Here is a 72,089-nt window from a genome sequence, read left to right as displayed (position 1 = left end):
TCATACAACCTCTGTTCTACACAGCTACAGTAGGTCCCTTCCACACCATGTCATAAACAACATGTCTATCACTAGTTGATTTAAACTACTAGAACATGGACATCATAAACACTATAGAGACCAGTAGATAGCTTTATCTTTGTATCTTTATTTTAAGAGGGAGGTAGCTTTGTGGACATCAGCAAAGGATCGTAGTTTTGTGGACAACAGTGTTCTTAGATTTTGTACAGTGTGTACAGTACTAGTCAGTGTGGTAGAACATCTCAGGGGATTGTTGTCCTCATAGAACATCCAGAGGATTGTTGTCCTCATAGAACATCCCAGAGGATTGTTGTCCTCATAGAACATCTCAGAGGATTGTTGTCCTCATAGAACATCTCAGAGGATTGTTGTCCTCATAGAACATCCAGAGGATTGTTGTCCTCATAGAACATCCAGAGGATTGTTGTCCTCATAGAACATCTCAGAGGATTGTTGTCCTCATAGAACATCCAGAGGATTGTTGTCCTCATAGAACATCCAGAGGATTGTTGTCCTCATAGAACATCCAGAGGATTGTTGTCCTCATAGAACATCCCAGAGGATTGTTGTCCTCAGGGGAACACGTCAGTGGGCAGATGGAAGTCTTTGAAGGTGTAGAAGGAGATGTCACCATGGTCCACCATAGCAAAGGTGACAGGAACGTCCCTGCTCTGGAAGGCCAGCAGTTTGACAGTCTGCAGGTCAGGAACTGGACCCTGGAAGCTGTGGACACATGGACACAAACACATTATGTTGGTTAGGTTTTACTATGGACATGCACGTTGTAGGCACACAAGTGAGAAAAAGAAAACACTATAGCTCATACAGGAGCTCTGCACTTATTCACTTATTTGTCAATACTGTGCTGCATGGTGGTGTGAATGTTCCATAGTGAATGAATTATGACATGTTACTGTTGTCTACACCAGTGTCTCCCAAACGAGGAACACTGGTCTGCCTTGAAACAAGCCCAGGTGTGTCAACCACAAATGACTGGTATTATACAACATATACAACTATACAAGACATGTATTATAATCAGTATTGTGCAAGAAAGTTTCCAAATACAGTCACATTCTATACCCTAGAACAGGGGTCAGCAACCTTTTTGAAATGAAGTGCCATGTTTTTATTTTCTAGAGTGTCAGTGTGCCAAATCAACATAAATTTTAATGACAAATATTTTGATTGGCAGGACACGATCATTAGACCCAGATTAATAATTCACCTATCTCCCCGACTCCCTCCCCAGTCAGAGTTCGGGGTTTTAATGAATGTCGAATTTTGTGCAAGATGTAAATTAGCTAACTTCATTTAATTGAGCACGTTTAAAAAAATATATGTTTTTAAAACAAAAATCCTCTCTCTCACACTTCTGCCAGTGTGCCAGTGATCACCTTCCCCTGTGTCAATGTTGGCACCCGTGCATAAGGTTCCCCTGCCCTAGAACTTTGAGGTTGTTCAGGCCAAGGACAGCTTCACTGAGTGTGAGATGAAGCAGGGACCCCCCCACTACATATTGTATAAAATTGTGTAGCAGATTAAACTTTTTCATAGATTTCATAGACAGCTTAGATCAGTGTTGTGTTAATGCATTTTCTTTTATTCTCACATTATCCTTTCTATTATTGTCATGTTAAAGCAGCATTAGGCCTATGTAACTTTTCTTTTTATGAATACAATGTTATTTTGTCCAATCTGTATGGTAAATGTTAATACAATATAACAATTGGGGAGGTTGTATTTTAGATGTCAAAGGTCATGACTCACCAAGACACAGGATCAGACACAAAATTTGACCTGATGGTCAAGATTCAATTTATCCCCTGAGCAAGCAGGCTGGCTTACCATTGAGATAATGGTTCAATGGTAAAAAAAAAAAATCTCTCAGTAGTAATCATGTTGAGGAATTGAAATACTTTAGTATACTTTAGTGAAATGCATCAAACTATTATTATGATACTTTTCTTCTTTTACTTTTTATAACATTTGCTAATATAAAATCACCATGTTGGATGAATCTTTTCATGACAAAGTACTGTTATATGATGTTAGCAGAGGTCAGCATGTTAAATAAATTAGTTTGTATGGATGGTAGGCCTATTCAGTTGACACTATGTGAAATTCTTACATCCTTGAATTGACTGATGTCAGTTTTACAACTTGAATCAGGATCAAAGGACACATCCACACAGAACCTTTAAAGACGGGTGCTGAACCCAAAAGCACACCAGATAAAAGGGCAAGAAACAGATCTGCATACTGTAGTGAACTGAGTCTGAAGAAGAGCTTTCTCCTCCAAACATCATAAAAAATATACATCTTTGAAGGGTGCTTCAGTGTGCAAATAGAATCTTTACCCTTTGAGTTTAACCCTGATTTTGTTAGGCTATTTGTGAGCTAGGTCTGCTACAACCTGCAACTGATCTGTATTTGTCCATGAGCCGCCCACAGAAAGAGCCAAACAAACAGTGAAAAAGATTGTAGTATTGTCATCATCCACCGGTCATTATAAAACTTCAGGCCCACGCAGATTTTTCCAGGCACAGTCACATTTTGAACAGGACATGAACCATGAGACGAAAGTAGCACACACTTAAAGTTAGTGCAGACTTCTTAGCTGCAGACAAACATGTGTCAGTTAGTGGGGACTTCTTACCTGCATACACACATGTGTCAGTTAGTGCAGACTTCTTACCTACAGACACACAGGCGGGAATAGGGTTTCCCCGGGTTGCTCTTCTTGAAGTCGGCCACCGTGTCGGGTTGGTAAACACTGAAACTAATCCTCCACTCCTCGTCAGCTGTCAACCTGAACACACAAAGCACAAGGTCACCTCCTTCCCCCAATACTGTGTTATTATGTGTTAAGTCACTCATGAAATCATAGTAATACACACTCGATCCATACTGTAGCTGTAGTGTTCATTCAATAATGCTTTGCTTTATAATAAAATGGATGTAAAGTCAAATGCATTGTGACATTTGAAATCAAAAGTTAAAAACATTACCTGGATGCTCCATCCAGCAAGTTGGATGATTTGACTACGCTGATTTTTTCTAGCAGCTCAGCTGAGAAAAGAGACAAAGAAATGTCACTCTCTTACTCATGTCTTACAAGCAAAAAACAATATCTCACTCACCCTCCCTCCCTCTCCATCTCTGCCTTTGATATCAGACATAACCATGTTGAGGCATAACATGGTGAGCGGGTGATTTGTGCAGACATGGTTTGTGCATAACATTCACATTTTGGGCCATAGAAAAGTAACTTAAGACCTGAGGCCGATTCTACAAAACCAGTAGTTGTCCCACTTTCAAGATTTTTCCAAAATGTCAGATGCACAAGCTCGCATCACGGCACAAAGTGACAGAATGAGCTTGTATAACTGCTATTTTTGAATAATCAACACAGCAAAGTAGTAATATAGGCACACATTTTTTCTATAAATAGCCCTTCTAAAAATAGCCCTTCTAATTATAGCATTTCTATTAATAGAATCTGTGCCTATAGGCATAGTTTTGGTCTAAAAATAGATAGTCTAAAAATAACAATCTAATAATAACATTTGACAGCTGTTAGGGTGGTTGTGGGGGTTAGAGGGGGAGGGGGGGTTGTGATTGACAGGTGACAGCTGTGATTGACTGGGGGTTGTGTGCGTGCGTGCGTGCGTGCGTGCGTGCGTGCGTGCGTAACAAGTGGGGAGGTGACAATTCCAAGGTCAAGGTGGTGTATGCCATCATGGGGCATACAGTCAGCTCAATCGTTAGTGTATTTTGGATTCATGTCAATTTGTGTTTTTGATATATTTAATCACTTGAGCCATCAAGTCTTAATAAACTACTTAATTTGCTATTTTGTCTCCCCTACATCATACCTCTTTGCCGAAAATAACCAATTTACAAGCTCACATACATTATGTGCATGTAGATCTGCTATTTTTGATATAGAATATTGGTCATCTGCTAGAGGGTCAGAGTTAGGGGCTGACAGATGAAGGGTGGATGTGGGGGTTGTGTGTGGGGGGGTTGTGTGTGTGTGTGTGTGTGTGTGTGTGTGTGTGTGTGTGTGTGTGTGTGTGTGTGTCTGTGTGTGTGTGTGTGTGTGGTCTGTGAGAGGTGTCAATTCTCACGGTTAAAGGTGTTACCAGGGACCCCTTCAAACTTTTTCAGAGATTTCCTTATATTCCTTATTTTCATTATTTGACAGCCCAATCATCAGTGTATTTTGGATTCATGTCAATGTGTGTTTTTCAGATACTTGATGGAGACCACCATCAAGTCTTAATAAATTACTTAGGCTGCTATTTTGTATCCCCTACACCATACCTTTTTGCCAAAAATAACCAATTTACATGCTCACAACGTCTTGCTGTGCGCAATATTATGTGCGTGTAGATCTGCTAATTCTGTAGGTTTTCAGGTGTTTTACTGACTCTTGCATTGCATTGTGGATTTGCCTACTTTTAAAGCGGTGAAGGGAACTGAACTTAAGAATACAGATACACAGAAAACGGATTCTGTGATTTTGCTTTATACATATATGTGTTTATATTTAAATCTTTAGGGGCATACCATGTGATATACCTGCACAGTTTTTGATGCAGGTCTTTTACTACCCTTTTACCCTAATCTGGTAGTTATAGGTGGTACTGTATACTGTACATATTATAGGCAAAACATCATAAAGGGTAGAACCGGTAGTGTACGTAAACAAACTCATTAAATTAATGGTTAATCCCTAACATTATACAGTGATTATTACTAACAACACTCATTAGTTGAGTTATCACACTCTTACATACATTTTTTTCCCCCTAATTATATATTTCAATAGATGATATGGTACATCATGAAATGGTACCTAAGTTACACAAAATGTCAAATTTCACACAGTAAGTATTGCCAATGCAGTTGTCAGAGAAGGATTTTCACCCTAACCATACCATGTATAGGGGTGTATATAGTAATTAGACAACTTATTGTTTTATTTCTTGGGTGTTCTGTAGGTTAAGTACGTTTCTAATGAACATGCTATTACTCACACCATGTACGTTATATTTGCAGTAAAACATGTATGCAAAGCTGACTATTTGGTGTTTTATCTATGACATTATTCTATTTCACTGGTCTAATAGCAGGGAGGTATGGAGGCTCAGCTATACAATGCTACGAAATAAACCAGTGCTACTGTACCTTTCTATTTTCCTCTCACTACATATTTGTTTTACACACTACAATTAAAAAAGCTCACCCAGTCACCCTCATACACATCTACAAAACCCAGTACATCAACAAAACATCAACACCCCTACACATTACAGCACAACAAAAGCTAAAACACATGACAAAATGCATAACATTAAACCATAAAGTCACAATATTACTAACAATGTTAATAACAATATGTTCGATAGACTAGTGTCAATATCAACCAGTAATCCTAAAGCATCCATTAGCTAGTGTGTGTGTATTATGAACAGGTGTTAGGTGACAGCGCAGGGAAGGGTTTATGTGGTGTGAGAGATGACAGCTGTACCAATAGTTATGGTGTTACCACAACCTTTTCAGAGATTTTCTTATAGTTTCATTTTTTGACAGCACAATCATTAGTGGATTTTGGATGTCAATTTGTGTTTTTTTCATATATTTAACCACTAGAGCCATTACCTAAGATAATTGCATTATACCCTACACCAAACCTCTTTGTAAACCAATTTACAAGCTCACAATGTCTCGTAGCATGCAATATTATGTGCTTGTAGATCTGCTATTTTCACTAGTTTGACTTACATCAACAAAACATCAATACTCCAACATATTACAGCACAACAAAAGCTAAAACACATGCAAAATGCAAAACATGAAACCAAAAAGTCACAATATTACTAACAATGTTACTAACAATGTGTTCAATAGACTAGTGTCAATAAACGAATAGTTTCAACCCTTAATCCTAAAACATCAACACTCCAACATATTACAGCATAACAAAAGCTAAAACACATGCAAAATGCAAAACATGAAACCAAAAAGTCACAATATTACTAACAATGTTACTAACAATGTGTTCAATAGACTAGTGTCAATGAACTAATAGTTTCAACCCTTAATCCTAAAACATCCAATAAGACAACAGGTATATGGCTATGTTATATTCAGTCTGAATAGTAGTTTGACTAATTGAATGAAAACATTTTGCATAGGAAAGAGTACACTGGTAACAAGGCCATAACAATTATAGATTTGCAAACTGTGTAAGGTCTATGACATTAAGAGGAAGATATCCATATTTTAGGATTGCATGCATCATATTGTATTGAAAATGTATAGATGTATTTATTTTTTGAGTACAGGCTTATAAATGGGCTCTTTTGAGTCCAAGACAACCAGCTTGTAGATGTGTTATTTTGATGGTAATACCTTACATGTCTACTATTTTTACTGGGGTGGTGATGTAAGAGTATTATTTCCATAAGGGGTTGCATAATCTACTGGTAATATCGTATGTTTTATCATTTGGCTCGGTAGGGCTATGTATGTTGAATTCAAGGCATTAGTTGCGTTGTCAGTAGTGGTATTCCATCTGTAAGATAATACATGTAATTCTCATTAACATTACAAAATGAGAGAGGAACCAAAGTTATAGATCTGCTATTTTCACTAGTTTGATTAGCTCAACTACTTATAGTTTTATTGCTGAGGTCCAATCTGGCTTTCAATATGTTAAATGATTCAAAAGATCTATCTAACCACATCTTGATCATAAAGTGTAACTTAGTAATACAGTAAAACTTAGTTGGGTTTGTCTGCCAAACCATTTGGTCCCCAGTCATGTTGGATCATTCATTAGGTGTTTTCACTGTATGTAGTGATATTGGACAGAATACACATGAAATTGTACAAATATTACAAAAATGATACAGTGTCAGCTTGTAGATCTAATATTTTGACTGTGATATATTCTCAGCATAAATATGATTGTATGATTGGTATATACCCTAATCAAATTATAACATAAGCACTAAAGCCATCATAATGTTAAAATTGGTAAATGTTCATCCAGTTGCTGTTTTATTCATACAGTCAGATCATTTTATTACATGTCAATTCCCTATAGTTCTATTAATTCTTACCAGGCTACTGACTATCTCCACATTCAGTATTGGTAATCGAGGGGTTTTCTCTATTATTTTTTATCTGATATTAACCCCAACTATGGTCTCTGCTACAACTATATCGACCCATCCCATAAACATGTTACAATTATATCAACAAAGCGATGACCGATTAAAAATAACCTCATTTTAGTGTTTTAACCACTTGAACCATATTGGCAAAAATGACCGATCTACAAAGCTTTTAGCTATAATGCGACAGACCTGTTACAGGGTGGGGTCTGTGAGAAAATTAGTGTACTCTTTTTGCGTGAACAAATCTCAAAACAGCCTAAATATGGGGGTCTGACTGTGTATAACCTTATGATATGCATGGAACTAACCATGGTCAGTCAATTTACATTGTTTTCACTAAAACATCCCATTACATGAACATGTTAACATTTTTAAAGTTTGTGACATTAGTCCAATACACAGAAAACATTTATTTGTTTATTCGTATATTATCTATAGATGGGTTAAAATACTAGGTATTCCTAAAATTATACTAAATATTGCGTGAAATCTAAAGATTTAACTTGAATGACAGGCGGATAAAAGATTAGTTCCCATACCAAGAGTTGAACCGGGGGCTGCCGGGGTGAAAACCAGGAAGTACTAATCGTTAGACCGTATGGGATGCCAAATCGTACAAACTGTATAAGTGTACAGGCCAGACTACACAACACAACTATACAACATCAACATGCCTGCATAATATCAAATCAACTACTGTATATTCAGCACAAATATACATCACCAACAGAAATCAACACCATACTCACTACACATTGCTAGTAGATCCACACAAAAACATAAAAAACACAACTTGTCCATTAACGTAAAGACAGAATACACAATATGTTCTAATAATAAAGTGTTCAATAGACTAAATTGCGCAATGCACTATGGGACGTTGGAAAGCCGTGGATATAAAAAAGGAGAATGAAAAGTCTACTTCAGTCTCTTTTTCAAAAATGGATAATACCCATCAATTGGGGCTAGAAAAACAGGATTTTGGCGAAGTAGCGACCAATGTATTGTATACCTTCGCTAAAGATGTAGAAGAATCCTTAGGCTTTAACGAGAAAGATGGAAAGCCCACAATCTTTCCCGGAATAATTTTTAAAGATGGAGCATATGTACCCACAGGCATAGATCCCTATTTTGATGGATTTATGCCAGGTCGAATTAAATGGATGAATGATACTAATGGAGGGAAAAATATCCCACCAGATGATCATTCAATGTACGCATCTGAAGCAGCTCTATGCGGCCTTCCACCACAACACGTGTCCAGCAGCAATTCAAACAATGATAGTGCTTTCAATTTTAAATCATCGCAGTTTGCGTGGTTAGGGGAACCGGCTAACATGGAGCACACAGGGGTAGCGGATAATCACCGCTGCGGAGCCTGCCACCTTCTGCTTTCAAAGTTTCTGCCAGGCGATAAACTTTTAAATCAGCATGCATTCTACAGCAGAGGAGAATGTCCGTATCTCAAAGCAAACTATACACCCGACCGGCTAAAGATTGCAATTGGTCAGGAGAGATTCCGTAGAGGATTTATTGCGCATCCAAACATAATCACAGCCCCCGATGCATGGAAACTACCCGAAATGAAATTAACAAACAGGATATATGTGACACTGGCTACACAGGAATGGTGTTACTTGTGCGGACGTTCAGCTGGTAATCATGTGCAAAACTGTTACCAAAAAATGACAGAACTCATACATAGCCTTAACAACGGGCTTCTCGAATTCAAATTATAGTTAAAGTTCTTACAACCGTGATTATACGGTGACATTGTGAATATGTATACATTGGAACCCTTGTGTATTTTAGCTTTTCTGTGTGAGCACTAGCTATGCACGTGCAAGTGCTGGTCCTCATACCTTTAATCATAATGAAAATAATGTTTTATTTGCTGAAAGCTATGTGTAATTAGTTGATGATTGAGTATAATCCTGACTAATAATGTAGAATTGGTTTGAATAGTATGAAAAGAGATCTTACAGCACATGGATGGTTCTACAGCCATGTGTACAGACTGCGTTCATAGCTACACAACCATGTCTTGATTGTACTTATTGTACTATTGTGTAAAGCTAATATTAGTATTAGTTCACCTATGAAAAGAAGAAAAATAAATAAATAAAACACTATATCAATATTATGAGTTTTCTTTCTTCCAAATGTACTTATGATCAGCTTAAAAAATGGGTATATTGCATTATGCATATATGCATATTTGTTAAAATATTTACCACTAAACATTACTAGACATCACTGTGTAGTACAGTGGTAAACACAATTATACACAGGTATTATTTAATAACTGAGCATGAACATGAACACCATAGCTATTGAAAATGGTTCAAAATACATGTATATCATTTTGGCTTACATGTCAACAGGTCAAAGCTAATACAGTAAAACCAACAACCAACAAGTATATCAGTATATATTTTATTAGTAAACAGGAACACGTATTTACAAGGATACAATGATATACAATACAACTGACTGAATTCACACACACAAAACATCACTATATGGCAAATTGCACAGAGTTCATTAAATAATTGAATCTAGGTCATGTTAGGTCTTCTTTCATTCTTCTCAGTAAAATATACATTATTGAGGACTATAGTTCAGTACGTGTTTATGCAGCTGGTCATGAGTTACTCCAGAATGTAACAAATTCATTCAGCAAATCATCTTTCTTCATGTATCCACCCAACACATGATCAACATTCATGTCATTATCGATTTTTTCCATGATATCATTCACATTCCTCAGGTCATACAGAATAGCTTCACATATGCCTTGCACTCGGTCGATCGGTATAGTGACAATTCCTTGAGTTTCCAACACCCACATAACCCCTGGTATGAATCGACCAGTCCATAGTTTATTCATTAACTGTTTAAAACGATTGAATACATAATATTTTGGGATGGGGTATAGGCATCGATGTTCGATTTGACTGGGATGACCTATTTGACATCCCTCGCAGTCATCTTTCCACTGGTCATATATAACCACATTCATCAGCTTGATGATCTGGGGAATATAATCCTTTTGGACATTATAAAAATATACATTATTGAGGACTATAGTTCAGTACGTGTTTATGCAGCTGGTCATGAGTTACTCCAGAATGTAACAAATTCATTCAGCAAATCATCTTTCTTCATGTATCCACCCAACACATGATCAACATTCATGTCATTATCGATTTTTTCCATGATATCATTCACATTCCTCAGGTCATACAGAATAGCTTCACATATGCCCTGTACTCGGGACGGTATAGTGACAATTCCTTGAGTTTCCAACACCCACATAACCCCTGGTATGAATCGACCAGTCCATAGTTTATTCATTAACTGTTTAAAACGAATGAATACATAATATTCAGGGATTGGTCGATTCATACCAGGGGTTATGTGGGTGTTGGAAACTCAAGGAATTGTCACTATACCGTCCCGAGTACAGGGCATATGTGAAGCTATTCTGTATGACCTGAGGAATGTGAATGATATCATGGAAAAAATCGATAATGACATGAATGTTGATCATGTGTTGGGTGGATACATGAAGAAAGATGATTTGCTGAATGAATTTGTTACATTCTGGAGTAACTCATGACCAGCTGCATAAACACGTACTGAACTATAGTCCTCAATAATGTATATTTTTATAATGTCCAAAAGGATTATATTCCCCAGATCATCAAGCTGATGAATGTGGTTATATATGACCAGTGGAAAGATGACTGCGAGGGATGTCAAATAGGTCATCCCAGTCAAATCGAACATCGATGCCTATACCCCATCCCAAAATATTATGTATTCAATCGTTTTAAACAGTTAATGAATAAACTATGGACTGGTCGATTCATACCAGGGGTTATGTGGGTGTTGGAAACTCAAGGAATTGTCACTATACCGATCGACCGAGTGCAAGGCATATGTGAAGCTATTCTGTATGACCTGAGGAATGTGAATGATATCATGGAAAAAATCGATAATGACATGAATGTTGATCATGTGTTGGGTGGATACATGAAGAAAGATGATTTGCTGAATGAATTTGTTACATTCTGGAGTAACTCATGACCAGCTGCATAAACACGTACTGAACTATAGTCCTCAATAATGTATATTTTACTGAGAAGAATGAAAGAAGACCTAACATGACCTAGATTCAATTATTTAATGAACTCTGTGCAATTTGCCATATAGTGATGTTTTGTGTGTGTGAATTCAGTCAGTTGTATTGTATATCATTGTATCCTTGTAAATACGTGTTCCTGTTTACTAATAAAATATATACTGATATACTTGTTGGTTGTTGGTTTTACTGTATTAGCTTTGACCTGTTGACATGTAAGCCAAAATGATATACATGTATTTTGAACCATTTTCAATAGCTATGGTGTTCATGTTCATGCTCAGTTATTAAATAATACCTGTGTATAATTGTGTTTACCACTGTACTACACAGTGATGTCTAGTAATGTTTAGTGGTAAATATTTTAACAAATATGCATATATGCATAATGCAATATACCCATTTTTTAAGCTGATCATAAGTACATTTGGAAGAAAGAAAACTCATAATATTGATATAGTGTTTTATTTATTTATTTTTCTTCTTTTCATAGGTGAACTAATACTAATATTAGCTTTACACAATAGTACAATAAGTACAATCAAGACATGGTTGTGTAGCTATGAACGCAGTCTGTACACATGGCTGTAGAACCATCCATGTGCTGTAAGATCTCTTTTCATACTATTCAAACCAATTCTACATTATTAGTCAGGATTATACTCAATCATCAACTAATTACACATAGCTTTCAGCAAATAAAACATTATTTTCATTATGATTAAAGGTATGAGGACCAGCACTTGCACGTGCATAGCTAGTGCTCACACAGAAAAGCTAAAATACACAAGGGTTCCAATGTATACATATTCACAATGTCACCGTATAATCACGGTTGTAAGAACTTTAACTATAATTTGAATTCGAGAAGCCCGTTGTTAAGGCTATGTATGAGTTCTGTCATTTTTTGGTAACAGTTTTGCACATGATTACCAGCTGAACGTCCGCACAAGTAACACCATTCCTGTGTAGCCAGTGTCACATATATCCTGTTTGTTAATTTCATTTCGGGTAGTTTCCATGCATCGGGGGCTGTGATTATGTTTGGATGCGCAATAAATCCTCTACGGAATCTCTCCTGACCAATTGCAATCTTTAGCCGGTCGGGTGTATAGTTTGCTTTGAGATACGGACATTCTCCTCTGCTGTAGAATGCATGCTGATTTAAAAGTTTATCGCCTGGCAGAAACTTTGAAAGCAGAAGGTGGCAGGCTCCGCAGCGGTGATTATCCGCTACCCCTGTGTGCTCCATGTTAGCCGGTTCCCCTAACCACGCAAACTGCGATGATTTAAAATTGAAAGCACTATCATTGTTTGAATTGCTGCTGGACACGTGTTGTGGTGGAAGGCCGCATAGAGCTGCTTCAGATGCGTACATTGAATGATCATCTGGTGGGATATTTTTCCCTCCATTAGTATCATTCATCCATTTAATTCGACCTGGCATAAATCCATCAAAATAGGGATCTATGCCTGTGGGTACATATGCTCCATCTTTAAAAATTATTCCGGGAAAGATTGTGGGCTTTCCATCTTTCTCGTTAAAGCCTAAGGATTCTTCTACATCTTTAGCGAAGGTATACAATACATTGGTCGCTACTTCGCCAAAATCCTGTTTTTCTAGCCCCAATTGATGGGTATTATCCATTTTTGAAAAAGAGACTGAAGTAGACTTTTCATTCTCCTTTTTTATATCCACGGCTTTCCAACGTCCCATAGTGCATTGCGCAATTTAGTCTATTGAACACTTTATTATTAGAACATATTGTGTATTCTGTCTTTACGTTAATGGACAAGTTGTGTTTTTTATGTTTTTGTGTGGATCTACTAGCAATGTGTAGTGAGTATGGTGTTGATTTCTGTTGGTGATGTATATTTGTGCTGAATATACAGTAGTTGATTTGATATTATGCAGGCATGTTGATGTTGTATAGTTGTGTTGTGTAGTCTGGCCTGTACACTTATACAGTTTGTACGATTTGGCATCCCATACGGTCTAACGATTAGTACTTCCTGGTTTTCACCCCGGCAGCCCCCGGTTCAACTCTTGGTATGGGAACTAATCTTTTATCCGCCTGTCATTCAAGTTAAATCTTTAGATTTCACGCAATATTTAGTATAATTTTAGGAATACCTAGTATTTTAACCCATCTATAGATAATATACGAATAAACAAATAAATGTTTTCTGTGTATTGGACTAATGTCACAAACTTTAAAAATGTTAACATGTTCATGTAATGGGATGTTTTAGTGAAAACAATGTAAATTGACTGACCATGGTTAGTTCCATGCATATCATAAGGTTATACACAGTGAGACCCCCATATTTAGGCTGTTTTGAGATTTGTTCACGCAAAAAGAGTACACTAATTTTCTCACAGACCCCACCCTGTAACAGGTCTGTCGCATTATAGCTAAAAGCTTTGTAGATCGGTCATTTTTGCCAATATGGTTCAAGTGGTTAAAACACTAAAATGAGGTTATTTTTAATCGGTCATCGCTTTGTTGATATAATTGTAACATGTTTATGGGATGGGTCGATATAGTTGTAGCAGAGACCATAGTTGGGGTTAATATCAGATAAAAAATAATAGAGAAAACCCCTCGATTACCAATACTGAATGTGGAGATAGTCAGTAGCCTGGTAAGAATTAATAGAACTATAGGGAATTGACATGTAATAAAATGATCTGACTGTATGAATAAAACAGCAACTGGATGAACATTTACCAATTTTAACATTATGATGGCTTTAGTGCTTATGTTATAATTTGATTAGGGTATATACCAATCATACAATCATATTTATGCTGAGAATATATCACAGTCAAAATATTAGATCTACAAGCTGACACTGTATCATTTTTGTAATATTTGTACAATTTCATGTGTATTCTGTCCAATATCACTACATACAGTGAAAACACCTAATGAATGATCCAACATGACTGGGGACCAAATGGTTTGGCAGACAAACCCAACTAAGTTTTACTGTATTACTAAGTTACACTTTATGATCAAGATGTGGTTAGATAGATCTTTTGAATCATTTAACATATTGAAAGCCAGATTGGACCTCAGCAATAAAACTATAAGTAGTTGAGCTAATCAAACTAGTGAAAATAGCAGATCTATAACTTTGGTTCCTCTCTCATTTTGTAATGTTAATGAGAATTACATGTATTATCTTACAGATGGAATACCACTACTGACAACGCAACTAATGCCTTGAATTCAACATACATAGCCCTACCGAGCCAAATGATAAAACATACGATATTACCAGTAGATTATGCAACCCCTTATGGAAATAATACTCTTACATCACCACCCCAGTAAAAATAGTAGACATGTAAGGTATTACCATCAAAATAACACATCTACAAGCTGGTTGTCTTGGACTCAAAAGAGCCCATTTATAAGCCTGTACTCAAAAAATAAATACATCTATACATTTTCAATACAATATGATGCATGCAATCCTAAAATATGGATATCTTCCTCTTAATGTCATAGACCTTACACAGTTTGCAAATCTATAATTGTTATGGCCTTGTTACCAGTGTACTCTTTCCTATGCAAAATGTTTTCATTCAATTAGTCAAACTACTATTCAGACTGAATATAACATAGCCATATACCTGTTGTCTTATTGGATGTTTTAGGATTAAGGGTTGAAACTATTAGTTAATTGACACTAGTCTATTGAACACATTGTTAGTAACATTGTTAGTAATATTGTGACTTTTTGGTTTCATGTTTTGCATTTTGCATGTGTTTTAGCTTTTGTTATGCTGTAATATGTTGGAGTGTTGATGTTTTAGGATTAAGGGTTGAAACTATTCGTTTATTGACACTAGTCTATTGAACACATTGTTAGTAACATTGTTAGTAATATTGTGACTTTTTGGTTTCATGTTTTGCATTTTGCATGTGTTTTAGCTTTTGTTGTGCTGTAATATGTTGGAGTATTGATGTTTTGTTGATGTAAGTCAAACTAGTGAAAATAGCAGATCTACAAGCACATAATATTGCATGCTACGAGACATTGTGAGCTTGTAAATTGGTTTACAAAGAGGTTTGGTGTAGGGTATAATGCAATTATCTTAGGTAATGGCTCTAGTGGTTAAATATATGAAAAAAACACAAATTGACATCCAAAATCCACTAATGATTGTGCTGTCAAAAAATGAAACTATAAGAAAATCTCTGAAAAGGTTGTGGTAACACCATAACTATTGGTACAGCTGTCATCTCTCACACCACATAAACCCTTCCCTGCGCTGTCACCTAACACCTGTTCATAATACACACACACTAGCTAATGGATGCTTTAGGATTACTGGTTGATATTGACACTAGTCTATCGAACATATTGTTATTAACATTGTTAGTAATATTGTGACTTTATGGTTTAATGTTATGCATTTTGTCATGTGTTTTAGCTTTTGTTGTGCTGTAATGTGTAGGGGTGTTGATGTTTTGTTGATGTACTGGGTTTTGTAGATGTGTATGAGGGTGACTGGGTGAGCTTTTTTAATTGTAGTGTGTAAAACAAATATGTAGTGAGAGGAAAATAGAAAGGTACAGTAGCACTGGTTTATTTCGTAGCATTGTATAGCTGAGCCTCCATACCTCCCTGCTATTAGACCAGTGAAATAGAATAATGTCATAGATAAAACACCAAATAGTCAGCTTTGCATACATGTTTTACTGCAAATATAACGTACATGGTGTGAGTAATAGCATGTTCATTAGAAACGTACTTAACCTACAGAACACCCAAGAAATAAAACAATAAGTTGTCTAATTACTATATACACCCCTATACATGGTATGGTTAGGGTGAAAATCCTTCTCTGACAACTGCATTGGCAATACTTACTGTGTGAAATTTGACATTTTGTGTAACTTAGGTACCATTTCATGATGTACCATATCATCTATTGAAATATATAATTAGGGGGAAAAAAATGTATGTAAGAGTGTGATAACTCAACTAATGAGTGTTGTTAGTAATAATCACTGTATAATGTTAGGGATTAACCATTAATTTAATGAGTTTGTTTACGTACACTACCGGTTCTACCCTTTATGATGTTTTGCCTATAATATGTACAGTATACAGTACCACCTATAACTACCAGATTAGGGTAAAAGGGTAGTAAAAGACCTGCATCAAAAACTGTGCAGGTATATCACATGGTATGCCCCTAAAGATTTAAATATAAACACATATATGTATAAAGCAAAATCACAGAATCCGTTTTCTGTGTATCTGTATTCTTAAGTTCAGTTCCCTTCACCGCTTTAAAAGTAGGCAAATCCACAATGCAATGCAAGAGTCAGTAAAACACCTGAAAACCTACAGAATTAGCAGATCTACACGCACATAATATTGCGCACAGCAAGACGTTGTGAGCATGTAAATTGGTTATTTTTGGCAAAAAGGTATGGTGTAGGGGATACAAAATAGCAGCCTAAGTAATTTATTAAGACTTGATGGTGGTCTCCATCAAGTATCTGAAAAACACACATTGACATGAATCCAAAATACACTGATGATTGGGCTGTCAAATAATGAAAATAAGGAATATAAGGAAATCTCTGAAAAAGTTTGAAGGGGTCCCTGGTAACACCTTTAACCGTGAGAATTGACACCTCTCACAGACCACACACACACACACACACACACACACACACACACACACACACACACACACACACACACACACAACCCCCCCACACACAACCCCCACATCCACCCTTCATCTGTCAGCCCCTAACTCTGACCCTCTAGCAGATGACCAATATTCTATATCAAAAATAGCAGATCTACATGCACATAATGTATGTGAGCTTGTAAATTGGTTATTTTCGGCAAAGAGGTATGATGTAGGGGAGACAAAATAGCAAATTAAGTAGTTTATTAAGACTTGATGGCTCAAGTGATTAAATATATCAAAAACACAAATTGACATGAATCCAAAATACACTAACGATTGAGCTGACTGTATGCCCCATGATGGCATACACCACCTTGACCTTGGAATTGTCACCTCCCCACTTGTTACGCACGCACGCACGCACGCACGCACGCACGCACGCACACAACCCCCAGTCAATCACAGCTGTCACCTGTCAATCACAACCCCCCCTCCCCCTCTAACCCCCACAACCACCCTAACAGCTGTCAAATGTTATTATTAGATTGTTATTTTTAGACTATCTATTTTTAGACCAAAACTATGCCTATAGGCACAGATTCTATTAATAGAAATGCTATAATTAGAAGGGCTATTTTTAGAAGGGCTATTTATAGAAAAAATGTGTGCCTATATTACTACTCAGCAAACCACCTGGTGACGGTGTAGTGCTGCTGACCCACTCTCATAATAGGAAAACGACAACTTTTGTTCATCGTAATCGTAATAGAGTCAAACTCTGTCATTTCTTTCCAACATGGGGTCAGAGTGTGGTCATACCAGTCAGGGTGTAACATTTCTTTCTTTCATTAATGATGACATCAAATTCAACAGCATCCTGAAAACACACCAGGAACTGACGGATAAACTTTCTGTTGAAATTAAAGACAGAAAAATCAAAAAATTCAATAAAGACAAAAAAGATAAAACAGAAGGAGCAGTCTATTTCTGGAGGATTACTGAACCCCAAGATGCTTCTGCAGCAGCGGCACCTCGCAAACCCAGAGAAGCAAGACCTCCTCTTTACCCCCCGCGCCGCCAGCCATTGTTCTCCGACCAGATGTCCACCAGCAGCGCCGACTCATCCACCTCCAATAACGCTTTTTTATCCAACAGAAACCGCCGCGGCGGCCGCGGCGGCTACCGCCGAAACGCCGAACCAGGCGGGGTAAAAAACACAGACGGGTTCTCCCGGCGACCACAGACCCGCTTGTACAGCAGGTCTCACCGGGACTGAATGTCATTAACCTGTCAAGTAAGGAGCTTAGCCACGCACACTTGTCATTGCTTAGTAAAGGTCTAAGTTTTGTTCCTACCACTCAATCAAGTGAGTTTGATGTGAAAGTAGATTTGTTTAGATTCTTCAGACATATACGTTTGAGGGAATTCTTTATGTCAAGTGGTGATTCAGAGGTGGTTCCTTCTGACTCTAATGTGACGTCTACATTGACGCCTTTTAGAAATAAAAGCACATTTATTCCTCCTAGTAATCGCAACCCTTCTATAGAAACCTATTGTAGATTGGTTGAGCAAGACGTGATGTTACTTTTGCATGATAAGAACAAACCAAAAACGTTTTGCAATATTAACAAGGACGAGAAGCAAGCGTTGCTTGATCTCCAGTCGGATAATTCCATAGTTATTAAAGAGGCCGATAAAGGTGGCGCTGTTGTGTTGCTCAATAAATCTGACTATGTCACTGAATGTCATAGACAATTACTGGATGAAACCTCTTATATAAAACGTCCCAGTAATCCAATTGGTACTTTTAAAGCCACAGTAAATGACACTTTAAAAGACTTTTTATCTACTGGTGAAATCACAAAAAAAGAGTTTGATTTTCTCAATAATCAGCACCCCAAGACTCCTGTGTTTTACACCTTACCTAAACTGCACAAAAATTTCGAAAAACCCCCAGGCCGCCCTATTGTATCAGGAATTGACTCGGTGACCTCACCACTTTCCTCATTTGTAGATTACTTTATTAAACCTTTTAATGAACGTCTTCCCTCATATGTGAAAGACACTGGTCACATGATAAATATTGTTGAAGCCCTCGAACCAGTTACTGCAGATACCATTCTTGTCACACTGGATGTAGAGTCGCTGTACACTAATGTACCCCATGAAGGCGGCATCCAGGCCCTGGAACATTTTTTATTAGAGCGCTCTCCCTCAGCCACACCCTCTAATACATGCATTGTCACACTGGCTGAGCTAGTCCTGACACACAACTATTTCTTGTTCCAGGATGACTATTTTCTACAAAAGAGGGGAGTAGCCATGGGTTCCCCTATGGCACCTAACTATGCAGGCCTTTATGTTGGGTTCTTAGAGAAAACAAAGATTCTTAATTCTAACCAAAATCCTTTTTTGCCAAATATTGTTCTTTGGAAAAGGTATATTGATGATGTTTTTCTTTTATTTCGTGGCACAAGAGAACAACTGAATAATTTCTTCTTGTTTGTCAATTCATGCTCAGATCATTTGAAATTTACTATGTCCTTTGATTTTCATTCTTTGAGCTTTCTAGACCTGTTGATTACCAGGGGAGAAGATGATGTACTGTACACTGACCTTTACAAAAAGCCTACTGATCGAAATAGCCTACTGAGGGCAGACAGCTGTCACCCACTGCCTCTAAAAAACAGCCTTCCTTACAGCCAATTCTGTAGAGTTAAACGCATATGCAGCAAACCTGATGACTTGAACAGGCACTTAAATAGCATGCAGGCCAAATTTAAAGAACGAGGCTACTCCAATGCCCAGATTGACAACGCCTTACATAAAATTAATGAAAAACCTAGGTCAGAATTATTCCATAGACGGTCAGAAAATAAAGAACAGTCTACCATCTTCTCCACCTGTTATTCCAAAGTGGCTGAAAACTTCAAGCACATTATCCATAAACACTGGCACATTTTGAGATCTGACACACAGTTAAATAAGACTTTTTCCAAACCTCCCCTTATTGTGTTTTCCCGTGGTCAGAACATTAGAAATCACTTGGTCAAGTCTGATTTACCCCCTATCAAAGCCCCCACTCAAGCCTTATTGGCACCCATTCCCAACGGCAACTATAAATGCGGCTCCTGTGCTCAATGCAACAGTACTCATAAATGTCATAACTTTAAACATCCTCATTCTGGGAAAAAGATCCCCATCAGAGGGGTAATTACCTGTTCCACAAAAGGAGTCATTTACTTACTTACTTGCCCCTGTGGCAAAGCATATGTGGGAATGACGTCACGTGAACTTAAATCACGCATAGCAGAACATCGCAGCACTATTAGGTGCAAGAATCTTAATTATCCTGTTGCTGCTCATTTTGTTGAATCCAATCACCCTGTCTCCTCCTTGCAGTACATTGGCATAGAAAAAGTATCAGTACCTAGGAGAGGGGGAGAGATGGACAAGTTACTGCTAAAACGTGAGGCTTTTTGGATTCAGTCTCTAAAAACCTTAACTCCATTTGGCCTAAATATAGATTTTGATCTTAAACCTTTTCTACATTAAAGAAATATTTTTGTAAGTTATTTTAAATTAACTATCTAATCCTACATTTTCTCCCCTTTCTGATTCACAGGCTGCCTACCTACCTCTGAGGCGCACTTTCAGATTATTCAGGGGAACAGAGCTAAATTCAGGACATAAAAAGTGTATTTCTAACTATTTCTTTGATCGATATGTAATCCTTTTTGTGTTTTTTTGCATTGCACTCAAATGTTTTTAATGGTTCTTTCTTTGATTGGTATGTAATTGCATGTATTGTTGTCATGATGACAAGGAATTAAGTTTCCAGATTTTCTCTCTCACCTTGGTTACTCATGAGGTATAACTCCTCCCTAATCAGCTGATGTGAGAGACTGCACCTGATCCCTATTTGCTTCCAGCACAGGGACAGGTCCCATTAGAACCCATGCTCGTATAGATGCTTCTGATTGGTTGTATATATCCCAGGCACCTTATTTAAGTGTGACTTGAAATGTGTTCTGTATACCCTGAAGAAGGCAGCTGTGCTGCCGAAACGTCGGTTTATTACTCTGTTCTAATAAAACTTTTGGCACTTGGCTATAGTGTGTGCGGCCACTTCTGTCTTTTTTAGACACCTCCTGAATGAATTCACTGTCGTGAGCCTGCACCACCACAAGGACTTGGTGTGCGTAGTATTCCTGTGCTATAGTAACATTTCTTTCTAACATGGAGTCAGAGTGTGGTCGTACCAGTCAGGATGTAACATATCTTTCTAACATGGAGTCAGAGTGTGGTCGTACCAGTCAGGGTGTAACATGTCTTTCTAACATGGAGTCAGAGTGTGGTCATACCAGTCGGGGTGTAACATGTCTTTCTAACATGGAGTCAGAGTGTGGTCGTACCAGTCAGGGTGTAACATTTCTTTCTAACATGGAGTCAGAGTGTGGTCAAACCAGTCAGGGTGTAACATGTCTTTCTAACATGGAGTCAGAGTGTGGTCGTACCAGTCAGGGTGTAACATATCTTTCTAACATGGAGTCAGAGTGTGGTCGTACCAGTCAGGGTGTAACATATCTTTCTAACATTGAGTCAGAGTGTGGTCGTACCAGTCAGGGTGTAACATATCTTTCTAACATGGAGTCAGAGTGTGGTCGTACCAGTCAGGGTGTAACATATCTTTCTAACATGGAGTCAGAGTGTGGTCGTACCAGTCAGGGTGTAACATATCTTTCTAACATGGAGTCAGAGTGTGGTCGTACCAGTCAGGGTGTAACATATCTTTCTAACATGGAGTCAGAGTGTGGTCGTACCAATGGGGGTGTAACATATCTTTCTAACATGGGTCAGAGTGTGGTCGTACCAGTGGGGGTGTAACATGTCTTTCTAACATGGAGTCAGAGTGTGGTCCTACCAGTGGGGGTGTAGCGGTTGGGGTCGTGTAAGGGAACGACGGAGCCCTCCCATAGGTGGGGGGGTCTGTTGCCGTGGCGACGGTGCCTCCTCCTCCCCTCCTGCAGCTGGTGGTACTCTGTCCAGTTGCTGCAGCGTCTCACCTCTCTGTCCTCGTTGACGTCCCGCCTGTACCTGTCCCTGTCCTCCTCCCTCCACCGCTCCCCTGCAGACATCTTCATCTGTCAGGGACAGGAACGTAGAGGACAGTACTCATGATTCAATCTCAAGAAGACTGAAAATGTTTGCATGACCAAGTCCTAACATGTGATTTGTGAAACAGTATGAAAAGGAGCCCCTCTCACACACTAGCACTGTTTCCTAATTAACACAATATGTAAAATTATGTTTTTGTATTCTTGTTCTACATACTGCCAAATAGGGCTGGGGACGTGCAGCGGTTACCGTCCAAAAACCGCTGTACCTACCGCATCCCTCAGCGACACAAAAAATATATCTAATTGTCCGCTTATAAAAAAGTAAACTTGGATGGGTTTGTTTCGCTTACCAGGCGAATGTTTCTCCACCTCGGCTACTGCATGTCTGCTTCAACTTGTGATCTTAGATTTAATATTCCTAAAATAATATCCTATGGAATGGAAGTGATGTATTGCAATTCATTCGTCGTTGTTTTGACCAGGGAGTGAGTTTCAGTGCAGTTTGTTCACACTTCACAGTGATAGCGTGCAGTGTCTGTAAAAGCCCCACTCACTCACGGTCCTATAGTAACCCGACACTGCACAGATATACAAGCTCACAACGCGTAGCAGACGTGGCGCATTGCAAGCTTGTAGATCTGCTACTTTTGAAGCGAGACCGGCTGCGCTGTACCACTGTAAGGCTAGTATAACTCAGGCTTATGACTGTGGAGCAGCGAATTTTGGTCCGATGATATTTTTGGCTTATATATATTTTTTTAGGTATCGCAATATCTAAATTTCAATACCGACCCACCCCTATTGCCAACCAGGTGAAGAAATCACACATTGAGGCGTTAACCTTGCTTTGAAATGGAATCCTCTAGACAATTAAGATTTTAGTTTGACCAATGCTCTAATCTTCAAATAATAACCAAAAATGGCAAATCTACAAGCTCTCAATGCGTCTGAGCTTGTAGATGGGGTAATTTATAGCAACATGAAGACATTCTGGCTTTGATGGAATACAAATGACAGTAGAAATCAGTAGTGTGGTGAACTTGAATCCACAACCACAAGTACATTTATATCTGTACTTTACTTCAGCATTTGTATTGCTTGTGGCTTCTACTCTGTTATGTTTCAAAGACAAATATTGTACTTCAGACTCCTTCAACTTTTCCAGGAAGGGAAAAAAGGAAAGGGAATAATAACCACTCAAGCCCCATTTCAAATATAGTGGAAATAGCAGATCTACAAACTCACATTATGGAAAATCTTAGAATTTATTTTGAGAATAAATGCATTTTAATAGAGCAATAGATTGATAATAAAAATAAAATGTACTTTCTTTGTGAATTGTACTTTTGAATACTTAACTATTTTCACAAGTATACTAAAGTACTTTAACTTAATAACAAGAGCAACCTTCACTTGTAGTCGAGTAATATTTGAACAACAATATCTATACTTTGACTCAAGCACTGGGGTTCAGTCAGTAGCCTAGTACTTTGTCCACCACTAGTTAAGTCCTCACCTGGCGCAGGTTCAGCCTGTGCAGCCAGGGGGCGACAGCCCACGGCCAGAGCCCCCGCAGCAGGGAAGGGTCCAGAGGCCCTGGGCCTGGGGGGAGGCTCTGGTGGTCCCCGCTCTGTGTTATTATAGTTTAGTTGAAGATTAATTGTCATATAAATAGTTGTGATTAATGAATGAATTGACAATTTAAACACAAATGAGAATTGCATTTATTGAATCCTATTATAGACCATTGATTTAATAATTGTATCTCACAGAGCAACCCGTGCCCTAAAGAAACTAAGGACTCCACAGTTTAAAACTCCAGCTGCTACAGTAAACAGTAAACTTCAAGCTTCAAGCTGAAAACAAGTTACTGTACATTGTGACGAATTTTGAGCTTGTAGATCTGCTATTTATCAATTTTTTTAACCATCTTCAAAATATATGAAACAATTTCAAAGGATGAATGCGAATTCTGACCATTATGCAAAACAACAATGATTAGTTCGAATAATTGCTCCCAGGCTATTATGTAATGTAAAAGGCCTACACTGGGGTCAGTTTGCAGCAGGTTCTGGGTCTCTGAGGTCTCAGGGGTTGGAGGGTCTGCAGCAGACTCTGGGGTCTTCTCATCCTTCTCATCTGTGTTGTCATGTTCACCCACCTCTGTTCTGTCACAGACTGATCCCTCCTCAGCTTCTGTTTGGCTGCAAGAGGACACACAGTACTGTAGATGCAAGACACCTCTCACACAGGAGATCCTTGCACACAGGCAAGGATCTTCACAAATACATTGACTGCCATGTACATACAAGCTCACAACAAAGAAATCCAAGCAATATTAATCCATGTGATGTGTTAATTCAGGCTAGAGCCAGATCATTATATCAGTCTGGCTGATTTATTGGTCATGTGTTATGTGACTTTTTGACAACGGCATCTGAAGTTAAATCTATAAATCTGAAATACATTTTTGTTCAAGTCGTCCTACCCAAACAGGGCTTAAAACAGGAAAGAGTGGATGAATTGTTAATCTGGTTATTTTTCTCCCTTCAAAGTCCATTTTCTCACTGTTAGTAACACATCAAAGCTTTTACATCTCCAGGCGACCGCCATTGAACTCCCGTTGAACTCCAGTCTCGCGTTAATTGTGTTCTCCAATGCAAGTGGATGGGACCCAGAAGTACAGCAAGACTTGGTAGGTGAGTCAATATAAGGTTTAACCCCAAAATAAATTATACAAAAGGTTTTTTCAATGGATTCTGGTAGTATTGGGTGTGCTAAATAACATACTCAAAATCTACCAAAATCTACCTCCCCGAAAGCCGCCATTTTCAAGATGGCGTCCGAGTTGACTCCGGGGAGCTTAAAATGGCTATGTACCTCTGGACATGCTTTAGATCATACTAAAAATAGAGGAAAATATTCCTTTCAGAAAGGCTTCATTTTCAAGATGGCACGTGACTGGCGTCCACGATGGCTGCAGGAGCTTTAAATGCCTATAAACTGGCATTTAATATGTAAAAAATCGTAACAATTATGCACTTGGTGACACGTTTTTACTTTTGGCATGGTGTTGGGTATGGACATAAGGTTTTCAAAAAACATCGGCAACAAGTTGGGCTAGCCCCCTAGTGGTCTGTTTGAAATTAATCTATTATTAAATAGGTCAATACATGGTTGAAACCCCAAATAATTGATGGAAGAGATTTTTCAATTGATTCTGTACTATTAGGTATGCTAAATAACATCTTAAAAGCTTAGGAGAAACAAACCACTGAAAAGGCATAATCTTCACGATGGTGTCCATGGGAGCTTAAAATGCATATAAATTAGGAGGGAATATGTGCCATCTTGAAAAGTTTGCATTTCCAGTAGTTTTTTTTCCCCCTAAGCTCTTTGTATGTTATTTAGCATACCCTCTAGTAAGAGAATCCATTGAAAATTCTCTTCCATCAATTATTTTGGGTTCAAACCATATACTGACCTATTTATGGATTCATTGCAAACAGACCACTAGGGTCTTTGCAAACAGACCACTAGGGTCTGTTTGCTATGTTTTTGAAGACCTTATGCCCATAGCTAACACCATGCCAAAAATCTAAAACTAGTCACCAAGTGCATAACTGTTATGTTTTGTTACATATAAATCCCAGGTTATAACTAAGCATTATAAGCTACCAGTGGCCATCATGGACGCGTCATCTTGAAAATGAAGCCTTTCTGGAAGGTGTATTCTCCTAAATCTTTAGCATGTCCAGAGGTAACAGAATCAGTTGAAAAAGCATTTGAAACATTTTTTCCATTCGAGATATAGCCATTTTAAGCTCCCCACAACCATCTGGGACGCCATCTTGAAAATGGCGGCTTTCTGGGAGGTAGATTTTGGTAGATTTTTACTATGTTATTTAGCATGCCCAATGCTACCAGAATTTTTTGGGGGTTAGGCCATATTTTCTCTTAGATTGACTCTATGGAGAGAGATGGGATTTTAACGGGAGTTAAAAGTTTGCTCCAGTGGATCTGCTCATTAGCCAACAGTATAAGACAGTTGTTGTACTGGGCATGACGTTAAACTGCTCCATTGTAACTGCCATCGTCAAGTAGATGCAATGGATGCATTTGCAACTTCTGTGGACTATGTAGCTTGCATGGTTGTTGGAGGATTTCGACATACTGTTGAGTTTTGTAAAAAGCAACTGCACGGTCTAGCCACTATAGAGAAAAAGTGGCGGAATAATAATAGTAATGATGAAGTACAATATCAATGAGTGGCCTTTGGCACTTCGTGCCTTGGCCGTGTGTGTGTGTGTGTGTGTGTGTGTGTGTGTGTGTGTGTGTGTGTGTGCGTGTGCGTGTGTGTGTGTGTGTGTGTGTGTGGGTGTGTGTGTGTGTGCGAGCGTGCGTGCATGTGTGCATGTGTGCATGTGTGTGTGTCTATGAACTTTGCAAAACTTCTGTTGTGTGCCAAAGCTCCTCCCCATCAGACTCAGCAGACAGAAATAGGAAGCAGAAATAGAAACCTTACAGCACACTCCTCACAGACCACTGGAACCTGCTGCTGACTCTGTCAGCTGAATGGACTTTAACAAGAACGTGGATTCACTGAAAATGAACTTAATTTGAAAACTCTAGAAGAGGCAGTGTCCTGACACTGTGTGTAGCTGTAGAAACATCCTTGAACAAGACAGTGCAGGTCTGTGACTTGCATGGCTGTCAATGCTGTGTGAAAGAGTCAATGTGAGGCCTACAGTACATTGTAAAGCACTTTGAATGGTCAAAATGCATTCTGAGAAACATTGCTTTTTACTGCTGTTATCTTTATTGCGACCGAAGGTCGCATTATACCCTGAAAAACCTTGTAGTTTGTCTGACTGTCTGTACAGGAAGTGATGTCAGTGAGTCACAGTGATGTGGTACAGAATTACTCATATATGGGCATAAAAAGGATGTCACGTGACATCACTTCCTGTACTGACAGTCAGACAAGCTACAAGATTTCTCAGGGTATAAAAGTCCATATATGGTGATTCCCAGAAAAAGAAAACAAACTTTTGTGTCCATACATGGATATTTCTGTCATAAATTCCAGGTCGAAAATGAGAAATGGAGATCCACAGGCATCAAACCAAGGCCCTAACTCACCAAGGCCCTGCTTGGCATTACTAATTAACGTACGCTTTTTTATGCCCATCTCCATGTATGGGCATAACATTGTATGTATATGGATACATTATTAATAAAGGATTACATTAAATTAAAAAGTCCATTTATGGTTCATTCCCAGAAAAGAAAGAAAAAACTTTTACTTTGTTGACATTTGTCCCTCAGGGCTCTATTCTTGGCCCTTGCCTTTGTCCTGATAATTAATCACTGTAAGTGTGTGTGTCCATATGCACATATTGCATACAACGTAGACAAATGTACAATTGCATTAATTTAATAGTGTTCAAGTATCTGTGCGTGTGTGTGTGCGTGCGTGCGTGCGTGCGTGCGTGCGTGCGTGCGTGCGTGTGTGTGTGCATTTGTGCGCGCGCGCGTGTGTTTGTTTGTGTGTTTTACCAGGACTGAGTCAACCAAACTATAAAATAATAATAGATAGGTCTGTCTCCTCATAGTAGATTAATGACACTTTGTTCCATGTTCTCCTCATAGTAGATTAATGACACTTTGTTCCATGTTCTCCTCATAGTAGATTAATGACACTTTGTTCCCATGTTCTTTTCTCAGTGGAGCTGCTTGAAAACATCAGCCTAGTCAAATCACTTGCTGGATGAAGCATCCAGGTCATGTTTTTACCTTAAACTTTTGATTTAAGGACACAAAAAAATGTGTTTGACTTCATATCCATAATACAATTATTATAAAATGTACGATTTGACCACATATTGTGGGCATGTCATAAAAGCAAAGTTAAATATGCGAAATATGCGATAATAATGCTGCTTTACAGAAACTGTATCTATGAATATGAGAAAGTTGAATCTGAAACACAATGTTATACAATATGTAGTGGGGGTCCCTGCTGTGTATCTCTCTCAGCTAAAAGCTCACAACGCAACATATTGTGAGCTTGAAGATCAGCTATTTTCCTCTCAGAAAAGGAATGCTCAGGTTCAAGTCAGGTTCAAGTCAGGTTCAAGTCAGGTTCAAGTTGTAAGAAATAGATTTGCACACAGTAGCTCCATTCAAAGGTTTTATAGAAATCCTCCTGAGAAAAAGCTCTTCTTCAGACTCCAAAGTCAAAGTGCAGTAAGAAGACAAAATTATACTGATGAATTGGGCTTTGAAGTGTTTCTACTGTCAGTCAGTGGTTCCCAAAGCTTTTAGATCAAGGCCCAAAAGAGAAATGAGACATTAGCAGATCTACAAGCTTATAGATCTGCTATTTTCTGTATTTATTTATGGAAAGTATTCGATTTATTTTATTTTATTCATATATATTTGTTAGAATTGAATGCAATTTAGTTTGTAATAGATTGTTTAGTTTTTTCAACTCTTAAATAATTTGAAATAATATTATATATTATTTATTGTAGGAATAAAAAACAAAAGGGGATATTTACTTGCGACTCCCAAATAACTGGTCCACGACCCAGACATGGGTCCCGACCCACTGTTTGGGAACCAGTGCTGTAAGTGATACTGCACTGGTTCCCAAACTGTGGGTTGGGACCCATGTCTGGGTCATTATGAACGATGATTTGACCTTTGCTTTGAGATAAATAAATAGCCTAGTTACTGCACTTTTATATCTATTTCTTCCCCTTTGATCTGATTCAAGTTGTTAACCTGACATGACTCAATTCAAGGATTAGATTTTTACATCCTTTAATATCAATGTAAATGTTCTTCCTTTTCATTTCAATTCCCCATGGAAGAATTTGACATAGTGTCAACTGAATACTATCCATACAAACAAATTAGTAAAAACACATACTTTTTTTGTCAAGCGACATTTCGAAAGGGCAATGTGATATATTTATAACCACTATACCTCCAAGTAAGCTGTTTTAATATTTTATTATGGTGTTATCATTTTATTGACAGTGATTCAAGTGACTGCAGGGTTCATAGTCTACCTCACCGACACCAGCCCATTGTGGCTTAATAAAACTAATTTAATATTTAACATACTGACCTCTGCTAACCATCATATAACTGTACTTTGTCATAAAAGGATTCATCCAACGTGGCACGCACGCACGCACGCACGCACGCACGCACACACACACACACACACACACACACACACACACACACACACACACACACACACACACACACACACACACACACTCGCTAACCTGAGCTAACCTGCTTTCCCAAAAATGCCATGCGTGTGACAAAGACATCACATGCTTGTTTGAGTACATACCTGACGGCTTGAGACAAACTATATGAAGGAGTTTCCTAGTGTGTCAAAGCTCCACCCAGACGTTGCCAGATTCATATAAGACCATGAGATTTACCTTCAGATCAAACACAACTTCCAGTGAGGAGGACAGACTGTCTTTCCACAGCTACAGGAGGGAATACTGACCCAGACCACTGGAACCTGCTGCTGACTCTGTCAGCTGAATGGATTTTAACAAGAACCACCATTCAACGTGAAAGTAAACTTCAGGGAACATTCTAGAGGAGGGAGTTTTACCACCACTGACTGGCTGATTTCCTGGCTTGAGCAGCGTATTTGAAGCTACACACGGAGACCAAATGGCTTCCAACACATCTCGCCCAGAAGAGGATTATTCCTGTCCTGTGTGTTGTGACATCTTTATAGATCCTGTTGTTTTGTCCTGTAGCCACAGCTTCTGTAAAGCCTGTCTGCAGGAATGGTGGAGAGAGAAGGTAATAAAAGAATGTCCAGTTTGTAAAGAGAAACATTCGGTGGATCCACCCAGAAACCTGGCTCTGAAGAACCTGTGTGAGGCCTTCATTCAGGAGAGACATCAGAGAGCTTCAACAGGCTCTGGGGTTCTCTGCAGTCTGCATGATGATGAGAAATTCAAACTGTTCTGTCTGGAATGTCAACAGCCAGCATGTTTTGTGTGTCGAGATTCTGAAAAACACATCAACCACAGATTCAGACCCATCAATGAAGCTGCACCGGAACACAAGGAGAAAGTCCAGAAATTACTGAAACCTTTACAGGAGAAACTCAAGGTCTTTAATAAAGTTAAAACAAACTATGATCAAACAGCAGAACAGATTAAGGTCCGGGCCCGGCACACAGAGATGCAGATGAAGGAACAGTATAAGAAGATGCATCAGTTTCTACAAAAGGAAGAGGAGGCGAGGATCACTGCACTGAGGGAGGAAGAGCAGCAAAAGACTCAGATGATGAAGGAGACGATTGAGGGTCTGAACAGAGACATATCAACCCTTTCAGACACAATCAGAGCCATAGAGGAGGATCTGAGAGCTGAACACATCTCATTCCTGCAGAACTACAAGACCACAGTGGAAAGAGTCCAGTTCACACTGCAGGACCCACAGCCGGTCTCAGGAGCACTGATAGACGAGACCAAACACCTGAGGAACCTGACCTTCAGAGTCTGGGACAAGATGAAGGACATTGTCTCCTACACTCCTGTCATTCTGGACCCCAACACTGCCTGTCCAAACCTCATCCTGTCTGATGATCTGACCAGTGTGAGAATTGGAGATGAACAGCAGCTTCCTGACAACCCAGAGAGGTTTGACTACTGGAACCGTGTCCTGGGCTCTGAGGGCTTTAACTCTGGGACTCACAGCTGGGATGTTGAGGTTGGAGACAGCACACGGTGGGGACTGGGTGTGTTAGCAGAGTCTTTTCAGAGGAAGGGAAAGGGAGGGGGTCAATTCTGGAGCATATGGTTATATGAAGGTAAATACTGCACATACTCCTCACCAGGGTCAGACACTGTTCTCTCAGTGAAGCAGAACCCCAAGAAGATCAGAGTCCTGCTGGACTGGAACAAAGGAATGCTGTCCTTCTCTGATCCTGATACTAACACACACATACAGACCTTCACACACACTTTCACTGAAACACTCTTTCCATTCATTGGCACTGGTCATACTGTCCCTCTGAAGATGTTACCATGGAAGATCAGTGTAACTCTGGAACCATGTTGTTAAACATGATGATGATGATGATGATGATGATGATGATGATGATGATGATGATGATGATGATGATCCTGATCATGATGATGTATTAACAATATTAGTAATAGTACAATTGCAAACAATAATGGTAATTAATATTAGGGGATTCATAGAAATGTAATTATCTCAGTAAACATTGAGATACTTTAAAATGTATCAGACTATTTTATGGTACTTATGGTACTTAATCTTGCACTGTACTTTTTACTGTCTATTTCCTATTATCGAATCATTACGTTGGAACAATCTCTTTATGCCATTCTAAAGAATGACATGTTATAATATGATGGCTAGCAGAGGTCAGTATGTTAAATATTACATTAGTTTTATGAAACCACAACGGTTGAGGTAGACTATGAACCCTGCAGTCACTTGAATCACTGTTAATAAAATGATAACACCATAATAAAATATTAAAACAGTTTACTTGAAGGTATTGTGGGTCTAAATATGTCACGTTGCTCTTTTGAAATGTCGCTCGACTAAACAATTATTTGTTTTTAACTGAATTGTTTAATATATTCAGTTGACACTTTCATTTCTTCCATAGGGAATCTGAGAGATACATTCACATGAAACAGGAGGATTTTACATTGATGAAGCATACAAAAATCGAAAATATAAGGTCAAATCTTTGTTCATGATTTTAGGGGATAAAGATTTACCTCAAGAACAGATTAGTGCAGTATCACGTTAAAAGGTAAACTGGTTCCCAAACAGTCGTTATGGGTCGCGAGTAAATATATTATGTTCCATAATATGTTCCTATATGAAAAAATATATATAATTATTTCAAAAGATTTAAGAGAGTTGAAACAAGTAAAAACAATTCCAAGATTTTCATCAAGTAAAAACAACTATTAAAAGCAGCATTTCAAAAGTATTTAATAAATAAAAAAGTCTAATAATTTCCATTAAAAAAATATAAACTCAGTAGCTACAAAAAGAAAGGAAACTTGACTTCGGTCCATTATGTCTCCCCTTTAATACTACCAATTTGTAGTGTGTTTTATATAATTTTTTGCATTGATTCGTCAACGATTGGTTTCTTTACAAGGAGCTATATTTGGTAAGCATCGGGCATTCGTGGATTGAGCACCACTGCCAAACGTGTGGGTAGCGCGACCAAATTGTTGCCAAAATGGCTTGCAATATAGGCCTACTCCTACTGTTCTGCTGGCATTTACTCTCGTTTTGGGCTTCCCTGACACTGACCTTAAAATTAACTTAGTGTAAAAATAGCCAATATGTGCTTTTTTTTATTTTTCTAATTCCTGTCGGAGAGTGCAATCATTCAATGAACCAAGCAACAAACGAGAACACCAAAAGAACGGTATTGCAGGCCTGCCAGGCCATTTTTGGAGGGGCGCTACCCACACGATTGGCTGTGTTGCTCATTCCACGAATGCCAGATCTTTGCAATTTGATGTAAAGGTGACACATCAACGATAACAATGATATCAAACACCATTTGGCATAATTAAAGGGGAGATATAATGGAAATTTTGGGTCTACCCTCACGTTTGGCTGTAGTGCTCATTCCACTAATGCCTGATGCTTACAAACTGTACCTCCTTGTAAAGGTCACAAATCAACAAAAAAAATGATATAAAACACAATACAAATTGGTATTATTGAAGGGGAAATATGGACTGAAGTCAAGTTTCCTTTCTTTTTGAGTTAATATAATGTTTATTAGTGAAAATAGCAGATCTATAAGCTCACAGCGTGGCATGGTGTGAAGCGACACATTGTGAGCTTGTAGATCTGCTATTCATATCATCTAATTTCTCTTTTGGGCCTTGAGCTAAAAGCTTTGGGAACCACTGACTGATAGTAGAAACACTTCAAAACCCAATTCATCAGTATAATTGTTGTCTTCTTACTGCACTTTGACTTTGGAGTCTGAAGAAGAGCTTTCTCCTCCAAACTCAGGAGGATGTCTATAAAAAACATTAAATGGAGCTACTGTGTGCCAATCTATTTCTTACAAAGTTCTAGTTTGCCCATTATTTCACATTAGGTCTATCAACTGTGGAACCAAATCAAACTAAATGTAATGCCTCAACTCCTATAATTCCAAGTGTTATTATTATTATTGTATTCTAGTTTGGTTGACTCAGTCCTGGTAAAACGCACGCACACACGTGACAAATATCAACAGAGTAAACATGGTTTAAGTGGTAAAAACAAGAATAAAATGTGTTCAAATATTCCCAGTCCTCAGCCTCACCCTGTGTGCTGTTGGCTCCCTCTAGTGTCAGTGAAGGTGTAGTGTTCTTGTTCTAGTAAGCTATACATGCAGCTCATACAACCTCTGTTCTACACAGCTACTGTAGGTCCCTTCTACACCATGTCATAAACAACATGTCTATCACTAGTTGATTTAAACTACTAGAACATGGACATCATAAACACTATAGAGACCAGTAGATAGCGTTATCTTTGTATCTTTATTTTAAGAGGGAGGTAGCTTTGTGGACATCAGCAAAGGATCGTAGTTTTGTGGACAACAGTGTTCTTAGATTTTATTTTGTAAAACAGAAAGTTTATGTCAACTCAACATTTTCAACAAAAGTCAAAACATCCAAACCACTGAGGAGACTCCATGCTCACTACTTATCAGAGTAGTTCAGTTCCTACATACAGTGGTTTCTGAACGGCAGACATAACAAATACAACCATTAGTTGTGTTGCTGCCTTCACCCAGTGCTTTGAAAAGCTCCTGATACCTCCTGCTCCAACATGAAGGACCACACTACAATATGTGCAAAGCTTCTGCTTGGGAATTGTTTTGAAAAAGTTTCAAACATTTTCAAAAATAGACGATCTACAAACTCCCAACATGTTGGGAGCTTGTACAGTAGACAAGCTATTTTGGAAAGTCTTTGAATAGGTCTTAAGTAGTTAAAGGCACGTATTTAAAGATATACAGTGAATAAGACCATAAGGAGCTGTTATTTCAGATGCAGTGTGTATGTACAGTATGTACAGTGTGTACAGTACTATTGAGTGTGAGTAGAACATCCCAGAGGATTGTTGTCCTCATAGAACATCCCAGAGGATTGTTGTCCTCATAGAACATCCCAGAGGATTGTTGTCCTCATAGAACATCCCAGAGGATTGTTGTCCTCATAGAACATCCCAGAGGATTGTTGTCCTCATAGAACATCCAGAGGATTGTTGTCCTCATAGAACATCCAGAGGATTGTTGTCCTCATAGAACATCCCAGAGGATTGTTGTCCTCATAGAACATCCCAGAGGATTGTTGTCCTCATAGAACATCCCAGAGGATTGTTGTCCTCATAGAACATCCAGAGGATTGTTGTCCTCATAGAACATCCAGAGGATTGTTGTCCTCATAGAACATCTCAGAGGATTGTTGTCCTCATAGAACATCCCAGAGGATTGTTGTCCTCATAGAACATCCCAGAGGATTGTTGTCCTCATAGAACATCCCAGAGGATTGTTGTCCTCATAGAACATCCAGAGGATTGTTGTCCTCATAGAACATTCCAGAGGATTGTTGTCCTCAGGGGAACACGTCAGTGGGCAGATGGAAGTCTTTGAAGGTGTAGAAGGAGATGTCACCATGGTCCACCACAGCAAAGGTGACAGGAACGTCCCTGCTCTGGAAGGCCAGCATTTTGACAGTCTGCAGGTCAGGAACTGGACCCTGGAAGCTGTGGACACATGGACACAAACACATTATGTTGGTTAGGTTTTACTATGGACATGCAAGTTGTAGGCACACAAGTGAGAAAAAGAAAACACTATAGCTCATACAGGGAGCTCTGCACTTATTTACTCATAATGTGTCAATACTGTGCTGCATGGTGGTGTGAATGTTCCATAGTGAATGAATTATGACATTTTAGTGTTGTCTACACCAGTGTCTTCCAAACAAGGAACACTGGTCAAGCCCAGGTATGTCAACCACAAATTACTGTTATTATACAACATATACAACCATACAAGACATGTATTATTATCAGTATTGTGATTGATTGATTGATTGATTGAAGACTTTATTAGAAGTTTGCATAGGAAAAGGTACAGTTTCATGACGGTACAGTTCACTGGTACAAGGTCTACTAAAAGGAGATCCATGAAAAGACTAAGCTTATTTCCACTGGAAACCATTGAAGTATCTCATATAACTATTGAATGACAGACAAATAGAACAAGAAAGTTTCCAAATACAGACACATTCTATAACCTAGAACAGGGGTCTTTGGGGTTGTTCAGGCCAAGGACCCCTTCACTGAGAGTGAGATGAAGCAGGGACCCCCCACTACATATTGTATAAAATTGTGTAGCAGATTAAACTTTTTCATAGATTTCATAGACAGCTTAGATCAGTGTTGTATTAATGCATTTTCTTTTAATCTCACATTATCCTTTCTATTATTATCATGTTAAAGCGGCATTATGTAACTTCTCTTTGTATGAATAAAATGTTATTTTGTCCAATCTGTATGGTAAATGTTAATACAATATAACAAATGGGGAGGTTGTATTTTAGATGTCAAAGTTCATGTCTCACCTAGACACAGGATCTGACAAGTTTTACCTGATGGTCAAGATTCAATTTATCCCCTGAGCAAGCAGGCCGGCTTACCATTGAGATAATGAATCAATGGTAAGAAAAAAAAAAAAAAAACTCAGTAGTAATCTTCATGTTGAGGAATTGAAATACTTTAGTATACTTTAGTGAAATGCATCAAACTATTATCATGATACTTTTCGTGAAATGCATCAAACTATTATTATGATACTTTTCTTCTTTTACTTTTTATAGAATGTGCCAATATAAAATCACCACGTTGGATGAATCTTTTTATGACAAAGTAATGTTATATGATGTTAGCAGAGGTTAGTATGTTAAATAAATTAGTTTTATGAAGCCGCAAGAGTTGGTGAGGTAGACTATGAACTCTGCAGTCATTTGAATCACTGTTAATAAAATGAACACATAATAAAATATTAAAACATTTTACTTGGAGGTTCTAAATATGTCACATTGCACTTTTGAAATGTCACTTTGTTTTTACTCAATTGTTTGTATGGATGGTAGGCCTATTCAGTTGACACTATGTCAAATTCTTACATTGAAATGAAACAGAAGAACATTTACATTGATGTTAGTGGATGCAATAATCAAATCCTTGAATTGACTGATGTCAGTTTAACAACTTGAATCACGATCAAATGACACATCCACACAGAACCTTTAACCCATTTAGGCCTAGGATTGAATGCTTTAACTGTTGAAAAATAGCAGATATACAAGCTTGCAGCGCGGCGAGCTTGTAGATCTGCTATTTTTGAAAAGCCGTGAAAATGTGTGAAAATCTTTGAATATACATGTATGTATTTTTAAAGCGAACGTCTGTAACTCAAATTTTGCTTCTGGGGGGTCCCTGGAAATAAATATTTTGAGATGCGGGTCCGTGGCCAAATAAATATCATTTTGGGGGTCCTTCACATGAAAAAGTATGAGAACCACTGACATAATAGTCTCTCAAGAACAGACTAACTAAGCTCCAGTGAAAAGGACCTTTTCTTTGACGATGGCTGGCCAGATTGCTGACATAGAAACATAGGTTTTTCCAAAAAACCTTAGAAGGATTCAAGAGACACTTATAGAATCGGGTCAAAATTCAAATTTTCACGTTTTTTCAAAAATAGCAGATCTAAAAGCTAGCAGTGCGGCACTCGGTGCCGCGCTGCAAGCTTGTAGATCTGCTATTTTTCAATAGTTAAATGCATAAAATAATAATACACAATACTGTGTACCCGTTCTGAACGGGTTAAAGACGAGTGCTGAACCCAAAAGTACACCAGATAAAAGGGCAAGAAACAGATCTGCATACTGTAGTGAACTGAGTCTGAAGAAGAGCTTTCTCCTCCAAACATCGTAAAAAATATACATCTTTGAGGGGTGCTTCAGTGTGCAAATAGAATCTTTACCCTTTGGGTTTAACCCTGATTTTGTTTGGCTATTTGTGAGCTAGGTCTGCTACAACCTGCAACTGGTCTGTATTTTTCCATGTGCCGCCCACAGAAAGCAGCCAAACAGACAGTGAAAAAGATTGTAATATTGTCATCATCCACCGGTCATTATAATGTCTAATCTTAAAAAACTTCAGGCCCACCCAGATTTTTCCAGCCACAGTCACATTTTGAACAGGACATGAACCATGAGACAAAAGTAGCACACACTTAAACTAGTGCAGACTTCTTAGCTGCAGACACACATGTGTCAGTTAGTGCGGACTTCTTACCTGCAGACATGTGTCAGTTAGTGGGGACTTCTTACCTGCAGACACACAGGCGGGAATAGGGTTTCCCCGGGTTGCTCTTCTTGAAGTCGGCCACCGTGTCGGGTTGGTAAACACTGAAACTAATCCTCCACTCCTCGTCAGCTGTCAACCTGAACACACAAAGCACAAGGTCACCTTGTTCCCCCAATACTGTTATTATGTGTTAAGTCACTCTGGTAAAATACTGTTCATGAAATCATAGGAATACACACTCGATCCATACTGTAGCTGTAGTGTTCATTCAATAATGCTTTAAATGTGGATGTAAAGTGAAGTGCATTGTGACATTTGAAATCAAAAGTTAAAAACATTACCTGGATGCTCCATCCAGCAAGTTGGATGATTTGACTACGCTGATTTTTTCTAGCAGCTCAGCTGAGAAAAGAGACAAAGAAATGTCACTCTGTTATTCATATCTTACAAGCAAAAAACAATATCTCACTCTCCCTCCCTCCCTCTCCATCTCTCCCTTTGATATCAGACATAACCATGTTGAGGCATAACATGGTGAGCGGGTGATTTGTGCAGACATGGTTTGGGCATAATATTCACATTTTGGGCCACAGAAAAGTAACTTAAGACCTGGGGCCGATTCTACAAAACCAGTAGTTCTCACACTTTCAAGATTTGTTTCGCATCACGGCACAAAGTGACAGAATGAGCTTGTATAACTGCTATTTTTGAATAACCAACACAGAAATCTAAAATGACAGATGCTTTCCCGGTGCTTTCCCGGTTTTAGTAGATTTAATAAACTATTTCAGACCAGCAAACCACCTGGTGACGGTGTAGTGCTGCTGTAGCCTGGCTCCAGCCAATAGACCCGCCCACTCTCTGAGTGAACTGCATCTCTTGGTCTGGATGTGTCATATGACGTGGCTCTTGCTAACGAAAACCTCTCAAACCGAGCGAAACCGACCAATGAATTCAAAGCAAGAGAGAGGGGGGGTGGGGTGAAAATCAACAGAAACAGTGGAGGGAGGGGTGGCTGCGTGGCTCACCAGAGTTCTTAATTGCTCCCTTTGAACTTCAAAAGGGCAGTCATTGATTGAGCCATACAAGTGTCGAATAGCTCGTTAGTGATTCTCTCTAATCAGTGAAACATCAAAGACAGTGACCTGGAGGGGGAGGAGGGATTGTTTTGTGTGCAAAAGTCAAACACAACCCCTCCCACCAGATCGCTTGTGATTGGGAATTTCAAATTTGAAATCCCCTCCCCTTTTCAATCAAATAGTATGCAGACAAGCTCAGACTCTTAAGCTCCAGCGTAGAGTCTTGAAATCAGGCTAGTGCTGCTGACCAACTCTCATAATAGGAAAACGATAACTTTTGTTCATCGTAATCGTAATAGAGTCAAACACTGTCATTTCTTTCCAACATGGGGTCAGAGTGTGGTCGTACCAGTCAGGGTGTAACATGTCTTTCTAACATGTGGTCAGAGTGTGGTCGTACCAGTCAGGGTGTAACATATCTTTCTAACATGGAGTCAGAGTGTGGTCATACCAGTCAGGGTGTAACATGTCTTTCTAACATGTGGTCAGTGTGTGGTCGTACCAGTCAGGGTGTAACATGTCTTTCTAACATGGAGTCAGAGTGTGGTCATACCAGTCAGGGTGTAACATGTCTTTCTAACATGTGGTCAGAGTGTGGTCGTACCAGTCAGGGTGTAACATGTCTTTCCAACATGGGGTCAGAGTGTGGTCGTACCAGTCGGGGTGTAACATATCTTTCTAACATGTGGTCAGAGTGTGGTCGTACCAGTCAGGGTGTAACATGTCTTTCTAACATGGGGTCAGAGTGTGGTCATACCAGTCAGGGTGTAACATGTCTTTCTAACATGGAGTCAGAGTGTGGTCATACCAGTCAGGGTGTAACATATCTTTCTAACATGGAGTCAGAGTGTGGTCGTACCAGTGGAGGTGTAGTGGTTGGGGTCGTGTAAGGGAACGACGGAGCCCTCCCATAGATGGGGTGGTCTGTTGTCATGGCGACGGTGCCTCCTCCTCCCCTCCTGCAGCTGGTGGTACTCTGTCCAGTTGCTGCAGCGTCTCACCTCTCTGTCCTCGTTGACGTCCCGCCTGTACCTGTCCCTGTCCTCCTCCCTCCACCGCTCCCCTGCAGACATCTTCATCTGTCAGGGACAGGAACGTAGAGTACAGTACTCATGATTCAATCTCACGACCAGGGCAGGAATTTCAGGGAGGCCATGAAGGCCATAGTGGCCTTAATGCCCCAGCTGACTGTACCACTTTCTCCTCTGTCTTGCCAACATGTAGACACCAGTCTATCTTTCTTGTCATGTGGACCAGTGTCTTTTGTTGAGTCCCCAACAACCAATTTTTAAACCAATCCAGTATATTTGATTGATACAGGGCTGAGCATGGATCAGATTGTAAATACCAATTTATTTATTTCACAGCAGATAGTCTACATATAAAATGTTAAATCTTAACCAAAATCTTGTTTTATTTGATGGCCTTCCTGTCCTGGCATTTGGCCTTTGTGTCCTCAAACAATGGACAACACCAATGTGGCCTTGCCCCTAAAATGACGAAATTTCAGGCCTGCTCACGTCCTAATGTGTGATTTGTGAAACAGTATGAAAAGGAGCCCACTCACACACTAGTGCTGATTCCTGAACAATTAACACAATATGTAAAATTATGATGTTGTGATGTTAGGGAAAAAAGGGAATTAATCACTCAAGCTCCATTTCAAATATAGTGTAAATAGCAGATCTACAAGCTCACATTACGGAAGATCTTTGAATTTATTTGGAGAATAAAGAAAATAAACTTTCTTTGTAATTTGTACTTTTGAGTGCTTAACAGTTTTACTGCCAGATGTTATTATTTATTTATTGGGTGTTGTGCCAGCAAAAGCAGCTTACCTTTGCGAGGTTATAGACAAAGATGTATTCGTTTTTTGTTTTTTTTCATTTATTTATTTTCCTCATTACATAGTGCACTTTGGTCAGCCTCATGCAAGAATTAATGTGAAATGGCCGCGGCCGGCTGCCATCCGTCCATACCACTGAATCGCTACAGTGCAATAGACCCAGAGAAAATAACAAGGAAGTGTTTTGTTACTCCATCGATGCTAACGTCCAGTGGGTTTTTGAGAGCACTTTTACGGGAGATGTGTTAACGGTACACACCCGCGCGACCCCTCATCAGTTTACAGACATCAAAACAAGGTACAAAAGAACGAGCCAAAGAACGTACAATTGGCATCGCGCCGCCATGAAAAATGGGGCGAACGGGAACGTCCAAAGCGGTAAAAGAGTTAATTATATTTAGAAAGTAAATACTCCAGTACTTTAACTCAAGAACAAATTTAACAGAGCAACTTTCACTTGTAGTCGAGTAATATTTGACCAAGAATATCTTTACTTTGACTCTAGCCCTGGGGTTCAGTCAGTACGAGGGTTCAGTACTTTGTCCATGACTGGTCCTCACCTGGCGCAGGTTCAGCCTGTGCAGCCAGGGGGCGATGTCGCAGTGGCCCACGGCCAGAGCCCCGGGCAGCAGGGAAGGGTCCGGGGAGGCCAGCCTTGTGGAGGAGCTCCACCTGGAGCCCAGGTCTGGGAAGGGAATGGAGTGGAAGTCCCAGCGTGGAGAAGAGGAGCAGGAGGCCCTGGGCCTGCTGGGGGGAGGCTCTGGTGGTCCCCGCTCTGTGGACGCTGACAGGGACGTCTCCCACCAACTCCTGCCCTCGCTGCAGGGACAGGCCTGGCACCACAATTATAGTTATTATTTAATAATGTTATACTTGTATAAAAACATGTTCAGAAATAGCAGATCTACAAGCTAAAACTTGTCATGTTGGAACGCATTTTGAGACATCTTTTCATCTTCCTTCTGAAGCTTCTGAATACAACCAATTATGACGATTATGCAAAACAATAATTGCTCTCGGGCTATTATGTGATGTAGTGAAAGGCCTACACTGGGGTCAGTTTGCAGCAGGTTCTGGGTCTCTGAGGTCTCAGGGGTTGGAGGGTCTGCAGCAGACTCTGGGGTCTTCTCATTCTTCTCATCTGTGTTGTCATGTTCACCCACCTCTGTTCTGTCACAGACGGATCTCTCCTCAGCTTCTGTTTGGCTGAAAAAAGACAAAAAGTTTAAGTCAGTAAACACCTCTCTACTGGAGATACAGGAGTTCTATTTACATACAGTAGGCAATGGTTTTACATTAAATAATGTATAGGCCTACATAGATTGAAATACATGATAATGTTTATATTATCAGTTTGGCTGATATACAGTATTGTTCATCATCTGTCTTTTTGGCAACAACATCTGCAGTTATATGCAGCAGCCGATTTGTTCAGATTTTTAACCACTTCCAACCTAGCATCAAAGATTTAAACAAATAGATGAAAATAGCAGATCTCCATACATCCATGGAGATCTTGGAGGTACCTTGGCAAAGGGGAGGGGCTGTCACTGCGTTTCCTCTTCTGATGCCTCCTTGCTTGGTCGTTCGAAGACGGCAGATTCAGCTTGTCCTCGTATGAGGACGACACCGTACTGTGAAGAGACCCAGAATCATTGTCCCCTCCAAATCCTCCACAACCCCATTGTAAGGTCAAGCATGACGTTGTAAGAACGCGTCACTAGCAGTGATTTACCTGGCATCGAACCGGTTCACAATGTAGCCGAGTCTCTTCAAATGCCCAAACACCTTGGTGATGAAAAGGTTTGTGACATTAGGTTGAGTTGAGAGGAAATACTTTCTTCTGCTGTTAACATAAGCAGTGCTCCCCTCATCCCTTGATCCCACGATATAGTCGTTATGCCAACACACATTGCTGTGTTGTCACTGCTGTTGCATCCTACTGAATCACCTGCCGATGAGGAGCCCCCACCGGGAGGATGTCGGGCCTTTGCCCTACTCCTCTCGCCCAACACTCCCTGCTGACAGGTAAGGCATCGCCCCCAGCTCTTAGGAGTACATGTATTGACCAATATCACAGCCCGGCTTCCCTCCACCAAAAACAGACCAATTGTGTTTGGGTAGACGGCCGACAAAGCTGGACTCAAACCCACAAGCTCCCCTCATCCCTGATACCTGGTACTCCTGCAGTGTGAGTGTCTTGGAGGACAGAAACCTCTCATATCCTTCCTGGATGGACAGAGGAAGGTCGTGATAAAACACCTGCAGGTTTCCCTGAAAACACAAGACAACCGTTCAGGCCTCAAGAACACTTCACTCTTCAGAATGTGGACCAACACCAGCCAGCAAACCGTGTGACGCCCTATCAAGGTTATAATAGTTTGGGATTTTTGTTTGGTTTAATTTGTCGAATACAGTTTATTTTTATTCTTTATAGTTTTTGATTTTTGTGACAAAGCTTAGTTTTAGTTTCCTTTTCATTAGTTTTAGTGTTAGTTTGAGTTTCTTTTGTATAATCATGTTAGTTATTTGCCAGGTGCAGGATTCAAAAAGGTCAGATTAAGTAAGCCTATTGTGTAATAAAAAATCAACAAAAGATACCATTTCAAAAATGTATATTCAGTTACGGTTGCAGGGGTTGACACTAAGGTCTCAGAGGTACTTGCCCATCGTGCAAGTACAGGTCATGTTCTACTCGCCCTCAGGTCTTGGCCACTTGGAATCTCACGTCAAGCAGCATGCCTCATTGTGCGAACGTGAGGTGAATGGGGAAACAAGTAGGGATGGTCCGATCAGGTTTTTTGGAACCGATCACCGAGCACCGATCACAAAAGTTTGATCACCCGATACCGATCAATCACCGATCCGATCAAGTTATTATTTATATATTATTTATATTTTCTAAATGTTAATGTTTTAACTTTAATTAATTAATTCACTCATGAATTCATTTATATATTTGCCTTATAGTTATTTACCAGCATTACTATGTATTTATTATCATAGCAGTAACTAATTATTCCTTCAGCACTGTGGAAATCAATACCCCAAAATGGCCTCAAGTGGGCATACTGAACGGCTGGTTGATCGGATGCACCGATCGGATCGGATCGGTGAATTTACCTTTTGATCTAAACCACCGATTATCGCCGATCACGCTTTGATCGGCCCGATCCGATCCATTGCCGATTGATCGGTAACATCTCTAGAAACAAGTCTTTAGCTATGACTGTTTTTGACGGAGCTCACGTAGCAGCTAGCCAGCCACTCTGCCACTGCACACTTCACCTGCCCGAACATTTTATTTACCTGCCCCGGGCATTCGGACAACCATTAGTGTCAATCCCTGCTGTACCGTTTGCAAATTGTTAATCAAGTATTCATTCAATCAATTCACTACAACTCAGATTCTTCTTTGATTTGTTGTTTAGAAATATCCTCAACTGAAGAAATTCTTACAGTTGGTTTAATGTTTTTACAAAAAGGTGTAACACATGATGAAAAAGATATTTCACTAGTAATGCCTATTGCATTATAAAGCCTTTGTTTCCACCCTACCTTAGGGTCTTCAATTCCTCACTTAAAAAAAAGAATGAATTACTGAATATTTGTGATGCATTTTAGTCACAATGAGGCTGAGTCATCATATACAAACATTGAACACAGCAAAGGCCTTGTACTGTCTACAACCAACTTCATTGTGTCACTGACAGAATTACTTGCTAAATGGATACAAAGGAAAATGGTTACGGTACATCTCACCATACATCCCTCTTCAAAGAGCACCCCAGTTTTCAGTTGGATATAATCACGGACGCACACAGCGCTCCTTAATCTCTTACTCAGTCACTGAAGACATTCCTGTGACTTGAAGTCACAGGAATGTCTCTCAACCAGTTAGCAGAGACCAGGCTTTTCAGGTGATATTGAGAACTGAACATTCTAATGTAGATTTAACAATGCCTAGTGGACATTGGTCTATATATAGACTGGGAGAATTGCAGGGTTCTATCTTGAGTTTACAACGCATGTCCATGGGGGAGGAAAATAAAGTCTTGGTCAACTAATAACAAACTGACTGATTAATATACTATGAGGGGAAAGCCTTATCTGTTGTTATATTGATGTTGATTCAGACACACACACAAGCACACACACACACACACACACACACACACACACACACACACACACACACACACACACACACACACAGTATTTGACACTCACACATTCCATCAGGTACAGAGCCTCCTCTGGGAGCAGATATTGTTTCCCGTTGGCAGAGTAACCCATCGTCTGCCAAAACTTTCCCTGTGTGGATTAGATTAAAAAAAGCAGTAATTATCAATGTGCATCCGACAAAATGTATGTGATGAATGGGTAATAGAGGAAGGAGGTTGTGTTCTCCCATCATGGTGTGGTGATGCACTCACAGCAGGAGACTGCAGTTCCACCCTTCTCTCCCTCGGAATCCACACAGCTTTCACCAGGTTACCTCTGGAACGCAGAGAAAAGCATTCAGAGCTCGTCCGATATATCACTTTGGACAACATATCAGCCATTATTTGATTTCTTTAATTGGTTTTCTAGGACAGGGGTTTTCAGAGTGGGTGACGGGGCACCCTGGGGTGCCGTGACGGCAGTCCAGGGGTGCCGCAAGATAATTTGGATAATATTTGGAAATTATTTGGACACTTGAAAAAATATTATCTCGCTGTCGGGCAGAAACCTCGTATCTCCAAGTTTCAAATGTGTACGTCTTTTGGTAAAGCAAAGCCTTGCTTCATCATACAAGACTGTCGCACAAAACTACTGAAAACAGCCGATCTACAAGCACACAACACCTCGCATGTAGATCTGCTGTTTTCACTAGTTTAGTGCATTTTATAGATGATAAATACAAAACTAACGGTTTTGGACATACAAGGTTTCCACCCGACAACGATGATATGCTATAAATATAAGGTGCTGGGAGTGAAAATTATAATGTAAGAGTGCCTCGAATTAGAAACATATATTTATGGGGTGCCCTGAGACAAAAAGGTTTGGGAACCCCTGCTCTAGGACTCTCCAAAATCAGGATCAGATCCCGAAATCTGGCACATCTAGTCAGTGATAGATTGATAGTATTGACATTGGTTCTCAGTTAATAAGGTATGTGTGTTAATGGCAGTTGTATGGCCACTTGTACATGCATGTTTCAAATAAAAGCATGAATATATTAATCTATTATTTTAATAGCATAGTTACCATAGTATTGAATGCACAATAACATGGTATGTTTATACACATGAAACACAAAAATATACAATACTAGACCTTACCCGTTCAAAGATATGTGCTCCAAAATATGTGCAGAGTGTGGGTTGTGGGGAAAGTTACTGTAACTGGTGCCTGCGTGAGAATATGTGGGAGCATCATAATGTAAGGAGCAGCCCATGGAGGAGTGATGTATGATGGATACAAATAATTTAACAGCAAAATTAGGTGAATAGAAGTATGGGGATGTATGCACTTGCTCCACATAGTTTTTTCCATACCCGTTGGAAGATGAGACACACATCAAATGCACCTGGTGAATGCCCCGTGTGTGAGTGACCCGTGCATGCCTGCAACCCACATGCATATGAGAGAGAGAGAGAGAGAGAGAGAGAGAGAGAGAGAGAGAGACTATGCACATTCCAAACTGTGAGAGAGGGTGTGTGTGTGTGTGTGTGTGTGTGTGTGTGTGTGTGTGTGTGTGTGTGTGTGTGTGTGTGTGTGTGTGTGTGTGTGTGTGTGTGTGTGTGTGCGCGCGTCTGTGCTGTGTGTGTGTGGCTGGCTGCTGTGGCGTGTGCAGTGCATGCATGCGCTGCCAGCGCTGGTCGAGCAGAGCAGAGCGGAGGACATCGTTGAAACAGTCCACAGACACTTTTTGTATCCTCCTAATAATCATAATAGACGTTGTGTGAACGTTGTAGCTATAACAGCCTGTACGCCTGCTGCCTGATTTAGCGGCGGCCGTCAGTTGTGTTTTCCAGCGAGGCTTTTTGATCGATTGATTGAGAATTAGGCTCCGATGTTTATTTGTTCTATAATTAGCACGGTACTTGCTACAATGTATTTTAATATATATAAAGACAGTTGGAAAAGGACTCTGTTCTTAACAAATCACCAAATGAGAAAAAAGGCAGCTGCAGCAATTAAGCTTGTTTATAATGTCGGGCTGCGGGCTGGGCCGGTCTCCAATTGTCAATTATGTATCGGGCTTCGGGCCGAGCTCGGGCTGCCGTTCTGTCGGCTGGGTTGGGCCGGGCTCACTTTTTTTAGGCCCGATCTAAGCTCTACATGGCACGCCACTTAACATTATATAGACTGTAGACGCATTTGATGTACCGGAGCGCAAGGAGCAGGTGGCGGAGCGCACTTGTAGGTACCGGAGCGCAAGAGGCAGGTGGCGGAGCCAAGCTCCGGCAAGCTCTGGCATTAATTAAGCCCTGGGTCTTGAGCTTTTGAACACGTGTAGCAGAGTGACTCAGCCTGATGGCCTCAAAAGTCTAGTATCTCCCCTGGTACAAAGGGATATCCCTTTGGTCTGATGGTTAAGATACACAGGAAACCCGCGTTTGAATCCTGGGCGTTACACATGGGGATATAACAACCAAGGTGGTATTTATTGGTAACTAACTGGGCCAGGTTATAGGAGGCGGAAGTCCCCTAAAAATCTTACGTTAGGCCTACATGTCATTTAAAGGTTTACTCTGAATTATACAATAGCAGCCATAATAGTAATAGTAGTCACATCAACTACTCTACTACTACTACTAGGCCTACTTGACATGCAAATGGCTGAATAACCTATTTTGGTGTCTAAAATAGCCCATAGCAAAAGGCAAATAATAATTATAATAATAATAAATAAAAAGTATCGAAAATGGTATCAAAAAGGGTATCGTATCGATTCCCAGGTATCGAAAAAGGTATCGTATCGATTCAAAGGTGAACGATACCTATCCCTATATTTAGATATCTGATATTAATTTAAACAGTTATGAGAACCAAAATGGTGATTGGTTATTTGAGGTGGAATACCCCAAATAGGCTACAAGTAGGCTACAATGAAGAATTTCTCCTGCCGAAACAAAGAAAGAAGGAATTGAAACCGCTGTCAGCAATATTTTAACTATTTATCTGTCCCTTTAGCAAAAACAATGATTTGTGGTTGTCTGGGTGGCCTAGACAAAAGGCCACCCAGACAACCACCAATCATCTGACCCGAAAGTTTCCAGAAAAAAAAGTGAACTGAGAAAAGGAAAGAAAAGGAACTGAAATCATACGGCATGTATTTCACACGTATTTCATTGCACTTTCGGTGCGAGTTCTGGCACCCATGGAGAGCGTCAGGGAGCGTCATGGCCGTTCCCGGCGGTCACGTGGTTTCCCTTCCTTATTTGAACTTGCAAATACGTGTTCAGACAAACCACAAATCATCTGACCCGATGATCAAGTGCTGTCAGCAATATTTTAACTATGTATTTGTCCCTTTAGCAAAAACTGTATTTGTTTTGGTTAAAGACAAGGAACTTGCAAATACACCCAGACAACCCACAAATCATCTGACTGAAAGTTACCCGAAAACAGTGAACTGAGAGAACTGAAATGTGCAACATACAGCATGTGAAACTTGACTTGAAGTGCATTTTAAAAGTTCTGTGAACCATTGTTGCATAATTGTTTGCTGTCTTGCCTTTATTATTGACAATAATAAATTAAGGCCTGACACTTTTTGTTTTCTTTTAACTAAATGTTTGCATTTTTTTTAGCAGCATTAAACTGACAGGACTAGACTTGGATCTGGGGCAATTTGAGCCACTTGACTTGACCAATTCTTTTTTCAATAACTCATATTTGTATGGCCCTTTGCCATAGATGCTTGGCATGAAGGCAGAGTACATTTACGTAGCTTTTATAATTGTAAAGGTTTTATCAACTTATTGCAATAATGTAAACACACAAAGGTAAATCCAAGACAACATGTCTGATTTATTCATGCTTGCACACATTCTTTTAACTCAACACAACATAATATCTAATAAATTATCGTAATAAAAAATTACAATTCGAATCGATTTTTTCCTGCACCCCTACAAGACACTGAACCCCTACTGCTCCTGATAATAAGCAGGTATGTGACTAGCATGGCGATGTTGCCGTGTGAAAGAGTGAAAGTCAGGCCTACATTGTAAAACACTTTGAATGGTCAAATTGCATTTTGAGAAACATTGCTTTTTCAGGCTGTTTAGTATATATGGTAACCTGTCTATATCCTTCTATGAATTCACAAGACCTGTCTGTCTGTCTGTCTGTCTGTCTGTCTGTCTGTCTGTCTGTCTGTCTGTCTGTCTGCCTGTCTGCCTGTCTGTCTGCCTGTCTGTCTGAACAGCGTAAAATGTGGCATTTGTGTCCCATGTGACCCAGAGGTGTGCACTGCCAAGTGGTAAGTGGAATCTATGCTTCATACTGTGCAAGTCAGAGCATGGGAACAAACAATATGCACACACACGCACGCACGCACGCACGCACGCAGGCAGGCAGGCACACACACACACACACACACACACACACACACACACACACACACACACACACACACACACACACACACACACACACACACTCTGTGTGTCCATGAGCTAACCTGCTTTGCCATAAATGCCATGCATGTGACGAAGAAATCACACCATATGTTTGTTTGACAACATACCTCAAATTATATGACGGAGTTTCCTTGTTGTCAAAGCTCCACCCAGACTTTGCCAGATTCATACAGTATAAGACCATAAGAATCACGTTCAGATCAAACACAATTACAGTGAGGAGGACAGACTGTCTTTCCACAGCTAGGAGGGAATACTGACCCAGACCACTGGAACCTGCTGCTGACTCTGTTAGCAGAATGGACTTTAACAAGAACCACCATTCAAAGGGAAAGTAAACTTCACGGAACATTCTAGAATAGGGAGTTTTACCACCACTGACTGGCTGATATCCTGGCTTGAGCAGCGTATTTGAAGCTACACACTGAGACCAAATGGCTTCCAACGCATCTCGCCCAGAAGAGGATTATTCATGTCCTGTGTGTTGTGACATCTTTATAGATCCTGTTGTTCTGTCCTGTAGCCACAGCTTCTGTAAAGCCTGTCTGCAGGAATGGTGGAGAGAGAAGGTAATAAAAGAATGTCCAGTTTGTAAAGAGAAACATTCGGTGGATCCACCCAGAAACCTGGCTCTGAAGAACCTGTGTGAGGCCTTCATACAGGAGAGACATCAGAGAGCTTCAACAGGCTCTGGGGTTCTCTGCAGTCTGCATGATGATGAGAAATTCAAACTGTTCTGTCTGGAATGTCAACAGCCAGCGTGTTTTGTGTGTCGAGATTCTATAAAACACATCAACCACAGATTCAGACCCATCAATGAAGCTGCACCGGAACACAAGGAGAAAGTCCAGAAATTACTGAAACCTTTACAGGAGAAACTCGAGGTCTTTAATAAAGTTAAAACAAACTATGACCAAACAGCAGAACACATTAAGGTCCGGGCCCGGCACACAGAGATGCAGATGAAGGAACAGTATAAGAAGATGCATCAGTTTCTACAAAAGGAAGAGGAGGCCAGGATCACTGCACTGAGGGAGGAAGAGCAGCAGAAGACTCAGATGGTGAAGGAGAAGATTGAGGGTCTGAACAGAGACATATCAACCCTTTCAGACACAATCAGAGCCATAGAGGAGGATCTGAGAGCTGAACACATCTCATTCCTGCAGAACTACAAGACCACAGTGGAAAGAGTCCAGTTCACACTGCAGGACCCACAGCCGGTCTCAGGAGCACTGATAGACGAGACCAAACACCTGAAGAACCTGACCTTCAGAGTCTGGGACAAGATGAAGGACATTGTCTCCTACACTCCTGTCATTCTGGACCCCAACACTGCCCATCCAGAACTCATTCTGTCTGATGATCTGACCAGTGTGACACATGGAGAGAGACAGCAGCTTCCTGACAACACAGAGAGGTTTGACCAACGGCGCCTTGTCCTGGGTTCTGAGGGCTTTAACTCTGGGACTCACAGCTGGGATGTTGAGGTTGGAGACAGTACAGGCTGGGGACTGGGTGTGCTAGCAGAGTCTTTTCAGAGGAAGGGAAATGGAGGGGGTCAACGCTGGTGCATATATTTATATGAAGGTAAATACAAAGCAGTCTCCTCACCAGGGTCACTCACTGTTCTCTCAGTGAAGCAGAACCCCAAGAAGATCAGAGTCCAGCTGGACTGGAACAAAGGAAAGCTGTCCTTCTCTGATCCTGATACTAACACACACATACACACCTTCACACACACTTTCACTGACACACTCTTTCCATACATTAACAATAGTCGTACTGTCCCTCTGAAGATGTTACCATGGAAGATCAGTGTAACTCTGGAACCATGTTGTTAAACATGATGATGATGATGATGATCATGATGTATTAACAATATTAGTAATAGTACAATTGCAAACAATAATGGTAATTAATATTAGGGGATTCATAGAAATGTAATTATCTCAGTAGTAAACATTGAGATACTTTAAAATGTATCAGACTATTTTATGGTACTTTTAATCTTGCACTGTACTTTTTACTGTCTATTTCCTATTATCGAATCATTACATTGGAACAATCTCTTTATGCCATTATAAAGAATGACATGTTATAATATGATGGCTAGCAGAGGTCAGTATGTTAAATATTACATTAGTTTTATGAAACCACAACGGTTGAGGTAGACTATGACCCTGCAGTCACTTGAATCACTGTTAATAATAAGACCATAATAATAATAAGACCATAATAAAATATTAAAACAGTTAACTTGAATCTATTGTGGGTCTAAATATGTCACGTTGCTCTTTTGAAATGTCGCTCGACTAAACAATTATTTGTTTTTAACTGAATTGTTTAATATATTCAGTTGACACTTTCATTTCTTCCATAGGGTATCTGAGAGATACATTCACATGAAACAGGAGAACATTTTACATCGATGAAGCATACAAAAATCTAATCCTAAAATATAAGGTCAAATCTTTGTTCATGATTTTAGGGGATAAAGATTTACCTCAAGAACAGATTAGTGCAGTATCACTTAAAAGGTAAACTGGTTCCCAAACAGTCGTCGGGACACATGTTTGGGTCGTGGACCAATTTTTATGAGTCGCGAGTAAATATATTATGTTCCATAATATGTTCCTACATGAAAAAATATATATAATTATTTCAAAAGATTTAAGAGAGTTGAAACAAGTAAAAACAATTCCAAGCTTTTCATCAAGTAAAAACAACTATTAAAAGCAGCATTTCAAAAGTATTTAATAAATAAAAAAGTCTAATAATTTCCATTAAAAAAATATAAACTCAATAGCTACAAAAAGAAAGGAAACTTGACTTCGGTCCATTATGTCTCCCCTTTAATAATACCAATTTGTAGTGTGTTTTATATAATTTTTAGCATTGATTTGTCAACGATTGGTTTCTTTACAAGGAGCTATATTTGGTAAGCATCGGGCATTCGTGGATTGAGCACCACAGCCAAACGTGTGGGTAGCGCCGACCAAATTGTTGCCAAAATGGCTTGCAATATAGGCCTACTGTTCTGCTGGAATTTACTCTCGTTTTGGGCTTCCCTGACACTGACCTTAAAATTAACTAAGTGTAAAAATAGACAATATGTGCTGTTTTTTCTTTTTCTAATTCCTGTCGGAGAGTGCAATCATTTAATGAACCAAGCAACAAACGAGAACACCAAAAGAACGGTATTGCAGGCCTGCCAGGCCATTTTTGGAGGGGCGCTACCCACACGATTGGCTGTGTTGCTCATTCCACGAATGCCAGATCCTTACAATTTGTTGTAAAGGTGACAAATCAACGATAACAATGATATCAAACACCATAATGGAATTTTTTGGTCTACCCACACGTTTGGTTGTAGCACTCATTCCACTAATGCCTGATGCTTACAAAATGTACCTCCTTGTAAAGGTCACAAATCAACAATAAAAATGATATAAAACACAATACAAATTGGTATTATTGAAGGGGACATATGGACTGAAGTCAAGTTTCCTTTCTTTTTGTGCTGAGTTAATATAATGTTTAAGAAGTAGTGAAAATAGCAGATCTATAAGCTCACAGCGTGGCTTATAGATCTCTTTTGGGCCTTGAGCTAAAAGCTTTGGGAACCACTGACTGACAGTAGAAACACTTCAAAACCCAATTCATCAGTATAATTGTTGTCTTCTTACTGCACTTCGACTTTGGAGTCTGAAGAAGAGATTTCTCCTCCAAACTTCACTCAGGAGGATGTCTATAAAAAACATTGAATGGAGCTACTGTGTGCAAATCTATTTCTTACAAAGTTCTAGTTTGGCTATTATTTCACATTAGGTCTATCAACTGTGGAACCAAATCAAACTAAATGTAATGCCTCAACTCCTATAATTCCAAGTGTTATTATTATTATTGTATTCTAGTTTGGTTGACTCAGTCCAGGTAAAACGCACGCACACACGTGACAAATATCAACAGAGTAAACATGGTTTAAGTGGTAAAAACAAGAATAAAATGTGTTCAAATATTCCCAGTCCTCAGCCCCTCACCCTGTGTGCTGTTGACTCCCTCTAGTGTCAGTGAAGGTGTAGTGTTGTTCAATAGATATCAGTGGTGTAGGTTATATCAGTGGTGTAGGTTATACATGCAGCTCATATACAACCTCTGTTCTACACAGCTACTGTAGGTCTCTACTGTAGCTACACCATGTCATAAACAACATGTCTATCACTAGTTGATTTAAACTACTAGAACATGGACATCATAAACACTATAGAGACCAGTAGATAGCTTTATCTTTGTATCTTTATTTTAAGAGGGAGGTAGCTTTGTGGACATCAGCAAAGGATCGTAGTTTTGTGGACAACAGTGTTCTTAGATTTTATTTTGTAAAACAAAAAGTAAATGTCAACTCAATATTCCCAACAAAAGTCATAACATCAAAACACTGAGGAGACTCCATGCTCACTACTTATCAGAGTAGTTCAGTTCCTACATACAGTGGTTTCTGAACGGCAGACATAACAAATACAACCATTAGTTGTGTTGCTGCCTTCACCCAGTGCTTTGAAAAGCTCCTGATACCTCCTGCTCCAATATGAAGGACCACACTACAATATGTGCAATGCTTCTGCTTGGGAATTGTCAAAAATTGTCAATTTCTTTTTGAAAAAGTTTCAAACATTTTCAAAAATAGCCGATCTACAAACTCCCAACATGTTGGGAGCTTGTACAGTAGACAAGCTATTTTGGAAAGTCTTTGAATAGGTCTTATGTAGTTAAAGGCACGTATTTAAAGATATACAGTGAATAAGACCATAAGGAGCTGTTATTTCAGATGCAGAGTGTATGTACAGTGTGTACAGTGTGTACAGTACTAGTCAGTGTGGTAGAACATCTCAGAGGATTGTTGTCCTCATAGAACATCACAGAGGATTGTTGTCCTCATAGAACATCCCAGAGGATTGTTGTCCTCATAGAACATCCAGAGGATTGTTGTCCTCATAGAACATCCCAGAGGATTGTTGTCCTCATAGAACATCCAGAGGATTGTTGTCCTCATAGAACATCCCAGAGGATTGTTGTCCTCATAGAACATCCCAGAGGATTGTTGTCCTCAGGGGAACACGTCAGTGGGCAGATGGAAGTCTTTGAAGGTGTAGAAGGAGATGTCACCATGGTCCACCACAGCAAAGGTGACAGGAACGTCCCTGCTCTGGAAGGCCAGCAGTTTGACAGTCTGCAGGTCAGGAACTGGACCCTGGAAGCTGTGGATGCATGGACACAATCACATTATTAAGTTGGTTAGGTTTTACTGACATGCAAGTTGTAGGCACACAAGGGGAGCTCTGCACTTATTTACTTATTTGTCAATACTGATGCTGGTGGTGTGAATGTTCCATAGAGAATGAATTATGACATTTTAGTGTTGTCTACACCAGTGTCTCCCAAACAAGGAACACTGGTCTGCCTTGAAACAAGCCCAGGTGTGTCAACCACAAATGACTGGTATTATACAACATATACAACTATACAAGACATGTATTATTATCAGTATTGTGCAAGAAAGTGTCCAAATTAGGCCTGTCCTCTAAAAATCGACGAATCGACGCGTCGTTTTAAGCCCCGGGAATCGACGCCAATTGTTTGAGTCGAGGCGAAAATATATATATTTTTATATCACCAGTTAGCCTACTACTGCGGTGCATTGCTGGACTGGTGTCATGTACTTCTTATGAGAAGTAGCAATTGGCGAACAGTTATTTATTGTCTCGCACCAGCGTAGGGGTGAAAGTGAGACAGAACGGTTCAGAACCGCCGCTTCGTTAAAACATTCGGAGCCGGGAAGGTGTTCCGTTAAGAGGAGGGAAGCACGCTGTCAAAATCCCATATATTAAATAACCTGCCACAGCACAAACGCACGTCCACGAATTAAACAATCTTCTAAAGTCAAATTAACATACACAAGTGTAGGCTACAAGTTACATTTTCTAATTAAAGTGCTTCTGAATTGTTCCAGTGTTGTAATCCATGATGAATGATTGTGTTTTGCTGTGTTTGCGTCCATGACATGTCCACACTGCTGGCTCTAGCGGGAGCTGTGCCTCCGCCTGTTTATGATCCGTTTCTGAAATGAATCCGTTCTCGACACTGACTCATTACTCTGTCAGTGCTCTGTGTCCCGCGACTGCGGACTGGATCCCATCGTTCATTTAAAAGAGCCGTTCAAGAGAGTGGAATCGTTCGCGAATGTCTCATCTATATATGCTGGTTGATTTTAGGAAGAAGGGGGCTCCCCCCTTGTCTCCTGTTTCCATCGATGGAGAGGATGTGGAGGTGGTTCAGAGCTACAAGTACTTGGGTGTGGAAATGGACAATAAACTGGACTGGACTGGGAACACGGATGTCCTGTACAAGAAGGGCCAGAGCCGGCTTTACTTTCTGCGGAGGCTCAGCTCTTTTGGTGTGTGTAGGACTCTGCTGAACATGTTCTATCAATCAGTGGTGGCCAGCGCAGTGCTGTATGCGGTGGTATGTTGGGGGGGCAGTATCAAGGAGGGCGACAGGAAGAGGCTGAATAGGCTTATCAAGAAAGCGGGTTCTGTCCTCGGTACCACCTTGGATACTGTGGAGGAGGTGGCCAATAACAGGATTAGGACTAAACTCCTGGCCATCATGGACAACCCCTCTCACCCCTTACATGACACTGTGAAAGGGCAGAAAAGCTCCTTTAGCAACAGACTGTTACATCCAACTTGCAAAAACGAACGCTATAGGAGATCTTTTCTGCCCACAGCTATAAGACTGTACAACTCCTCATCTGGTTGGCTTGACCAAGCCAGTTAGGATGGGAGATGTGGGATACAAGTTATTTCAGATCTCTATTAGTAATGTTTTGGTTTGGTTTGTCAGTTAACATTTTAACTTGCTTAAATGCATTTCTTTTAGATATTTATTATCATCATGTGTTTTCATTGACGTTTTTATGAGCTGCTGTAACGCTTGAATTTCCCCTCGGGGATCAATAAAGTACCTACCTACCTACCTACCTATACTGCACGCTGCCGAGAGACGGGGCATAGTTGAAACAGCGGAGATGTTTTATTTGTACTCTATGGTTGTACACTGCTATGCAGATAACATTTGTGCTCGCTCACCGATATCACCGAAAACACAGTGTATTCAATTCATCTTAATGTATGTATTGTATTATGCTGACGTGGTTTAAAGCAGCACTTTTTTTTTTTTTTTTTTACACAAAGTAGACTATAAAACGATTCGTCGACGCGTCGGATTAACCCCCACGACTCGAATCGACTTCATAAATCCTGAGTCGAGGACAGCCCTAGTCCAAATACAGTCACATTCTATACCCTAGAACAGGGGTCTTTGAGGTTGTTCAGGCCAAGGACCCCTTCACTGAGAGTGAGATGAAGCAGGGAACCCCCCCCACTACATATTGTATAAAATTGTGTAGCAGATTAAACTTTTTCATAGATTTCATAGACAGCTTAGATCAGTGTTGTGTTAATGCATTTCTTTTATTCTCACATTATCCTTTCTATTATTGTCATGTTAAAGCGGCATTATGTAACTTTTCTTTTTATGAATAAAATGTTATTTTGTCCAATCTGTATGGTAAATGTTAATACAATATAACAATTGGGGAGGTTGTATTTTAGATGTCAAAGGTCATGATTCACCTAGACACAGGATCAGACACAAAGTTTTACCTGATGGTCAAGATTAAATTTATCCCCTGAGCAAGCAGGCCAGCTTACCATTGAGATAATGGTTCAATGGTAAAAAAAGAAAAAAAAGAAAAAAGGAAGAAAAAAAATCTCTCAGTAGTAATCATGTTGAGGAATTGAGATACTTTAGTATACTTTAGTGAAATGCATCAAAATATTATTATGATTGTTTTCTTCTTTTACTTTTTATAGAATGTGCTAATATAAAATCACCACGTTGGATGAATCTGTTTATGACAAAGTACTGTTATATGATGTTAGCAGAGGTCAGTATGTTAAATAAATTAGTTTTATGAAGCCACAAGAGTTGGTGAGGTAAACTATGAACTCTGCAGTCATTTGAATCACTGTTAATAAAATAATAACACCATAATAAAATATTAAAACATTTTACTTGGAGGTTCTAAATATGTCACATTGCACTTTTGAAATATCACTTTGTTTTTACTCAATTGTTTGTATGGATGGTAGGCCTATTCAGTTGACACCATGTCATATTCTTACATTGAATTGAAATGAAACAGAAGAACATTTACATTGATGTTAGTGGATGCTATAATCAAATCCTTGAATTGACTGATGTCAGTTTTACAACTTGAATCAGGATCAAAGGACACATCCACACAGAACCTTTAAAGACGGGTGCTGAACCCAAAAGCACACCAGATAAAAGGGCAAGAAACAGATCTGCATACTGTAGTGAACTGAGTCTGAAGAAGAGCTTTCTCCTCCAAACATCATAAAAAATATACATCTTTGAAGGGTGCTTCAGTGTGCAAATAGAATCTTTACCCTTTGAGTTTAACCCTGATTTTGTTTGGCTATTTGTGAGCTAGGTCTGCTACAACCTGCAACTGGTCTGTATTTGTCCATGTGCCGCCAACAGAAAGAAGCCAAACAGACAGTGAAAAAGATTGTAGTATTGTCATCATCCACCGGTCATTATAAAACTTCAGGCCCACGCAGATTTTTCCAGGTACAGTCACATTTTGAACAGGACATGAACCATGAGACGAAAGTAGAACACACTTAAAGTTAGTGCAGACTTCTTAGCTGCAGACAAACATGTGTCAGTTAGTGGGGACTTCTTACCTGCAGACACACAGGTGGGAATAGGGTTTCCCCGGGTTGCTCTTCTTGAAGTCGGCCACCGTGTCGGGTTGGTAAACACTGAAACTAATCCTCCACTCCTCATCAGCTGTCAACCTGAACACACAAAGCACAAGGTCACCTTGTTCCCCCAATACTGTGTTATGTGTTAAGTCACTCTCATGAAATCATAGTAATACACACTCGATCCATACTGTAGCTGTAGTGTTCATTCAATAATGCTTTGTTTTACAATAAAATGTGGATGTGCATTGTGACATTGTGCATTGTGACATTTGAAATCAAAAGTTAAAAACATTACCTGGATGCTCCATCCAGCAAGTTGGATGATTTGACTACGCTGATTTTTTCAAGCAGCTCAGCTGAGAAAAGAGACAAAGAAATGTCACTCTGTTATTCATATCTTACAAGCAAAAAACAACATCTCACTCTCCCTCCCTCCCTCTCCATCTCTCCCTTTGATATCAGACATAACCATGTTGAGGCATAACATGGTGAGCGGGTGATTTGTGCAGACATGGTTTGGGCATAATATTCACATTTTGGGCCACAGAAATGTAACTTAAGACCTGAGGCAGATTCTACAAAACCAGTAGTTCTCACACTTTCAAGATTTTTTCCAAAATGTTCAAAAATGTCAGATGTACAAGCTCGCTTCACGGCACAAAGTGACAGAATGAGCTTGTATAACTGCTATTTTTGAATAACCAACACGGAAATCTAAAATGACAGATGCTTTCCCGGTTTTAGTAGATTTAATAAACTATTTCAGACCAGCAAAACACCTGGTGACGGTGTAGTGCTGCTGACCCACTCTCATAATGGGAAAACGATAACTTTTGTTCATCGTAATCGTAATAGAGTCAAACTCTGTCATTTCTTTCCAACATGGGGTCAGAGTGTGGTCGTACCAGTCAGGGTGTAACATGTCTTTCTAACATGTGGTCAGAGTGTGGTCGTACCAGTCAGGGTGTAACATGTCTTTCTAACATGGAGTCAGAGTGTGGTCGTACCAGTCAGGGTGTAACATGTCTTTCTAACATGGGGTCAGAGTGTGGTCGTACCAGTCAGGGTGTAACATGTCTTTCTAACATGTGGTCAGAGTGTGGTCGTACCAGTCAGGATGTAACATGTCTTTCTAACATGGAGTCAGAGTGTGGTCGTACCAGTCAGGGTGTAACATGTCTTTCTAACATGGGGTCAGAGTGTGGTCGTACCAGTCAGGGTGTAACATGTCTTTCTAACATGGAGTCAGAGTGTGGTCGTACCAGTCAGGGTGTAACATGTCTTTCTAACATGGGGTCAGAGTGTGGTCGTACCAGTCAGGGTGTAACATGTCTTTCTAACATGGAGTCAGAGTGTGGTCGTACCAGTCAGGGTGTAACATGTCTTTCTAACATGGGTCAGAGTGTGGTCGTACCAGTCAGGGTGTAACATGTCTTTCTAACATGGGGTCAGAGTGTGGTCGTACCAGTCAGGGTGTAACATGTCTTTCTAACATGGAGTCAGAGTGTGGTCGTACCAGTCAGGGTGTAACATGTCTTTCTAACATGGGGTCAGAGTGTGGTCGTACCAGTCAGGGTGTAACATGTCTTTCTAACATGGAGTCAGAGTGTGGTCGTACCAGTCGGGGTGTAGTGGTTGGGGTCGTGTAAGGGAACGACGGAGCCCTCCCATAGGTGGGGGGGTCTGTTGCCGTGGCGATGGTGCCTCCTCCTCCCCTCCTGCAGCTGGTGGTACTCTGTCCAGTTGCTGCAGCGTCTCACCTCTCTGTCCTCGTTGACGTCCCGCCTGTACCTGTCCCTGTCCTCCTCCCTCCGCTGCTCCCCTGCAGACATCTTCATCTGTCAGGGACAGAAACGTAGAGTACAGTACTCATGATTCAATCTCAAGAAGACTGAAAATGTTTGCATGACCAAGTCGTAACAAGTGATTTGTGAAACAGTATGAAAAGGAGCCCCTCTCACACACTAGCACTGTTTCCTAATTAACACAATATGTAAAATTATGTTTTTCTATTCTTATACTGCCAAATAGGGCTGGGGACGTGCAGCGGTTACCGTCCCAAAACCGCTGTACCTACCGCATCCCTCAGCGACACGAAAAATATATCTAATTTAGTAGAGTCTCATACTGAGGTTCTGTGACCATCCTCTGGCAAGGATGGTTTGATGATTGATTTGACCTCTATGGACCCTTTATAAAAGATTTAGCCCCCATGTCCCTCGCAAAACTCCCAGCATTTTTTGCTAGAGGGCCAAATTCAAAATGGCGCCTGGCGCCATCACTAAAAATGAACTTTTGATCCAGATGACTGAGAATCATGTATGAAGACACTTTGTCATACAAGTCAACCATGAGAATTCCAAATCTGACACCATTTTAATCATAAGACCTTGTTTAATTAGCATAATGCATGTTTAATTAGCATATAGTATGTATATGTAACAACTCAAAGCCAAACATGTGGTGTTATTCCAAGTACTTATTTTTACAAATATTATTATTCCTGCACATCTGACCACTACTGAAGCAGTAAATATTCCAATAAAGTGCTCTTTGTTCATGTAATAAGCTAGTATGTCCATAATGGTGTGTGTGTGTGTGTGTGTGTGTGTGTGTGTGTGTGTGTGTGTGTGTGTGTGTGTGTGTGTGTGTGTGTGAGAGAGAGAGAGACATGGTTGACTTGTATGAAAAAGTGTCTTCATACATGATTCTCAGTCATCTGGATCAAAAGTTCATTTTTAGTGATGGCGCCGGGCGCCATTTTGAATTTGGCCCTCCAGCAAAAAATGCTGGGAGTTTTGCGAGGGACATGGGGGCTAAATCTTTTATAAAGGGTCCATAGAGGTCAAATCAATCATCAAACCATCCTTGCCAGAGGATGGTCACAGAACCTCAGTATGAGACTCTACTAATAAAAAGAGCCTGGAGGTGTGAGTGTCTGTTTGTTTGTTTAGGTGTACCGTGTTGTGAGAATTAATTCATGGGGTTGAAGTTTGTGTGTATGCTCTCACGCAATGCCCATGCAGTTTGCTTTCAGGGGTGATAAAGCTGTAAATCTATCATAATCAATCAGTGCTCCTGTTTCTGCAGTCATGCCTCGAGGACATCAAGTTTTGAATGAAGGCCCGTTGGAAGTTCTGCTGTTTGGCTCCCTCACAGGGAATCCCAGTGAGGATAGTAATAGCCGGGGACCCAGTCACCCAAAATGTGAGATGACCTGTCATCATGCCATACTTTTTAAATTCTGTTTTATCTATTAGTTTGGTCATTAAGATCCACAAAATGAGAGGTCTTCTCTGCCGGAAACATTGCGAAGAGAGTTTATGGCCATTTGTATATTCACGGTCCCATTGGCTTCACTATACAAAAAGAAGAAAAAAAGAAAAAGAAAAGACTATTCTGCTTTAATTAGCATGCGACTAGGGGTTTGACCCTGCAAATTAAAATAGATTTTTCAATTCAGTTACGATATTGTTACACCCCAAGCCAACATCTGTGTTTTGTACTCTGTGCATGAGCCAGTGGAGGGACCGGAGAAGGGGAGAGATGTGAAATGTTTGCCTTGCTGTGTTGTTCAGCTAAGTCATGCTGCCATGTTATCATGGTATGATCAATGCTGGATGCTAATGTTTTTAATATGTTGCTCAATTTTAATTCAATGCAGGTAGATCTTATTTCTTAGTAATATATCAATGCAGCCCCAAAGGTCATCCTGAATAGCAAAAAAAGAAAAAAGAAAAACACTCACTCAAGATGTAAAGTGGGTGTTTATCACCTTAGTTTACCTTGATAGTGGAAACGTATTCCATGCAATGCAGGCCTAAACAGGCTTTATGTGGGTAGAAAACCAAAGTGAATGATGACAGACAATTTAATGTAATGTATCCCTTGTTTTTTGTTTATCGTTTTTACCAAAGGTGACTCATTAAGGTGTTATGAAAAGAGCCTGGAGCTATGAGGTCTGTTTGTTTAGATGTTCAGTGTGTAGAATGAACTCATGTGGTTGAATTTTGTGTATATGCTCTCACGCAATGCCAACTATTTCTGTTATCTAATAGTTTACTATAATAATCCTTCCTGCATCTGTCCTTATACTTGTTAGCTATTATATTATATTATATTATATTATATTATATTATATTATATTATATTATATTATATTGTTTTTTCTTCTTTTTCTTCTTTGTTTAATAAATTCTCTATACAAAGTATTTTTCTTCCTCCTTTAGTGATCCATTCCATGGTTGGTCTGTATAATTATGTGTGTGTGTGTGTGTGTGTGTGTGTGTGTGTGTGTGTGTGTGTGTGTGTGTGTGTGTGTGTGTGTGTGTGTGTGTGTGTGTGTGTGTGTGTGTGTGTCATGGTTGACTTGTATGAAAAAGTGTCTTCATACATGCTTCTTGGTCATCTGGATCAAAAGTTAATTTTTAGAGATGGCGCCAGGCGCCATTTTGAATTTGGCCCTCTAGCAAAAAATGCTGGGAGTTTTGCGAGGGACATGGGGGCTAAATCTTTTATAAAGGGTCCATAGAGGTCAAATCAATCATCAAACCATCCTTGCCAGAGGATGGTCACAGAACCTCAGTATGAGACTCTACTAATTGTCCGCTTATAAAAAAGTAAACTTGGATGTGTTTGTTTCGCTTACCAGGCGAATGTTTCTCCACCTCGGCTACTGCATGTCTGCTTCAACTTGTGATCTGAAATTTCAATACCGACCCACCCCTACTGCCAACCAGGTGAAGAAATCACACATTGAGGCGTTAACCTTGCTTTGAAATGGAATCCTCTAGACAATTAAGATTTTAGTTTGACCAATGCTCTAATCTTCAAATAATAACCAAAAATGGCCAATCTACAAGCTCTCAATGCGTCTGAGCTTGTAGATGGGGTAATTTATAACAACATGAAGACATTCTGGCTTTGATGGAATACAAATGACAGTAGAAATCAGTAGAGTGGTGAACTTGAATCCACAACCACAAGTACATTTATATCTTTACTTAACTTCAGCATTTGTATTGCTTGTGGCTTCTACTCTGTTATGTTTCAAAGACAAATATTGTACTTCAGACTCCTTCAACTTTTCCAGGAAGGGAAAAAGGGAAGGGAATAATAACCACTCAAGCCCCATTTCAAATATAGTGGAAATAGCAGATCTACAAACTCACATTATGGAAAATCTTAGAATTTATTTTGAGAATAATTGCATTTTAATAGAGCAATAGATTGATAATAAAAATAAAATGTACTTTCTTTGTTAATTGTACTTTTGAATACTTAACTATTTTCACAAGTAAATACTAAAGTACTTTAACTTAATAACAAGAGCAACCTTCACTTGTAGTCGAGTAATATTTGAACAACAATATCTTTGACTCAAGCACTGGGGGTCAGTCAGTACTTTGTCCACCACTAGTTAAGTCCTCACCTGGCGCAGGTTCAGCCTGTGCAGCCAGGGGGCGACATCGCAGCGGCCCACGGCCAGAGCCCCCGGCAGCAGGGAAGGGTCCAGAGGGCGTGATATTGAAACGTAACGGCATTGCCGCAAGCCACGCCCCGGACTCATTTTTGAAGCTTGTGATTGGCTGAACCGGACGTAGGGAGCGCTCCGTTGTGGTCTCTTGGACCGCGCGAGGTGCACCAAACCCCAATTATCATTGCGTTTATCGTGCGCTTGCCCAGGCCTTACGGCCTGGGCATAAATAGAACGATTGCATTCACCACGGCTTCGTAACTCGCGCGGCGCTCCGCCGGCCGCGCGGCCCTGGCCCGCTCTTCGCGGGTTAGGGTCTGAACAGAGACATATCAACCCTTTCAGACATAATCAGAGCCAACATTTGGGGATTCATAGAAATGTAATAATCTCAGTAGTAAACATCAAGATACTTTAAAATGTATCAGACTATTTCATGATACTTTTACTCTTGCACTTAACTGTACTGTACTTTTTACACAGTTTCCTAATATAGAATCATCACATTGGAACAATCTCTTTATGACATAAAAAATGACATTTTATAATATGATGGCTAGCAGAGGTCAGTATGTTAAATATTACATTAGTTTTATGAAACCACAACGGCTGAGGTAGACTATGAACCCTGCAGTCACTTGAATCACTGTTAATGATAACGCCATAATAAATTATTAAAACAGCTTACTTGGAGGTATTATGGGTCTAAATATGTCACTTTGACTAAACAAAGATTTGTTTTTAACTGAATTGTTTATAGTATTCAGTTTACACTGTCATTTCTTCCATGGGTAATCTGAGAAATACATTCACATGAAACAGGAGAACATTTGACAAAAATCTAATCCTTGAATTGACTGATGTCAGTTTAACTACTTGAATCAGGACACATCCTCACAGACCCTTTAAAGGCAGGTGCTGAATCCAAAAGCACACAAGATCAAATGGCAAGAAATAGATAAAAAAGTGCAGTAACTACATTATTTATTTGTCTCAAAGCAAAGGTCAAATCATCATTCATGATTATAGGGGATAAAGATTTACCTAGTGCTGTATCACTTACAGTACTGGTTCCCAAACAGTGGGTAGGGACCCATGTTTGGATCGTGGACCAATTGAGTAAATATCCCCTTTTCTTTTTTTAATATATAATATTATTTCAAAAGTTGAAAAAAAGAACAAAAACAATCACAACTTTTCATGAATGAACTATTAAAAACTGTATTTCGTTCGGTTCTAACATTTTCAAAAGTATTTTATGAAAATAAAAATAAATAATTTTCATGAATAAATACAAATAATGTTTAAGAAGTAGTGAAAACAGCAGATCTATAAGCTCACAATGTGGCACAAAGCGACACGTTGTGAGCTTGTAGATCTGTTTCTAATTCCTCTTTTGGGCCTTGATCTAAAAGCTTTGGGAACCACTGACTGACAGTAGAAACACTTCAAAGTCCAATTCATCAGTATAATTGTTGTCTTCTTACTGCACTTTGACTTTGGAGTCTGAAGAAGAGCTTTCTCCTCCAAACGTCACTCAGGAGGATGTCTATAAAACCTTTGAATGGAGCAACTGTGTGCAAATCTATGTCTTACAACTTGAACCTGAGCATTCCTTTTCTGAGGGGAACATTAACCGAAAATAGCAGACCTACAAGCTCACAGACTGTTAGCTTTTAGCTGAGAGAGATACACAGCAGGGACCCCCACTACATATAGCCCCGTTTATATGGACGCTTCTAATCGTATTAAAAACAAGATTTTAGATAAACCAGATCTAATTCTCCATGTATACACCTAAATAAACCCGATCAAAACCAACACGATTTAAATTCTGATCGGATGCAGAGGGGTGGTCTAGATTTTTTTACGACCCGATCAAAAGGAAAATCCTTCCACATACACCTAATACATGTCATGTTCTTTCAGCGCAGACTTCCTGGCCATGTATTGTGGCACTTTTGGGGATGTTTCACTTTATAAACGCATTTTTTAATCTATCTATAAATGTGCAGAATATCCTACCCAAACAGAACAACGCACATCTCCAATAATCTAATTAAAAGAGCATTGCAGCTTATTTTTTCACTTTGGTGGGGCTGTGCATTTGCATTAGGCTCCATTATTATCCCACAACCTTAATTAGAATCGCCCCGTGTGTTTGTGTGTGTTTCCATCTGTAACTCCACGTTCAGCAGTTGTTCAATTGTCTAAAAAACATAATACAAAAATCAATAACGCATGTACCTTGCCCAACATCAACTTTTTCACCTTCAAATGTGTCTCTACTTCTCATAATCCCCAAATGTTTAAAATATTTCCCCAAATTTTGGCCTGTAGGCGGCTTTGTCCTGTGATGCGATTTACATCACAAATGGGCGTCAACAAGCGTCTGTCTGCTTCACACCAAGGGGCTGTAGGCTAGTTATTATTATTATAAATGGATACAGGGAAATGCGATCTATTTAATCATTTGCGTCACAACCCGATTTAAAAGCGGGCACATGTAAACACCAGATCGGATTGATCTCACCCCATGTAAACACTTGATCCAATACCTTCAATCGGGTTTATTTAGATCAGATTGGAATGAAGCTGTCATGTATACGCAGCTATTGTGTTGCAGATTAAACTTTTTCATATTCATAGAACAGTTTCACTAATGCAGCATTATTATCAGTGTTGTGTAAAAACGTTTTAGTTTGTTTCTTTGTTTACCCACCTTTTCTAACTGTGTTGGGTTCATGTTATGTGTATTTTCAGACATTTAAACATTTAAACCCTCAATACTTCACCAAAAATAGCCGCTCTACAAGCTCACAACGTGTCGTTGCAACACTCTGTGAGCCTGTTGTCGCTTGTTTTTGCATCTTTACTTTTACTATTATGACATGCCCACAATATGTGGTTAAATACTTAATTTTATAATAGTTGCATCTAAATGGATGTGAAGTCAAATGCATTGTGTCCTTAAATCAAAAGTTTAAGGTAAAAACATGACCTGGATGCTCCATCTAGCAAATGATTTGACTATTCTGATCTCTGAGAAGCAGCTCTGCTGAGAAAAGAACATGAGAACAATGGGAACAAACTGTCATTAATCTACAATGAGGAGACAGACCTATCTATCCTGGTAAAACACAAACACACACTGTTATGATATTGAAGGTGGGATTATGCGTTATGCTCGCGGATAGGTTTTTCTCCTCTCTGTGGCTGCGTGGGTCTGTGTGTGCGTGTGTGGTAGAGTGCGTATATGAGAGCGTGGAGCCTGATTGGATGATCATAGGAGGGGAGTTCCAGTCGCAGCCAGTCCGGATTGGTGCCCAGAGGACAGCGCCATCTTTAAAAGGCTGTCAGTGAGCCGGCGTCAGCGAACCCGTGCCTTCCTGACTCCCAACCCGTCTGTCTGCCTGTTCGCTGGTGTATTAGCCATTTGTGCATGTGAAGCCTTGAACAGATATGTAGTCGTATGTGAGCTTGAACAAACACTTGAGTCCACCTGAGCGATCGCCGGTGTTAAACACCTCTCGATCTCTTTTGTTCTCAGCTAAAGGGGAGAGGGCTGGGTTTTCCTTTTGATTTATCGGTTCTTGATTTATAGTTGTTTTTCAGTTAAGGAGGGGAAGCGTTTGTCTTTTGTTTATTCTTGATAGGTAAGATATTTTCTGTTCTAGTTTTGGTTTTGTTGTACCCTGTCCTCCACCCCGGAGGTCTGTAATCCGAGAAAATGTAATAAAAACTTGAAAAGTCGAAAGTAAACTGTCTGGACGGCGGTTCTTGGGAGCTGGGAAGGTCGGTGTTCCACACCATATTATGTGGTGCTCTGGTTTCCCCTAAGCCGGAGTGTTACACACACACACACACACACGCACACACGCACACACACACATACACACACACACACACACACACACACACACACGCACACACACACACACACACACACACACACACACACACACACACACACACACACACACACACACACACACACACACACATAGGAAACAACAGAAACACACCAGCACATTCACACATCCCCTGAAACTAAACAACAGCTACCTCCTCCTGCTTCCATTGTTGATGGCACGAATGGAAGTAGGTGTACATGAGAATGTGTACATATTATTTTTAGTTGCCAGAATACAATAATTCATATTCAGGATTTGGAAATGAGAGCTGTCTGCTCCAACAGACAGACAGACAGACAGACAGACAGACAGACAGACAGACAGACAGACAGACAGACAGACAGACAGACAGACAGACAGAAAGAATAGACAGAAAGAATAGACAGCTAGGCCCTTTGACGTCATGCCATGAAAAACATTTCTATCACAAGTTGCAGGACTGGAACATATACATCATAAATGCTGTAGATATCACATCATATGTGATCGTAATATTATTCATTATGCATGCGCAAGGATAACCCACACATTGAACATGTAAACCAGAAATGCTACAATGGCAATAACATACATTACCAAGAACACAATATCTATGTATCTGGCCAGTGTAGTGTAGAATCCACACTTCTTCTTGTCTTGTCCTGTCCTAGCAGCACAGAAGCAGTCCTGACGAGCCTCTTTCACCTCCTCTAGGATCAGCTTCAGCAGCACAGCATCACTCACTGTTCTCTCCTCACCATTCACACCGTCTGCAACAGGCTCTGAAAGGTACATAATGTAACCATTGTGACTATGTTTTTTATCCGTAGTTTGTTTTGATGGAGCGACGTGAGGCGAGTATCTTTTTAGAGTGTGTGACATACCTTTGTGGAGGACAGTTTCTTCCAGAGTCTCCTCAGGGGTGTTGGTGGAGTTCAGAGCATCCTGACTGACGTAACCATCCATGTCCACCAGGAAGCTCACCATCATGGTCTGGTCTCCAGGACACTTATGGTCATCAAAGTGAAGATGACCAGGCTGTACTGAGCTATAATAAGGGCAGAGTGACACCGGCATCGATATACTGAGGAGAACACAGGACAATGCAAGGCATTCTCCAGTCTGTAGACCAGGGGCCAGCAACCTTTTTGAAAAGTGCCATGTTTTTATTTTCTAGACAGTCAGTGTGCCATGTCAGCATACATTTTAATGACACCCCATCAAAAAGTTTGACATAATTTGGATTGTCATTAGACTAGCAATAACACACCTACTGTATCTATTATGTATACTGTATGTTCCCCATTTTCAACTGTTTTTATTATGTTTTGAAACTTACTTTGGCAATGTAAATATATGTTCTCATGCCAATAAAGCTTGAATTGAATTAAAATTAAAATGTATCTTTCTGACTCCCTCCTCAGTCAAAGTTCAGAGTTTTAATGAATGTATAATTTTGGTGCAATGCAGGTAGGTGACTTAATTTATTGACCACGTTTAAAACAATACCAGATCACCTTCCTGTGTGCCAGTTGGCAGCTGTGTCTACGGTTGCCTACCCCTGTTGTAGACCCAGGTGTGAAAGGTTCCCTCACCTATGTGAGGTAACTCTTTGGTGGTGGAGGGCAGCATGTCTTGGAGGATCAGCAGTAAGACAGAGATGGACAGCAGGAGGGTGACTTTGAAGCCCAGTTTTTCTCCTCTGGCCTCGTTGATGAAGAAGGAAGCCACGTCCAGAAGCAGGAAGTAGAGGAGAGGCAGTATGAAGTTCATTGCATACAGCATCGGTCTCCTGGCTATGGTGATCTGGATGTGTAGGGTCACAGAGATGAGGCAAGAAAACATTTTGAATTTGAATTTGAATTTGAATCACACACACACACACACACACACACACACACACACACACACACACACACACACACACACACACACACACACACACACACACACACACACACACACACACACACACCTCATAAGTAAGCCTTGTGTGACCTCTTCCTTCTACAAAGGGAATATAACTTGTACTGATAGTAATGTTCTTGAGATCCCATTCTCCTTGTGTAATCATATGTTTTGTTGACATCTGGGTAAGTTCAGAACCATTAGAGAATCGATCCAACATTATGCCTCGGTCTGAGAAGATGAAGACAGTTTCAAGATCAACAAACAATGACATCATTTTGTATTGATCATAAATGAAAATGTAATGACAACAAACAAACATGCATATACCACACATGCGCGCGCGCGCGCACACACACACACACACACACACACACACACACACACACACACACACACACACACACAGACACACACACACAGACACACACACACACACACACACACACACACACACACACACACACACACACACACACACACACACACACACAGTATGTCTTACCTGAGTGGATCATGGATAAAAAGGTTATGTTACATTTTTGAGTATCAAAAGGGAAGTCCATAAGATCCATCTGACACATGGTGGTCAATCTGCGAAATGTAGATGCTTGCATCTCACCACTGGGATACACAACGACATAAGGACCATTTATAGTCGCCCCACTTATACGCTGATAGGGCAGAAGAGAGATTAAGTTAAGAGATTATAGAGAACTTTCTATAAAAGTTCTATAAAACATCATGTCATTTTAGATTAGTGAGTAAATATTTGAAAGAAGGTGATTGTGCTTTCATTCATTAAGGCACAGCAAGGCACCAGTGTGCATTATTGTGTGTATTATTACTCAATTTGGGAGCAGTAATGTAATGTTGAGCAGTGTGTGAAGACTGTGAACATAGCGTTACACCTGCAATGTGTTTGACCTGAGTTCTTTATCGTCACTGTCGCAGTGTCGGGCAGAAACCTTGTATCTCAAGTTTCAAATTTGTATTTTTTTTTTCAAGTAAAGCCCTGATTCATCATACCAAAGTAACCAGACTATCGTACGAAACTAGTGAAAATAGCAGATCCACAAGCACACAATGCCTCGTTGTGTGCTTGTAGATCGGCTATTTTCACTACTTTGAATCATTTTTTTGAAGCGGTGAAAGCCGCTTCCAAGGAGTGGCTTTGTGTGTCCCGTTCATGTCCATATATGGTCATTTCAGTCCAGAATGAACAGGTTTTATCTGTCCCGTACATGTGTGTCCCGTGTGTGTCCCGTTCATGTCCATATATGGTCATTCCAGTCCAGAATGAACAGGTTTTATCTGTCCCGTACATCCAGAATATGTGTGTCCCGGTCTGATGATTGGATGAATAAAAATGTCCAATGAGACCATACTTTGAGGATTGCTCAAGCTTCATATGACAATTCGGCCCTCCAGATAAAATCATTCATTCATTCAGAATTGAAAGAATGTATAGATCACAGAGTTCATAGCTCTAGAACACATAGAATAAAAGTTCACCGCTTCACTTCGAACCGCGGTTTGATTTCTAAAATGATGAACATACAAGGTTTCCACCCGACAACAACGATATGCATCTGATTTTTGAATCCATAGAAGGGAATGACAGACAGCCCAGTTAAGACTCCTTGGGCTTCCAGGTCCACCTCTTGCCTCCGCCTTAAGTTCACTCCTCTGACCACCAGAGGGCAACCCCAGCCCGGCAGCCCCACTACTGCACTCCTGCACCAACCCCTTGCACTGATCTCCACAACCATAACCCACACCCACCCCTCATGCTCCCCTAAACCATCGGTTCTCAAGGTGGGGTCCGGGGACCCCCAGGTGTCCTTGAGGGAGTTCCAGGAGGTCCCCAGCTAATGATAGTTAGGAATCAAATGGACCCTTATGGGTATGTAACTCAGAGTCATGGGTATGTAAACTGTCCAAAACCCAAGGCACACTCATACAAGCACACACATGCTGCAGAATGCAGACCATGTGAGACATCCCTTTTGAATTATATAAATTCGTGTAAGTAGATGCAAATTACCCTGCGGCGACAATGGAAATGACAAGAATATGTTTAACAAACAAGGAATTAATTGCAGTAACATCCAGATTTTGACCTACTCCTCAATGATAGCTATGTCTGGGAACCACAGCATGTCTCTTGGGACGGTAAGACAATCGATTCCACAGAACTCTTTTGGATCCCAGGAGAGGAATTCATTTGTCCAGCCCTGTGTACAGAAAGGATTAGATTAGTTTAGTCTCATTAAATTAGATAACAGGAATTATCCAAACAATAATTATGAGGTAGCAAATTCAAAACACCAAACTTATTCTAGCATTGACTGTAACAGTTTAAACACTTTATAATATATCTTGATACCATTGCACGTTAGTGTTCTCACCATCATGATCCAGGAACGGCAGGTGAGGGTCTGAGACATCGCATTCTGCACAGAGTCATTTCAGAAGGCACAGTGAAAGCGACGTTTTTACAATAAAGTGGCACAACTATCTTCATGCAGTTGAATCAATATCATAAAGAGTCCTTACCGCCTCCAGGATACCTGATATCATAAAATCCACCCAAACAAGGGTGGGTGTTGTCCAGTTTTTCACAGGCCGGACATTTACGTGCACATCACTTCTGCTTGTCAGGTTCAAGTGATTCAGTAGACCGAAATATGAACAGTCCTCCCCCTGACTATAAGAAACACCAGCTACGGACAAGGAACAAGCCTCAGAATTATAGAGCACATTGACTAAATAACTGACAAAATAGTTA

The 72,089-nt window shown here is 39.9% G+C and overlaps 3 protein-coding genes across 3 annotated transcripts; 2 read left to right on the top strand and 1 right to left on the bottom strand.

Annotated features, from left to right (window-relative positions):
* Positions 1-29,862: 29,862 nt before the first annotated feature.
* Positions 29,863-31,269, top strand: LOC308283091 (nuclear factor 7, ovary-like; the record flags this gene model as incomplete). The annotated part of the gene is made up of 1 exon (XM_080723478.1): positions 29,863-31,269. One exon carries the CDS (start codon positions 29,863-29,865, stop codon positions 31,267-31,269), a length of 1,407 nt encoding a protein of 468 aa, XP_080579604.1.
* A 3,563-nt stretch (positions 31,270-34,832) lies between these two features.
* Positions 34,833-45,011, bottom strand: LOC308283090 (tRNA-splicing endonuclease subunit Sen54-like; the record flags this gene model as incomplete). The annotated part of the gene is made up of 10 exons (XM_080723477.1): positions 44,961-45,011; positions 44,755-44,838; positions 42,700-42,798; positions 42,260-42,312; positions 42,028-42,158; positions 41,085-41,209; positions 39,538-39,757; positions 37,941-38,001; positions 37,623-37,736; positions 34,833-34,983 (listed from the first exon to the last, which is right to left on the bottom strand). Exons 2-10 carry the CDS (start codon positions 44,818-44,820, stop codon positions 34,833-34,835), a joined length of 1,020 nt encoding a protein of 339 aa, XP_080579603.1. The 5' UTR covers positions 44,821-44,838; positions 44,961-45,011.
* A 4,586-nt stretch (positions 45,012-49,597) lies between these two features.
* Positions 49,598-51,004, top strand: LOC308283089 (nuclear factor 7, ovary-like; the record flags this gene model as incomplete). Its single annotated transcript, XM_080723476.1, has 1 exon — positions 49,598-51,004. One exon carries the CDS (start codon positions 49,598-49,600, stop codon positions 51,002-51,004), a length of 1,407 nt encoding a protein of 468 aa, XP_080579602.1.
* Between the last annotated feature and the right edge of the window lie 21,085 nt (positions 51,005-72,089).

The sequence above is a fragment of the Nannobrachium achirus genome, assembly GCF_963921795.1.
Source record: "Nannobrachium achirus genome assembly, chromosome: 4".
Taxonomy (NCBI): domain Eukaryota; kingdom Metazoa; phylum Chordata; class Actinopteri; order Myctophiformes; family Myctophidae; genus Nannobrachium; species Nannobrachium achirus.
Note: the sequence above shows the minus strand (reverse complement) of the source record. Positions and strands in the feature narration are given on the sequence as shown.